General features: G+C 43.1%; 1 pseudogene; it reads right to left on the reverse strand.

Moving 5' to 3' along the window:
* Nucleotides 1-28,221: 28,221 nt before the first annotated feature.
* On the reverse strand, nt 28,222-28,628 carry LOC148123264 (mitochondrial import receptor subunit TOM20 homolog pseudogene; annotated as a pseudogene).
* Nucleotides 28,629-72,089: the final 43,461 nt, after the last annotated feature.

Genomic DNA, 72,089 nt, shown 5'->3' on the forward strand with positions numbered 1-72,089 from the left:
TACTCAGACCTCAGCTCGACAACATCTGGCTTTATTTTCCCCTCTGTCCCTTTCCCACAGACAGAATTCTTCTAGGACCCCTCCTCGGGCACAAGCAAGAGCCCATGTCAGGTGCAGGTATTTGCTTGGCTTGCAAAATCACTAAGTAGCTAATCTGTTAGACTCATAATATTCGAGGCGTTAACAGTTGATAAACACTTGATAGGTTTTTGCCTTCCACATGACAGTAACATTTTAATATGAGACCTTGTTACTTTTACCTCAAATATAGAGGGAAAAGATACTGACATTTCAGCAGCATAATTCCAGCTGGTAGGGAGCGTTTGGTGGGGACGGTGGGGAGGGGGATGTTAGTGAACACAAGAGCTCTTCTGACTCAGGGAGAAGCTGGAGCTGTATGAGGCATTCATTTCCTGTATATCTGTGTTGTGGCTTAATTCATACAAACACTTCAGCACTCTGGGTGAATGGTTATGGTGAGACCCAGACTGTCTCTGCGTCTATATGCCCAGAGACACAGCTTTCGTCTCACCTGGCCGTGTTGTTAGTCTTTATGCAACTGTTAAGAAGGAAAATAAGAAGAGTTAACTTGCTTGAAGTTTATGCCAAGAGGAATTTTGCTCTTGGCTCATTTTCTTCTTCCACAAGTCCCCCACCACCACCCTGCAAGCAGGCATTTTGACCCCATCTTGCACACAAAGAATCTAAGGCTTAGAAACACAGTGTGCCTTGTTTTGGGTCACATGGCAACAGGCAGGAATGTACGCTTTGCATGTTCTACCCTAAAGTGAGTGCAGAACAGAACTCTGTTTCTGAGCCCCCGCCCCCATTTTCAAATGCAAACCCAAGACTCCTGAGCTACTAACCTTTGTTAAGTTCTTACAGAACCAGTAGGCAAATAGCATGGGGCTCTTCTGTCCAACCACACCTAGTGGGCCCCTCAGGTCCCCTCTGATTTTGCTCTCTTTGTCCCAACTCTTTCTCTCTCTCTTTCCTTTTGAGGACCTCTTGACTTTCTCCAAGGTTTGGCCTCCTTTTTACCTTTCCTCTGTTGTCAAATTTCACCATCATGTGGGACTTGAGATGTCAGTGAGTGAGAACATTTACCATTCAGACATGAGGACCTGAGTTCAGATCCCCAGCACCCACATAAAAAGCTGAGATCGGCCGTACATGTGTGCCCTTAACCACAACACTGGGATGGGTAGTAGGGGAGGAGGCAGGATAGACTGCTAAGGAAACCTGCTGAAAAGAACCATCAAGGCCTGACTCTCTGAGAAACCCTTTCTCAAGACTCTGCGGTGAGGCTGATAGAGAAGAACACCTCTATATGTGTGTGCAGATGGGTGTGCATAACACACACACACACACACACACACACACACACACACACACACACACAGAGTTTACAAGTGTCACTTCCAGCTATTTCTTCCTGTATTTTGCTCAAATAATCATTCTCCTTTCTTTCTTTCTTTCTTTCTTTCTTTCTTTCTTTCTTTCTTTCTTTCCTTCTTTTTTTTCCCAAGACAGGATTTCTGTGTCCTGTAGCTCAACCAGGCTGCCTACAATTCACAGAGATCTGTGGCCATACCTTTGCCTCCTGAGTGTTGGGGTTAAACACATGTACCACCACCTCCCAGAATCCTTCAATCTTTAGTAGGCTGATTCTCTCCCCTCCACTCTACTGTCACATTGAATCTTAGCAAGGACAGTTGGGAAGGTGGAAAGCGCTGTGGGAATCAGAGAGCAGGAGCTTCAGGAAGGAGATGCTGTCAGCACAGCCCGGTGACAGGGAGCAAGCCCAGGAAGCTTTGGGTTGAAGGAATGCCATTGAAAGGCAAGCGTGACTTCCATCTTTCTGCCTGAACATTCTTGGATAATTTCCCCCTCTCACATCTCTCTTGCCTTTTAGATCCCTCCAAGCCTTCCCACAGGTCTGTTAGACAATCTCTTGTTGTCTTTGGGTGCTTCCTGCCTGCATCAGGGTGTTGTTATCATTTGTGCATTCTTTTGCTTCCCCTGGGCTCCCACCTTATCTCTTTCAGAGTATGCCTCCAGCCTTCTGTCTGATCCCTCGGTAGCTCACTTGTTGTAGCCACCCTAGACAGACTTCTGGAAGGCCAAGTTTATCCTTCCTTAGGTAAGTGCTACATTTCTTTAATAGCAGTGGTTCCCTCTGTTCTTTAAGCCAGCAGAACTCTTGTGGGTATTTCTCTGAGTTATGGAGCACACATTTTGATGCACAAACAATTTGAAACTTTGCATGTTGGGTATCATGATTTTAAGTGCAGCAGTATAAGAGAATATGAAATTTTAGCTACTGTTGATTTATGGTTCAACCTAACCACATATGACCCCCCTTGCTAGCCCTTAGATATGCATATTCTATTTATAAACCATTTCCATAAATTATATGTTATTTAATTGGTTCAATAGCCCTCTTTGTTTTATGATTTGAGTCATATGCCCCTTCTCCTCCCTGAGATGGGGACTGAAGAAACAGTGACTCTCTCATTCTGTACCTATTCCTATTTATATTTTGAACGTCATCTTCTTCTGTAATCTTGGTCATTTTGTGCTGCTTCTGATTCTTCCTCTTTCTTGTAAAATGAACAACTCTAGCTTGACTTTCCCCAGCACATAGTAAGCATTTATGTTAGTTTGGAATGAACATAGCTATTAGCAACAAAATACTCAACAGTAGCTTAAACTTACAGAGATTTATACTTCTTAATAACGTGAAGAATTCTGGAGGCAGGCAGCTGCTGGTATTTGTTTAGTAGCAGAACAACATGTGGCCTGGCCTCTGCAGCTCCCTTGGCCTTGACACTTCACTTTGGCAAACTAGCTGCTGTGGTTTCGAGTATCTTATCCTTTCAAGGCAAGGACAAAAGGTACCACCACCTCCGCCTCCCAGCCTGTCCATTCGTGTCTCATTAGTCATGTTATCTGGCTTTGTGGAGCTGCAAGACAGGTTAGGAGAGCACATTTTCAGCTTGCAACATTTCATTATAAGGGGACTGGGAGGAATGAATACTGGGAAAAAGAAATAGTGGAAAGTCAACTAACTCTACTAAAGCATTTGCTAAGACTTTTGGGTGCTATTGACCACTGAACCATCTCTCTATCCAATGAGTCATGAAGAAGTAAATAAGTTAACTTAGTTTTTTTTTTTTTTAAAAAAAAAGTTTATTTTCAAGTTTCACACTGTTCTGGTTAGTTTTTATGTCAACTTGACCTAAGCTAGAATTATCAGAGAGGAGGGAGCCTTAATTAAGAAAATGCCTCTGTAAGACTGGACTGTAGATAAGCCTGTGGGACATTTTCTTAGTGACTGATGGGGGAGGACCCAGCTCATTGTGGGTGGGGTCACCTCTGAGCTGGCGGTCCAGCTTGTGGTCTATAAGAAAGCAGGCAGAGCAAGTCTTGATGAGTAAGCCAGTAAGCAGCACCCCTCCATGGCCTCTGTATCAGCTCCTGCTTACCATTCTTGCCCTGTTTGAGTTCTTGCCCTGACTTCCTTCAATAATGAACAACAGTACGGAAGTGTCAGTCAGACAGACCCTGTTCTCCCCGAGCTGCGTTGGTCATGGCTGTTTCGTCACAGCAATAGAAACCCCGACTAAGACATTCATACAGAGCTTCGTCTCTGTGGAAAACAAAGAGCACCGAACGAAGAGAAGAGTCCGCCCTCAATGTACCCTGGTCACAGAGGAACAATTCATACTACGGCAGTGTGATGTGTAAATGCACTTTTCACAACTAACTCTAAGAGTGGAGAGGTGTGTCACACACATACATTGATAGCAGTTTACCCATGAACCTGTGGCAATTCTCAGTTTACATTGATCTGTCTTAAAAAGATAAATAGGGCTGGCTTTTCAGTTTGGGTTCTGTAATCTGCTCTTTTTCCATTTTTACAGGGTTCAATGTGCCTTGGGAATCTTTCTATGCCTACCCCAGTAGCCTTTTCTCATTCTTTATCCCATCTCCAGGGTATTCCCAAACTGAATGCTCGTCTGTCTTGTCCTTGGATGTGTTGCTAATGTTATTTGGACTGATGGCATTTTCAAAATGAGGGAAGTATAGAAGTGCAGAGTGTCAGGAACTAACATGGATCAGACACTTGGCACACTGGAGAGCTCCTGAATTAGGTAGCAAGGTGGTGCGGGAGAATTGTCTGTATTCTGTCAATCATGTATTTTAATAAAACGCTGATTGGCCAGGCAGGCAGTATAGGCAGGAAAACCAGACAGGAAGTAGAGGTGGAGCAAAGAGACTGGGAGTATTCTGGAAAGCAGGAAGTTCCCTCACTGGTTCTGACCAGACCACCGGAGAGGAAAGATGTAAGCCGCTCCGCTGGAAAAGGTACTGAGTCATGTGCTAACATAGATAAGGATAATGGGGTAATATAAGTTGTAAGAGCTAATAAGTAGCCTGACCTAATGGGCCAATCAGCTTTATAACTTATAGAAATCTCTGTATGATTGATTTTCTCTGGGACTTGCCGGCTGTGGGGTACTGGGCGGGAACAGATACCCCAACAAGCTGGCCCGTCATGTTACAGCAGGGTCCCCATTTGCCTGCTTCCCCAGCTTCTCTGGGTCTAGAACTGAGCCTCTCTGTGGGACTCCACAAATAAGCTGAAGTCAGCTGATGCAATTCTTCTGGCAGTACTAAGTGGCATCATGATCACACATCAGATGACTTTTAACCAAATAGCTGCCATAGATGTAGACATTAGTTTCATAGGAAAATAACAGCCCAAACATCATAGACTTCTGAAGTAATTTCTCTAGGGCTGGTATATGTCTCCATTGGTTTTGAGGAGGAAGTGGTTTCTGCTTTGTTGCTAAGTCAATGTCCTAGGTAAAGATTGACAGCCAAACCAGATCCCTTGGGTTGTCCAACTCCCTGAAGAGGAGCTATCAGGGCCACACTAGGGTAGTTCTAGAAAATCACCAAAATCTTTGTCTTTTCCCCCTGATCGCAGAGGGTGGGAGCAGATTCAAACAAGTGTTCACACCTGACAGCGCCTGGCACATGTTAACACGTGTAAAAGGCAACGTGATCACATAATGGTGTGTGGAAGCCTCCAGAATATCAAACCAAAGCTCAGCAGATCCATCATTCCTGGGGAGTGACAGGAAAGAGCCACCTGCTGTAGTGACAGCTTCCTGCCAGTGCTCTGCATGCATCACTGAAAATGAACGTGAAAGCGATATGGCCTCTTTCAGAAAGCTGGCTCATTCCCCTACACAGGGTGAGACTTAGGTCGCCAGAGCACAGCTGTCAGCTGATCCAGATTCTAACCAAGGTCGAGCCAAGGTGACTGTTGCGAGGCTATAGAAGAATTTTTCTGTTGCCCTTAACTGGCGCTTACTAACCAGAAGGAGACGAATTCTGTTGCAGGGGAAAAAATAATTTCCCTTCTGTTTCTTTTGATGGCAAAGATTATTTACATAGACTAAAATGTTAATTTCTCTCAGAAATCAAAGCCATGGGCAGACTGTTATGCAAAATCCATGTGTGTGCTTAATACCCTTTGGTTCTGGTAGAGCCATATTCTTCCAGGAAACATATGGAATGCATTCATGCCTGTATTGCATGTATCTGTGTTCACAATCAACATGTAGATGTTTGACTTGGTGCTCAGTGAATTATCCGATTTTTTTTTTTTTTTGCAAAATATGCAGAAGAGAACATGCTTCTGAGAGCAGAATGTTATGCAGGGAAACATGAATCCCGGAAGTGACTAGATAGGTCATGGGCTCTTGAGGCAAACCTACCACTATTATTTGGCTAAAGGAACGTAATAACATGACTCCCAATGTCATATTGCTATACCCACCAATCAGGGCACCAATCCTCATCTGAGAAGTTGCTTCTTGCAGGAGATGGTAGCTAGCACACAGATCTCTGAACAATGTGCGGAGAATGCAACTCTGCTCTAAATGGATGTCTTTATTAGACTGTCTCCTGAAGGCTCAGGGATCCATGCAGAAGAGGAAGTGAAAAGATTGTAAGAGCCAGAGGAGGTGGATGACCCTAGGGAGACTGTGTTTCCCAGACACAGCACAGGGCTGGCACATGTATGAACTCAGAGACTGTGACAGCAAGTTCAAGAACTATGCAAGCTCTAGCCGGAGAAAGTCTCAGTATGGAGAAAGGAAAGCAGACACGAAGTTCCTCCCTTAGCCAAGAGTCAGTTTGCAGTTCTTAGCTGCTAGAAGAGGGGAAATTACTTTTCTTCAGTGGAGCAGGACTGGGTATATCATATACATCCAGGCAGGCCACATGAACAGGAGGAGACCAATACACAGGACTCAGTGTCAGTTTCTGTGCTGTTTTGTCTCATCTCCTCTTGTCTCATCTCTTCTCCTCTCCTCTTCCTTCCTTCCTTCCTTCCTTCCTTCCTTCCTTCCTTCCTTCCTTCCTTCCTTCCTTCCTTCCTTCCTTCCTTCCTTTCTGAGAGAAAGAACATGAAATTGGGTGGATAGGGAGGAAACAATATTGGGGGAAGGTGGGTGATCTGGGAGAAGTTGGGGGAGAGGAAAAATATGAGCAAAACATTGTTTGAAATTCTTAACAATAATAACAACACAAAAGTGACTAAGGGGCTGTCATTTTCAGACTGGAAAGAAAGCTAAACGGAAGTCGTGAGGGGGAGGGGGCAAGTTTTAGAAGCGGGGTTACACTGTTTCTGGCATGATATTCTCTCTGGGGTTGTTTTTTTCGGCCTCAGCATTCACTAGGGATGGTGGATGAGTGGGGGAACAGCTCCTCACCTTTTTAGTTCAGAGCTTGCAGACGTGAACCAGAAGGGCAGACTTTTGTTTCCAGCCCAAACACACTGATTTTATACCTCAGGATAGTGCAAGGCCTGGATTGCACAATGTTTCCAGTTTTAGTTTTCTTGAGAAGCTCCAGACTGGTCCCCAAAATGGTGGCATCAATTTATACTGTCACCAGTTCTTTTTGGAGCGCATCCGTCTTGCTGCTCTCAGCATCACTTTCTATCTTTCATAGTTTCAATTTTAGCAAATCTGTCAGGTGAGGTGACTCCTCAGTATAATTTCAGTTCCTCTCTTGCTTGGATATGTATGCTAAGCAGTTTTTAAATATATCTGCCAGGCGATTGACTGTTCTCTTTTGAGAAATGTAAGTACAAACCCTTTACTCATTTCTTAAAGTGTGGTTATTTCATCACCTCTGAACAATCCGGATTCCTTACATGTTTTAGATATCAGTCCCTCATCTAGTGTGTAGTTTGTAAATCCTTTCTCCCAGACTGTGGATTGTCTGTTTGCGTGGTCAGTTGTTTCCTATGTTCTGAAGACGTTTCGTTTGATATAACTAAAATTTGTTTATTTTTTCTTTTGTTTCATGTGTTTTGGGGTTCATATCCAAGAAATCACTGTCCTGAGAAATGACATAAAGTTTTCCTCTGCACTTTTATAGTTTGGGTTCTTCTGATAGATTTTTATATTATTTTCAAGTTAGCTCTTGCATAGGAGCCCGATAAGCATCCGTGTTCATCCACCTGTCTCACCGGGCTTTAAGGCTGGACCTAATCTCATGTCATGTAGTAGCTCCAATTCCATCTTCTGCCATTCTCTCAACTCTTCTCTCTGTGCTAGTCACACTGGTCTCCTGGGTTCCTAGGGAATACTGGGTAACTTCTTGCTTGATGATATTTGACTTGCTTCTTTCCTCTTTCGATGATGCTCTGCCCTAGGAAACCAGCATGACCCACTCTTGCTTCCTTGAGGTCTTCTCCTTTCTTATCTAAAAATTAACCCCTCCCCTGAGAGCACATGGGTCTGAAACCACTCCTTACTTAGTAGCTATGCACCACTGGGTAAAACATGAAGATGCTGCAATTCCCCTGCCTCTTAAATGATGATAAGAACGGAACTACCTTAGCCATGGGATCTCCACATCTGTGGGTCAAAGGGGATGAAGCACTGGTGAGTTTTTTAAGGTTCGATCTAATACCTCTTTTACTGAGATGCGACAGTGCATGTTCAAGTTATTGTGCATCTTAAAATTCGTTAAGTACTTATACTGCCAGATAAAGTCACCAGGGGTTCACACAGAGCTCTCTAAAACCTGGCTCCCATTGCCGGTCTACCTTCATGTTCCTTCACTTGTTATGTCTCGTATACACCCAACATTCGGAGGTTGAAGAACTTGCTGCAGTCTCCTGAGCCCACCTAGCCTTCCAAAGTCTTTTGCCTTGGATTTTACCGATGTTTCTATCTGGAACCCTCCCAACCCTCATTCTTAGGATTTAGAACAACAGTCCCCCTTCTCTTACTCCTCTTTGTAGATGTCCTCATTCTGCCCAAATTTGTACCTGCCTCTGTGTAATTTTGAAGTATTAAAGAAGCTCCAAGCATGCACTACAATGAGTAGTTTACGTACCTTGCCCTTTACAACATCTGACTTCCTCAAAAACACAGGTATTTTATTCGCTCCTATTTTCAACCTTGCACACATTGAATTGCTTTGAACAAATATTGGTAAATAAGAACATGATAAGCGGAGAGCAAGGAGACTTGTTCCGAGGCACCTTCCCTATGCCGGGAGCTGAGGGGTAAGGTAAAGATAAGGAAAACATTCAAATCACTGAGGCACAGGGGCACACCCACATTTTAGAAATCCAGCTAAATAGGAAGATAACCTGGCAGAGACAGGGAGCAGCATGGAGAAGCAGAGATTCTAAAGAGGATTATATCCGAGAGGATGGCTGCTTGCCTTTGGCCTCTTTATGGCTCCTGATGCTGCGGCTGGCTTGCGTCCCACGGATGAGTGCAGGAAGCAATTTCTTGCTGGAGGGTGAACCAGAGGCCGGTGGGTCTCTACTCTGATTCCAAGTGTGGCAGAAGCCTGAAAGTGGAAGGCAGCTTCTAACAGCTGTCATTGAAGGGGCCCTGGGGTACTCTGGCTTAGGAAGAGAATTGCAAATGATTTCTAATTCCGATGAAATAATGGAGGGGCATTCCCCAGCACAGCGGCACCTCCTATCCATGCGGCCCTCTAGTCACCAGGCTTAGCAGCTAAATAGAGGCTGGCGGGTCAGGGCTGAGAATGAATCTGAGAGGGCCTGCAGGGGTTTGTGGAAACGACACCACTTGGGTCCTTTCTCAACAGATCATCGACCTTCTATCTTGCTATGAGAAGCACTGGTCTGGAAAGAAATTGGCCTAATTGAAAGCTTCATTTTCATTTAGTCCGTAGGAATGAGGTGGAATGATGATTATTAGAGATGAATTCAGCGGTGTTAATATACTTTCCAGTTAGTGTTTTTAACCTGTGGACATGCTCATGGGCCCGGAACACAGGTTCAGATCCTGACCAGGATATTTTGTGTGTCCACGTTGTTGTTGTTATTGTAGTTGTTGTTTGGATATCTGGCTTAGTGTCAGATGGGATTTGAAAAGTGTGCAGAATTATGATGTGAAGGCTAGATCTTTAAGAGGAAAAACTGGTCAAGGAATGAGACTTCGCTAGGACCCACTTGCTAAGAAGCGTTGTGGGCGATCAGAGAGAAAGGACAAGATCTCCTGTAACGTTATCATGTAGTTTTCTGTGGAACTCAGGATCTTTTAAGATTTTCCACTATGGCCCATTGTTCTGGGTACTTTTGTGTGTCAACTTGAGATAAACTAGAGTCATCAAAGGAAGGAGCCTCAGCTGAGGAAATGCCTCCTTGAGAACCAACTGTGGGGAAGGACCCAGCCCAATGGTGGGTGGTGTCTTCCTTGGGCTGCAGGTCATGGGTTCTGAGCAAGCCATGGGAAGGAAGCCAGTCAGCCGCTCTCATCTATGGCCTCTGCATCAGCTCTTGCCTCCAGGATCCTGCCCTGTTTGAGTTCCTGTCCTGACTTCCTTTAGCAATGAACAGCACTGCTGAAATTAACCCTGGATTTGGTACTTGGTGATGGGTTAATTTGAATGAAGAGCATTGAACTTGGCTTCTATAGAGTTGAAAGTATGGGATATCTATCTCTATGTGTGTGTGTATGTGTTGTGTGTGTGTGTGTGTGTGTGTGTGTGTGAGAGAGAGAGAGAGAGAGAGAGAGAGAGAGAAGGAGGGAGGAAGGGAGGGAGGGAGAGAGGGAGGGAGGATGGGAGAGGGAAGAGAGAGAGAAGAGAGGGAAAAAGAACCACACCCCTTTTTATATGTATCTGCAAAGACTCAAATATATCAAATCCTAGAAGGAAAATTTTTGTCTGGCTGCAACTGATGGGAGATCTTGATGGAGGAGTAAGCTGGGACTCGCTATTCTTTCACCTGAGGCTGAACTCCAGGGCAATCTTTTGGCCATTGGGAAGAGAACTAAAAGAGTTCTAGAATTTTCCTCTGCTAGAGACTTGCCAGCTTTGTGAAGATGTGTCTGGCCTTTTCTGAGGGCTCATCATAAGGAATTTCCTTCTTTATACTGAACTTCACAGCTTCTGAACATCCCTGAGTATGGAATGTTCTCAGATAACTTTCAACCCTTCGTTGAGAGGATGAGGCAGTGGGTAAGGCTGGGAGACTCTCAGGGAGTCCAGCTATACCGTGGAAATCTTAGGCCCCGTTACTTCTGGGGCTGTCCACTAAAGATAGACTCATGCAGCACACTAATGTCATTTTCAAAGGGACAGAGTCTTGTCTAACCAGCATCCTTTGGGCTACACATAGCTGAGGACAGTTGTGACCGTGGCCCAACACAAAACTGTAAAGTTATGTAAAATATGAAACTTTTATTTTAAAGTTTCCGTTGGTTTCTTTGTTTGTTTGTTGTTGTTGCCATTGTTTGGTTTGGGTCTTCCGGTAACTTGATTGTACAGTTACTCGTGCATGCTCTGATATCAAGAAGTTGGACATCCCTGGAAGGATGTTTAACCCTCGACTTCTAAAATAAAACATCTCTGCCAATTTAAGCTTGATATTTCCGGATCGCTTTGGGATCTGTAATTAGCCAGGTTTTCTGCTGTTGCTCCAGTAGAAGGGGCAGTGAAGAGGAGGAGTGGGAAGAGATGAATCTAGACAGTTCCATTCATTCACTTTGGAGCAGCTGTAGTGAGGAGAAGCAGGATGAATGGGCTATGACAGTGAACTTGCCTGCATTAGAGGAGCTGGAGGTAGTAGCTCCTTGTCAATAGTCAAACATTAGTAGGAGCTTGGAAAGGTCTCCCTACTCTCTCTCTCTCTCCATCTCCATGAAAAAGAATTGAGGCTATCAATAGGCTCACAGGATATTATTATTTATGGGAGTGACCTTTGTTGCTAAGTAACAGCATGATGTTCAGGCTATATTAAAAATTATAATTGGCATGAGCTTAAAATAATGTGCGCGGGCATCGTAGACATTAAGCCTCATGGCGGGGATGTAAATTAGTCAGAAAGGTTCATGGGGGGGTCAGTGCAGTTGTCAGATAATGCTGAACCAAGTCAAATTAATTTCTAATAATTTGTGGAAGGTAGGCAACTGAGAACTGGTAAGCTCTGGAAACTGTAGGAGCTGCAAAGCTTGGGTGTCAGGCTGGAGATATGGAAGCTCACCCATGCCAAAAAGCATTAAAACTGGGAGCTGGAATTCAAGGAGTGACATTCCCTAGGTTCAGATGTGATCTCATTACAGGTCCCATTTTCTTGACTTTGCTAGGCAGAAGATTAAGTGACGGCGGAGGGCTAGCGGGGGTCTGCTACTCCCAGCTGCCTGACCAAATGCAGTCCCTGATTTTAACCAGGGCTAGAATACGTTCCAGTGTCAGCAACAGGCGCTAGTCTTGAACTGATCGTTAAGAAGGACCAATTCCTTCTCAGCAGGCTGAAAATCTAAATAAGCTAGGTAGGCAGAACACCGGGTCAATTAAGATACATCTTCTCCTTTCACCCCACTGTGAAATGGAATCTTAATGTACAGTAGTAGCCTTTGCGAGGAGACAAGGAAACTCTGGCGGTGGAGTCAGACGGGAAGGGGTGACCCCGGCGAGCCTGAGAGAGATCTGCTTTGAATGATCTTACTGCCCAAGTCAGTGATTATTTTATTTTATTTTATTCTCCATTGCTGCCACAGAATGCCACAGAAAAATGACTTTGAAGGAAGAAAAACTGTTTCTGGCCTATGAATTCTTTGGTTTGGGACCAATGCGAGGCTGAAATATCAGGTGGTAGGAACATGTGGTGATACTTTCTTATGGCCAGAAGAAGGTGTGAGTCATGAACAAGATGTTCTTCATGGGGCATCTCACTCATCGTGAACGACCTCCTCCACTGTAGCCTCCATCCCTAAAATTCCCACACCTTCCGAAACAGTGCCCCTCGATTGAAGAATGGATAAGGAAAATGTAGTATATTTATCCAATGGATTTAAAAAATGTGGTACATTTACACAATGAGTACTAAATAGCAGAAAAAAAATGATATCTTGAATTTTGCAGGCAAATGGATGGAGCTAGAAAACATTATTTTGAGTGAGGTAATCCAGACCCAGAAAGACAATTATCACATGTACTCACTCATAAGTGACTTTTAAACACTAAAGCAAAGAAAGCCAGCCTACAAACAGCAATCACCGAGAACTTAGACAACAATGAGGACACTAAGAGAGACTTACATAGATCTAATCTACATGGGAAGTAGAAAAGGACAAGATCTCCTGTGTGTACTGGGAACATGGTGATCTTGGGGTGGGGTTGAAGGAATGAGGGTAGAGGCAGGGAGGGGATCAGAGAAAAATGTAGATAGAGCTCAATAAAAATCAACAAAAATTAAAAAAAGCAAACCAAAACAACACCAACAATACTCAATGGGAGACATCACCATTAAGTACAAGTCAGCACTGATGATTCTCTATTCTGTGGTTTTATCAAACAAATATGACCTATTTATTTGTCTTTTTAATAAGCTCCAAAAAAAAAAAAACTGAGACATCTTCATTCATGTCCCAGTTTGGTATTTAGCTGTTTGATCTTGGTCAAGCTACTTAAATCCCCTGGGACTTGACGTCTTCTTGCTTAAGACAGGGATTGTAGTAGACCCTTAATCTCTAGCACTGTATAAAACTGGGTATGGTGGATGCTGCTGATACTCTTAGCTTTTGAGAGATCAAACAGGAGGATCTGAAGTTCAAAGTCATCTTGAGCTACACATAAAGTTTGAGGCTAGCCTGGGCTACAGAAGATCCTGCCTCAACAAAACAAAACACCCCTCTTCCCCAAAAGAAACCTCACAAGCTTTTTCTGTATATCTTTGAGATCAGCAAGTTTGGACTTCTGAATGTGTAATGGGAATGCCAGTAACATTCGTCTGTGGTCCTGGGATGTCAAGAACTTGGAAAATGTCTGCTGCTGGAGTGCAACTCCTCAGCACTCTGAGGGTCAGCCAGAGTCTGATTCCATAGGTCAGGGCTCCTGAGGCACAGCAGCTGCCTTTAGGGAAATGGCCCGGTCGTTTAAGACACCTGGGTTGGTTATGTTTGTGTGCTATTTTTCTCTCTAGTTCGTTTTCCTTTCTCTTTCCTATTCTTTGCTCCTAGATGCTCAGGTATGTGATTTACCTCAGTTGCTCTCAGGTCATGGGGAGGTCAGCTGTGAGCTTCCTCCAGGAGGCACTGCCTGTCCACAGGCCCAAACCAACAGGGTCAACTAATAGGTCAAATTGCCAAAACAGAACAACACACACAACTGGGCTTTATAAAATGGTTTTCTTGGGTATTTGATATGATAACACATGTGTGACCTGGCTAAAACAAGGAGCCAGGAAACCAATACAGCTGTTTCCCGGTCACTGCCTGCCTTAGTGAAAGTCACAGAACTCAGAGACCCCCTTTCTTTTTTTTTTAATTCATCTATTTATTTCACATCCTGGCTGCAGCCAGCCCCTCCCCTGATCGCCTCCCAGTCCCTCTTCCCCATTCCACCCCCTCCATCCCTCCAATCACCTCCTCTTCTGTCTCTACCCAGGAGAGGGCAGGTCTCCCATGAGTATCAATAAGACATGGCATATCAAGTTGCAGTAAGACTAAGCACCTCCTCATGTATTAAGGCTGGGCAAGGCAACCCAGTATGAGCAGGGTCCCAAAAGCCAGTAAAAGGAGACAGCCACTGCTCCCACTGTTAGGAGCCCTATGAGAGGACAAAGCTATACAAGTGTAACATATATGCAGATGTCAGCCTCATGCAGGCTCCCTGGTTCTCGGCTCAGTCTCTGTGAGCCCCTAGGATCCCAGGTTAGTTGACTGTGTGAGCCTTCCTGTGGCATCCTTGACCCCTCTGGCTTCTATACCCTTTCACCTCTTCCTCTGCAGGCTTCCTAAACTCAGCATGATGTTGGGCTGTGGGTCTTTGCATCTGTCTTCATCCGTTTCTGGATGACACCTCTCTGATGACAACTGGGAAGGGCCCTGTTTCTTATGTTTTATTCTCCCTACATTTTGGCATCCACTTAGACCTAAAAATGCAGCAGTCACATTGCTAATACCAGAGTACCAATGTGTAACATGAGGGGCAGCTTGTTGGAATTTCTGTTCTGCCTGGTACCCCAACAAGCCTGCAAGCCCCAAAGAAAATCACACAGAGGACTCCATAAGATTATAAACTGATTGGCCCATTAGCTCAGGCTACTTATTAGCTCTTACAACTTATGGTAGTTCATTATTTTTATCTATTTTAGTCACACGGCTCAGTACCTTTCTCAGTGTTGCAGCTCACATGTTGCTTCTTCAGTCATCTGGGCAAGACTGGGAGGAATCAGCTTCCTCCTTCCCAGAATTCTCCTGTTCTCATTGCATCACCTCTACTTCCTGTCTGGTTCTCCTGCCTATATTTCCTGCCTGGCCAATCAGCGTTTATTTAAAACATGACTGACAGATTACAGACAATTCTCCCACACCACCAATGTATTCTTTGTGTCCTATCATTGTGTTCTGTCCCCCGCTTATAGAAATAGCATCTTATACAACCTCTTAAGGTGTGGGGGGTGTAGATTATTGAAGGAGTGCTTGTCTAGCACTTACAGGGTCCAATTTTAAGTTCTTAGTACCAAAAGACCACCACCATCACTCCCACTACCAGCAGTATCACCACCACCAACACCACCTGCATCACCAGTACCACCTAATAAGCTCAAATTATTTCATTCGGAGTTTGCTGAATTTTGACTCAGATCCCCATCATGGTCATTTGTTAATACAGTCGTGTATTTACCCATCTTCACATGTGTGACTGTTCTAATTAAGCCTGTTGAAAGCATGGGGTCCTTAGTTGCCTCACCATCATGGCGACATTAATAATACCCAACTAACTGGCATGTTGGGAGGATAAAGATGATGATGTGTGAACATTCTTCATAACCCATAAATTTCTTTATATACAAAGGTCACAGGTTATTATTATTATTTGACTTGAGGGAAACCCCAAGGGCTTTCATTCCATGCCGGGATGAGATTTTATGTCAACCTCTGTAATGTCTGGAAAATCCAAAGGTAGCTGTGGCTAACAGGTTCCCTGTTATTGCAGTCTTCATATTAGTGCCGTCTCTACTATGACACAGGGCAACCTGCAGAGGTTTCACGTTGTCCACACAGTATTTCTTCCCAAGATTTAACTAAAAGATGTGGGCTATGGAGTCTCTGGGATGGCAAATGCCAACAAATGGCTTGGCAGAGCCAAGTAGATTAACTTTTTAAGCTAAAATGAACACGTGCTTTGAACTCTCTGGTTGCTTTAGTTCATTGCATTAGAAAGGATCCATTTTTGGAGGGTTGGGTGGGGTAGAATCCGTTCAAGTACATAAGGTAAAAATTGCCTTATTGGCTTTTCGTCTGAAATTCTGGCAGAGCATAGACATATTTCAGCATTTATTGCCCTTTGAGTGATTTCCAGCTTGGTTCCAGGAAAAATACAATTAATCTTATGGAAGCCACAGAACGAGTCTGCATGCGGCGGGTTGTTTCAGACGTCACACGGGGTCTCTGACTTCTTTGGCTCATCTTTTCTGGCTGAGGGTGAGCGTAACGTGCACCATGAGAAACCTCCAGCCTCCATCTGTGAAACTGTCCGTGAAGCCCAAGACTTGCATGAGGTGGGAGGGGGAGCGTTGTGCATCCAGCTGTGCTCCATCAGCCCCAGGAACACATCTGGGAAAGTAGGTGTGAGATGCCTACTTGAGTGGGTGGGGAGGGAGCAGGACTCGCGTTTGTCTTAGATATGATGCTGTTAGACTCTGCGGTAAGGTATGGGGAGGACTGCCACCCTCATATTCTGAGACAAGGCCTTTGAATCTTTTTATTTCTCCCATATTAATTTTCATAGTACAGTGTGGGAGCATGGACCTTTATCAGGCCCAGTCTAACTGAGAGAACCAAGGACAACTGAGTTTATTTTTTTTCTTTCCAAGAACATTGCAGATTTGGAGTTACTGCTCAGTCATTACAGGGGAAGGCTCACACTTCTAAGCATCAAAAGTTCCGATCCCCAGAGCATTGCAGTGCAGGGTTTCAGCCTGACTCTGTATTTGGCTCCAGCTGAGTTGATTTTGCAGTCCTAATTTTTGCCTGTGTTGATCCTGTACAATAGGGACTGGGAGTTTTCTCACCTTTGCTCTACAACAGAGCCAATCTGTGAGCCACATTAAAGCAGTGGCTCTGGGTCAGGATTCCACGTGTCGGGAAAGTAGTTGTAAGCCTCGTTCTCACATCTCATGCTGTACAGTCATCTTGGCTTAGCCCCAACCATACTCTGTTCTCCAACCAGATGGAATAGAGTGTGATTATTTTTGTCCCCCCTCAGTAAAAAGGCTAATTTGTTCTTGATAACTTTGTCCACCAAGGCAGCTGTGCCCCCAGTCTTCTATGTGGCATGTAACATGTTGCCACTGCCGTGTGGTGTGGCTGGTTTCCTGTCCTCAAGCTGATGAATCTTGACTGTTTTCTCTTCACTGCACCCTCTAATGCTTTCCTCTTGCTCACGTGATAAAGTCTGAGGTATGGAATGGTACACTCACAAGGCATTGATTCACCTCTTTGGCAATACCTCATGCCATCAACTCTTGTCTCATTCTCTGGGGTGCCACTGTGGGCCTTAGTTTACTAACTTTGTCCCATAGTTTCTGCTTATCTATGTTTCTTTGGTCATTTCTTCCCCTGTAGATTCCCCTGGTTAAGGGCTCTGCAGCTGAGTACCCTTCTAGATTCATCCCTCAGGGGCAGGGAGGCTGTTATCCCTGGTACCTTTCATACCAATCTTGTGTTACTAGCCCAGCATGTAACCTGAGTCTAGCACAGGGCCTGGCCTGGGACAAACAAATAGATTAATGTTGGGAGCCGCGAGAGAAATAGAGGATGAGGGAGAGAGGAAAAGGTCTCCCTTCAATAATCAATAGCTCATTGTTCAGAATAAAAGTGCAGTCTCTACACACACCTGTGAAATTGCCCTGATAGTATACCCCATCTCCAAGGTGCCTTTAGGCTGCAGTTATTGATACAGGCAGAGGTGGAGGGATACATTGGACCCCACTTCCATCAACAGCTTTCTCTTTATCCCTACTGAGGAGGAGAGAGGGGATGCTGGTGTTTATGACAGTCTCTAATCCGCATGTTCTGATTGATACGCCTGAGTCAGGGTGAGGCAGAGTGGGATTTAACTATGTCATTATTAGTTTGGGGGGACAAACACTCTGAAGATGATCACATAAATAACTCTGTTTTCTTTTTACTCTTGTGGCAGAGGACCTTCAGAGACGTTTGGCCCAGGATTTCCCTGACTCCCTTTACTAGACTTTCCCGGGGAGTTTGCTGAAATAGATTCTTAGGTCCACCATAGAAATTCCTGGTCAATAGGTATGGAAATTCCGACTTGGTAAGCCTATGGTCGTATGAGCAGCTTGTTATTATCAAATAGGCGTTTGGAGATCAGATAGTCATTTAGCAACCACTGATCTAGAGTCCGAACTCGGATTTCCTTTACTTCTCTACAATGGCTTTGAATGTTGTCTAAACACGGAGCTGTTTGTGTAACTTGCTTTCTTATTTAAAAAGGTGACAATTTTGTAGCTTCACGTTACATTTATTTGTCTTTCATTTGTTTGTTTATCCAAGACAGAGTCTTATTTTATAACCCCGACTGGCCCAGATTCACCACGAATACCTCAGACTTGCCAGCTTTCTCAAGATGCCACACACTGGGGCTACAGACTTGTACACATCTGGCTTTCACACCACATTTAAATTTTCTATTACATCTTTATTTGTTTGAGGTAGGTGTGTGTGTGTGTGTGTGTGTGTGTGTGCATGCACATGCGCGTGCATGCAAAAGTTTGTGCCACAGCGCAAGTATGCAGGTCAGAGGACACCTTGGAGTCAATTCTTCTTTTCACCGTATGGGTCCTGAGGCTCAATCTTGGTCCCCAGGCTTGGTGGCAATTGACTCGACCTGCCAAGCTATCTCAAAGGCCCACGTTTAGTTTTTTCAACGTGTTCCCACACCTTTTCTCTCATTTCTACCCGTGAAGAACTCCCTAAGAAAGTGGAACATCCCCTGGCTATGTTGTTTTGTGAGATGTAAGAGGGGCTCATGGCCAAAAAGAACTCACTAAAGGACCCACAGACTGTTAGTGGCATCACTGGTCCCGCAGCCCTGGTGCTTCTTGTGATGCACACCCGTAGCTCTAGAATGCCACACACCTTATTCACATCTTATAATATTTAATTTCTGCACTAAACATTTGCAATTAGCCTTAAGAAGAAATGATTGATGATGTCTTCTCAGTTTGAAAAAGGCCGCGTCCCAGATACATAAAGGTAAGAAGCTGTTAGGAGAGGTTTTATGGCAGGTGTTTCTTGGCAGCAATCGTTTCTCTTTTATGGCAGTCTGGAAATTTTCCTGGGTAATAACTTTCTTTTCTTTTAACGGGCATAAAATAAAGAGGTTCTAGATAGTTGGATCATTATCAAATGATTTTCCAAAGACAACCATAAATTGTCAATACCATTCAGGCAAAGCTAAGACGTGCTCAACATCTGGAAATCCAATGGATAAATAAAAGCTCTGACTTCTCGCTTTCTTGCTGGTCACGATAGCTGGCTCCTGAAATGTAACTCCTTAAGAGGCACTCAGCTTGGGGAGCTGGGAGGAAGACATTTTGAGAAAGGTATTCATGCAACTTCTCCAAGTGGTAATATTTCTCCCGTGAACACGGACATTTATATTTGGCCTCACTCACCACAGTTAAGCTGAAGAGACAGAAAGTTTCCATTCTGAAAATAATCACAGGGGAAAATTCAATGGGACAAAAAACAAAACACAGCACCGACGGTCATAAATTGACCAGCATTTTTTACCTTTGCCGTGTGAGTATCTGCTAGGCTAAGTGTTATGCTTAGCACTGACTGCCATCGTTGAGAGGTCAACGTGGGCAGGGAGAATGGCCTCGGCTAGCCCCTGACACTGTCCCATGTAAGAAAGTCACCATCAAAATCATAATTTTGTTTTCAAGAGGTGGGGACTTAAAGGCCAGTGTGAGCTGTACTGTGAGTTCCAGGACATCCTGGACGACATAGTGAGAATGTGTGAAGAAGTAAACACCAAAAACTAAAGAAAAACTTTAATTACTGCTTTATTGTGTCTTTTATGCCAGGCACTGTGCCATAAAAATCGTTAACATGGTCAATGCTTCATAACTGTATTGAAGATCATTATTTTTAATTATGTGTATGCGTGTGTATCTGTGTGGGGAGATGCGCACATAAGTGCGGGTGCCCATCAGGGCTAGAGGAGAGCATCAGAACTCCTGCTGATGTCCGTACAGGTGGGGGTGAGTTGCCTGATGTGGATACTGAGAACCAGACTCAGTTCTCCACAAGGTCAGCCAGGGCTCTTAACCACTGAGCTGTCTTCCCAGCCCTAGACTCAGTCAACTCTGCCAACCTTGAAATGCACGCATGATTATTAATTTCATCTCCTCAAGTGAAGATAAAGTAACTTATCCAAGGCCACACAGGAAGCAACAGGGTTGGGATTTAAGCCCATCAGCCGTGTTCCGGATTCTTGCTACACACCTTAATGAGTTAGTGTACTGATAATGGCAACTTGAGATAAACCTCGATTGCCTAAGAGGGGCTCTGGAAAGGAAGCCTTGAAGCTGCGACTGAGTGCAGCCATGGATAGGAGTGGTAGAATCTGATGGAATGTTGGAGGCAGAGGCCAGGAAGGCAGCAGGAGATCTGGAGCCAGAGGGAACTTGAAAGGCCAGCCAACAGGAGAAGATTTTACAGATGGAGAAGATGAGGGCGTGGGTGTTGGTTCAGGAAGCCGGACTGGATAACCAGAGTTCTGGCTTCAGGAAAGGTTGAAAGTTGCACCCCATGGTGAAAATGGAGATTCTTTCGTGGTGTTGGGGATGAACCCAAGGCCTCTTGCATGATACGCAAGTGGCCTATTACTGAGCCAAAGATGTTATTTTTTGTTCTTGTATGCATGTGACTGTGTGTGTGTGTGTGTGTGTGTGTGTGTGTGTGTGTGTGTGTGTGTAGGACAGAGGTTGATGTCTGGCGTATTCCTCATGTACACTGTACCTTATTTTTTGAGACAAGGCTCTTCCATGAACCTGGGGCTATGCTGACTGGCCAAAGAACTCTATTGATACACCTGTTTGTGCCTACCCAGTGCCAAGGTCGCAGACCTGTGCCAGAGCGTCTGTCTTTTATGAGGGATCTGAACGCGTGTCCTCACGCTTGTGAATCAAATACTTTAGTAACTGAACCATCTCCTCATCCATGATGTCTTCTTTTTCCGTCAATTACTCAGTGTGAACTACAGCGAGACTGTTTTCACATTGTGGCCACACAGGAAAGAGTGGGTGACACGGAGGCAGTAGCTTGTGGCTAGGGGTGTCCTTGGGACACTAGGGACTCTAGGCTCTATCCAGATGGCAGGACTCCTGTGTCCTTTCCCAACACTTATCACTCTAGTGAAGACCTGAGCCCTGAAACCAAAGGAGGCTCTATGATCGGCTTCCCTCTTGGAACCGCCCATTCATGTTTAGTTCCCAGACTTTGCTATTCCCGTCCTCCCTGGTTCTGCCTCAGGCATTTTTCAGTGTGCAGGAACACATGGACCCTTCTAGAAGCTGAAGCCATATGTCGGAGTGCCCTCTAACAAGGTTTTATAGTGTTCCTAGTAGATCTTGATATACAATCCAGCCACATAGCCAGTCTTTGACTATCAACCTTTTCCTGTTGGACAGGATTACATTCTCATTAAGTTGCCAGGGACTGATAGGCTATTTGCTCTCTTAAGACACCAAGAGGATTTGTCTTGTGAAAGAAGAATTGGTTAAGTAAAAGGACACAGTGACATTGTCAGGTAAATGAGGTGACCTCCCTCCACCAGGCACAGGGGGAACACCTGGGGTGTCGTTTTGCCACACATTGTCTCTCATTTCGGCTCTGACAGGTGATATAGGAATAAGTCCAGACTGTGAAGACATTTTAGATTTGTGACTTACGTTCTCCTGTCAGGGAGCCTTGGAGTTCTGGCTGTAATTAGGCCTTACGAATGCTGAATTGTTGCATAGTGAATGATTAGTGGGGCATATGGGAAAGCCAGAGATACGGAATAGATCTGATACCCTGGCTCTGTTTGCATGTGGATGAGCGCCTGGCTTAAGGTGTAGTACATTGAAAAAAAAAATCAGTTCCAAGCTGGGTGGACTCTCAGTGGTTACCCTTTGCATGGACTAAAGAGAATTGAAATAACCTGAGAGCCAAGCAAGACACAGTTAAGGACTCCAATAGGTCGTCTATTAGTGGTGGAAAGGTAGAAGTCGCTTACCTGGCTTAGGAACTGTGCTCTGTGTATGACCGAATGCACATGTTTCATAGTGGACTAGACGTCTCCTGGCAACGCCACCTCCAACATGCCACCTCTGTTTCTGCTTTGATGTATTGGTGGCAATGACTGATGAGGGCACATTTGGTCATGCTTCTTTCTGGGGTGTCATTTTTCAGGTAGAGCCCCAGAGTTCTCCTCGACAGAGTTCTCTCTGCTCAGTTACATACCCAGTCGAGAGAGGCTTAGCAGAAGTGTGCTTTTCCATCTCAGCATGGACTCAGGCCAAAGGGTTCCTGTGGGAAGTTTGGCCTTAAGTGGAGGGCGAGGCAGTAGCTATTACCTGACTCTTCAGTCCGGCCTCACTTGCATCGTGGCAAGATGCCACTCATATCTGCTGACCTGCTTTCCCCATCCCTGGTGGATTCTCTCCTATAACACTATCATCCCAAATAACTATCCCTTCTTCAAAGTAACTTGGTCCAGGTCTTTCGTCACAGCAATAAAACTAACTATACAATAATATAATACCCCTAGGGAAGGGGCTTTTTTCCCCTCCCTCTCTCCCTTCCTCTTTCTTTATCTTTATTTTCTCCTTCGATTTCTGTCCCTTCTTTCCCTCCCTTTTTCCTTCCACTCTGTGTGTCAGAACCTGACCCTTTCAGTTGAGCTGTGTGTGTTTTCTAGTGGGCATTTGACCCTCATTGTTCCATAAGCTGGAAGATGCAGTTGGTGTTTGCAGTGACGTATAAGTAGATGTTGGACCATGGACAGGGAAGTGTCTTCTTTATCTCTTAGGGTGAGTTTTTATTTGTTAAATCTCTGAGCACAGCTACCAGCTATATCTGTGTAGTAAGCCATCCTGACACAGGGACCCAATCCAAAAGTTATCATGTTATTATTATTATTATTAAGTTATATAATATCACATATGCATTGATGAGATTTTTTAATCACTGGGATCAAAATTTGTCAGTCAGTAACCATGGCAAGTGTGAAAGAACAGAGTGGTTCCCATCACGGTAGTCTAGGAAACGGGAAGGAAATGCAAATGCTCAGATGTTCCTCCTGTTAACCCCTGGGTTAGTTCTTTTGCTGTTGCTGTGATAAAGCGCCATGACCAGAAGCAACTTAGAGAAGGAAGGGTTCATTTGGGCTTCTAGTTTTAGGGGGATGAGAGTCCCATGGCAGGGAGCTATGGCAGCAAGCAGCAGATATAATGGTGGGAGCCGGAAGCTGAGAACTCACATCTTTAACCACAAACATGAACTGGATGTGAGGTCAGACTGGATACACTCAAAGTTCACCCCATTGATACACTTCCTCAAGCATCCCACACCTCCTCATAAACCTCTCCCAGTAGTACCAGCAGCTGGGGACCAATTGTTTAATTGTTTAAGCCTTAAGCCAATGAAGGACATTGCCATTCCAACCTTTCTCCCTTTTATTTTATTCAAACCCCCAGTTCACAAATGATGTCATTCACTTGCAGGGTAGGTCTGAAAGGCTTTCCCAAACACACACAGACACACACACACCAAACACACACATACACACACACACACACACACACACACACACACACACCTCTCAATCTCCTAGGCAATTTTAAATCCTGTCAGGTTGACCACTAAATTAATGACCACAACATAATAGTTTTTTTAATATTTATTTATTTATTTATTTATTTATTTATTTATTTATTTATTTATTATGTATACAATATTCTGTCTGTGTGTATGCCTGCAGGCCAGAAGAGGGCACCAGACCTCATTACAGATGGTTGTGAGCCACCATGTGGTTGCTGGGAATTGAACTCAGGACCTTTGGAAGAGCAGGCAATGCTCTTAACCTCTGAGCCATCTCTCCAGCCCCAACATAATAGTTTTTATATCATTATTTTAGCCCAGAAGCCTGTGGGCTGCAGTGGGGACACTTCTGCTTTACTGGTTTGGCTGAGGGGCTTTGCTTACTCGGTTATTCTAAGATGACCAGGTTGTTTCTCTCTTATGAATCTCTCATAATCCTCATTTTGCAATCGGCTAGTATGGGCACAGTCTTTGCATGTCTATGGCAGAGAGAGCTGCTGGGAACTAAGATATCTAGAAGCCCAGTCTTGGAAATGACATCCTGTCACACCTCCCCTACTCGCCTAGCCAAAGTAGTGTCACTTTGGCTAAACATCAATCAAGTAGCTAAAGATCAATCAAGAGTGTAAGGCTGGGAGAAGAATTGGAGCCAGTAATGCAACCTACCACACTTAGGTGCCGTAAGTTCATTAACTTCACTATGTTTGGTTTCTTCTTGGTCGTAGGATGAGGAATGGACCTATAGAGTGCAGTGATCCAGGCCAAAGAGAGGTGACCCACAAGGTCAATGCTAGTTTGTTTTGTGCGCTTGTGTGCACACATGCGCCCCATTAAATGCAAAGGAGACACAGGCACTTTAAAATCCACCCAAATAAATCTTGCCTTTGTTTTCCTGGATCATCTCCATCCCCCACTCCCCTACACACTGTGGGCATGCTCATGCTGTAATTTATGCTTTAATTCTTACCTTAGCTTATTTACTCAATTAAAAAAGAGATTCAAGCGTAGAAAACTCCATCACTCATCATCCGGTAAGATTTACTCTAGAAAGGGGTGCATACGATGTTACAGGCTCATTAACTATTCGTTTTTTTAATTGCATATTCTAGAGGCTGTTGGTTTATGTAAATGCTTCGTTCGTGTTCAGAGTGACCTTGTTTATCACCTCTGAGTCAGGAAAGAAAACTCCTGCTTATTAAAGAATGAGGCGACAGGTCACCTCTTGAGGCTTTCTGAAAGGGCTGTCACCAGATAAACTGGAAAAGTTTGATTTAATACCAGCTGTTCCTTTTGGGTCATGGAAAGAACATTTATTTTAATAACTGTTTGCAGGCACAGGCCCTTGCCCTAAATAAAATGATGTAAGTATTAGTTTACAGGCAAATTTTGAAAGAAAAAAAAAAGTCAGCTAAAGGAGAGGATTAAGTGAAATTCCTTAACAGATTTTTTTTCAAGACTGCATGGACTCTTTGTGTCTGTCTTGAGCGTGTTACACTTTAATGAGATTATTTTGACGTTTTCAATAGATTTGAGCACCATGCATAACAAAGATTTCTTTCTGTTGCCCTTTCCTCCCAAGGAAATGTCTTTCTGTTGTGCTAGCAGTTGATAGTTGAATTATTATGCTCAGTTGTTTTGATTTATATATTCCAGTCTGCCTGTAGCATTTTTACATGCTGCCTGCCCTGGGCTTTGTCCACACACGTAAGCAAGCCCAACTCCATTCTGCTCTCCCCACATAGCCTGCTTGTGGCCTGGATTCCACACCTCTGTGTGATCGACAGCTTGCCCCTGTATATTCAGCCTTCCAGGTCCCATGATTGAGATTTGCTAAGTGTCCACCGCGTCAAGAAAGTGCTTTTAGATGCGGCTCTCTCAGGAGTAGACCATTGTGCTGGAAGAAATACGTTATGCCCTGATCTCTGTTGTCTTGTTGCCAAACTGAAGATTTAGGTAAACAGTCTCTTTCAGTGCTTAAACATTCCTGGATTCTAGGTAATATTTAGACTCCACTCTCTAATGTTGACTGAGTGTTTCAGAGAAGCTAGGAGACTCACATACCCAGAACTAGTTCAAATCAGTAGGGACAGAATCTGCACTTCCACAGATCCAGCCCTCACCCTGCCCACTTCCCCACTCACCCTTATGTCTTCTAGACCTTTAACACACAAAATGTCTGCTCTTTGGAACAGGGGTGCCAGTGTAATTTGGTACACAGATGTACCCAGCACCTTTCCCTTCCCTTCCCTTCCCTTCCCTTCCCTTCCCTTCCCTTCCCTTCCCTTCCCTTCCCTTCCCTTCCCTTCCCTTCCCTTCCCTTCCCTTCCCTTCCCTTCCCTTCTCCCCTCCCCTCCCCTCCCCTTCCCTCCTCTTCTTTCCCCTCCCCTCTCCTCCCTTCCCTCTTCTTCTGTTCTCTCCCCTCCCCTCCCCTCTCTCACCTCCCCTTCTTTTTCTTCCCTACCCTCCTCTCCTTTCTCCTCCCCTCCCTTCCCTTCCCTCCTCTCCCTCCTCTCCTTTCTCTCCCCTCCTCTCCTCTCCCTTCCACTCTTCTCCCTTGCTTTCCCTTCCTTTCTCTTCCCTCCCCTCCTCTCCTCTCCCTTCTCTTCTCTTCTCTTACCTCCCCCTCCCCTTCATTTTTCTCCCATTTTCTGTCTGTTCCATTTTTCTTTCTTTCCTTTCTTTCTTTATTCCCTCCCTCCTTTCCTTTTCCTCCCTTCCTTCCCTCTCTTCCTTTCTTCCCTCTCTCCCTCCCTTTCTTTCATTCTTTTCTCTCCCATTTCTCTTCTTCCCAGTGCTGGGAATTGAACCTAAGTCTATGTAAGTGCTACACATGTGGTCTCTGCCACTGAGCTACATCTCTGCTTCTTTCTTTTCTTTTCTTGAGGTGAGGAATGCAGGGTCTCCATTCCTGGTGCCCAAGGCTAGGCCAGCAAAACTGATCAATCGAAGCTGGAAACATAAAACTATAAGCCTAAATAAACCTTTTATGTAGCTTGATATGTTTCAGATATTTATTACATTAACAGAAAGCTTATGGACACAAATCACGTGTTACTCTTTCTTTTTAATGGACATTTTGTCTTCCTCAGACGATGTATTCGTGTTACTTAAGTTTTAATGTTCTGAAAAGTTCCAACAGATTATTCACTTTTTTCTTTGTCATGTTTTGTCTTTTCTCTCCACTAGAGACTTTATTAACTTATGGAACTTGTAGGACTCACTTTCTTGTGTTGTATTGAGTATACATGTATATATACATGTGTGTGTATGTCTGTGTGTGTGTATAACTGAGGTAATATAACTTTATTTTTGATTCTCCAGAGAGATAACAATCTCAGTGGCACTAGATCCCTGAGACATCTGATAAATTGATACTTGTGAAGGAAGTACCAGTTAATAAAGATGAAGACCGTTGAATGATGGCTAGCGTTGACTCTCATTCCTAAAGTGCCTGTGCTTTCATGACCAGGCTTTGAGTTTAAGAAGTTAGAGATGGAAACACTTGAGCTGTGCTTTGAACACTTTAGCCATTCGTGGCTCAATTCCCTCCTCACAGGTACTACTCCTTGCCTCAGAAGACAGGTTGCTGTGTGGATCGCTAATTTGCATCAAGAATTCAGAGCAGTGCTAGCGATCTCTGCGCACAAATACCAGCTGTTATCCTTATTGCTCTCAACTTTTTGACTGCCTCTATGTATCTGTTTATTTCATTGCCATTTTAATGTCTTTATAAATATATGTACTTTGCTATTTTAATTTAAATACATTGGCTAAGATATTTAATTTTAACAAGTTGTAAGAGTTTTTATGAGAGTCATCCAACCCATCGCCCATTGTTGGATGACATTTAGGCTTTTACTTATTTAAGAAAAACTGATCATATACATACACCTACAGTGAACAGATTAGTGTATTTTTCTTTTTAAAACTGACACCTAATAATTGCACATGTTAGTGGGTAGAGTGTATGACACTCAATGCATGTTTATGGTGACATATTGGGGTTTTGTCATACACTTTCATTTCTAAACGACCAAATCTCAACACCAGTTATTTTGAGGTATACAGTGATATGTATTTTTCTCTACTGCCAAATATTATCAATTATCTCTTCAATCTAAGTACACCACCGGTACTCTTTTCTTTCCCTGCTTTGAATGGTAGCCGTATAACATGCTCAGAAGTGTTCTCTGCATTAATGTGTGAGATCTTATGGGTCATGTGACTATGCTGCCTCCTGATGGACTGGACCAGGAGACATGGATGTTCCAAAGTTCTGGTAGCATGGAAAAAGGTATTGACAATTTAGCCACAGGGTTTGGAGTTTTCAACAGCCCCCTTGGAGAGGTAGCGATCCAGGAGAGAGAGGAATGACTTCAGCCCTTTCCCCTCTCCACACTGGCTGGTACTTCCTCGCTAACAGTATAAACAGGGACAGGACAGGTGGCTGCCGGAGGTCAGCTCTGTGGACTCTGGATTCACCCCAACCTCCTTCTGACTATAATTCTTTCTTAAAGGCTCTCTCTTTGTTTTTATTATTCTTTTTGCAACTTGCAGTGTATTAATAAAATAAAAACCTTTCTCAAAAGACATTTTTTTTCTTACTGGTGAGAAAAAAACAAAACAGGTGTAGATTCAGTCCAAGTAAACATTGATTTTGGTAAATTCCACTTTCAGGACAGTCTGTAACAATCATGCCTGCCCTTATTAACCCCAGAGCCACACGGCGGCCAAGTTAAGAATTTAGAAGAATAATTTTAAATGAGAGTTCATTGTGTTGACATCTGGCTCATTCTGCACCATCTTAGGTCAAGTTCTGAGCGCTTACAGTTCTCTGACGGCTGATTGCAAGCTTGGTCAGGAGCATCTGGACCTGGGGTGCTGGGAGAGCCTGCTGCACCCCTAGAAGCAGCTGCTGAGGCTGTCCACACACAGCAATGACATGGCCAGGAGGCCTACACCTTTCTCATTGCCCCCCGTGCACCAAGAGCTCTTCACTGAGGTGTGTTTCTTCAGGGAAGAATTTCTGAACAGCTTCAGCATCCGTAAGGTCAGCCAATTTGGACAGATCGCCTCTCTCCCTGGCAAGCTTCTGATTTTCTTTGTTCTTGAAGCTGGGGCCACTCTGCCTCTTGTAGGTGAAGCAGATGCAGTATTGGATGAAGAGGGTGCCACACATACTTATGCTCTGGTGCTGTTCTTGCCAATCATCTCTGCCTCTCTAGGGCACGAGTTGGGTGCAGCATGGGCCGATCAGTGGCGAGCCCCAAGTGGAGTCTGTGAGTTGCTCACAGCTACCAGTTAGGACTGGAAAGACTAGTTCATTTCCTCCTCCTATCTTCTCAGGCTGTCCTTGGGGGCCTTCTTTTGAATTCTCCATCTGGTTTTCTGACCTTACTCCACTCCTCTGCCTGCCTTCCTTGATGTATCCTCACTCACTCGCCATCAGGAGGCTCCTAAAATCACGTGTATGCATGTGAGGAACCATGCACTCTGCCCTGAGGACTCTCCATCAGGCTTTGGGGAGATGCATAAATTCTTGTTTAATGATGCATCTGCCCAGCAGGTAATAAAAACAATCTCCTGAGTGTAAAGAGCAAAAACAAGGAAGGGGCTGGGCTTTGAGCTCTACACGGTCAATGTCTTAGGTACCGCAGGGTCAGGCCTCCCTGCAGAACTGCCGTTCCTCAGAATTGCAGAAGCACCCTCTTAAAAACCACATGCAGAGAAAGAGAAGCACTCAGAAATATTTGTTACAGATGTATATCCACATATTACGACTCAACAATTTGACTTGTAGGGTATAAACTCACTAGAAAAACAGCACCTATGGTTCACCCAAAAGCATGTACGAGCATGCTTATAGCAATATTGTTCCTAAACCATAAACTACAAACAGAATGTGCATCTTGGGAATATGGGCGAATAAAGTGTTAAGTGTGCATACAAAGGGGTATGATTGAGAAACACGAGCAAGTTCCCTTAGGCTACTTGCTTCTGTATGTGTCCACCAACAATCTATAGCTGGGAAAGACTGCCAATCGCAGGACAGTGATTGAATCTGCTCGTCATCAGCCTGGTGCAGGGGTGACTGGTAGAGTCTGGCTAAGGCTCTAGTGCCCAATCTGTGCTCCGGATGTGAAAACTTGGATCTAAATTATGCCTGGTGCATTTTTCTGTGAAATCAATAGACAGAGGGCTTTCTCAAACCCAGCCTAAGTGGTGTCTTCATTATCCACTCTTCAGAAGTTAGGGCTTTTATGGCTGTGAAGAGACACCATGACCACTGTAACTCTTACAAAGGAAAACCTTTAACTGGGGCTGGCTTGCGGTTCAGAGGGTTAGCCAGTCCATTGTCGTAAGTGGCAGGAAGCAGGGCAGCATGCAGGTAGACATGGTGTGGAGAGGTTGCTGAGGGTTCTACATCTGGATCTGCAGGCAGCAGGAAGTGACGGTGACACACTAGGCCAGACTTGAACATCTAAGACTTCAAAGCCCAGTCCCTAGTGACGTACCTCTTCGAATGAAGCCACACCTATTCCAGCAAGGCCACTCCTCCTGATAGTGCCACTCCCTATGGACCTATGGGACCATTTTTATGCCCCAGCCCCAACAGGGCCAGCTCTGAAATGCTGCCCAAACAATGTGCAGGACCCACTCTCTCAAGTGCTGCAGCTGGTGAGGGGTAGGACCAGTTCTCCCTAGCATTGAAGCCAGTGTGGGGTCGGTCCTGCTCTGTGTAGCCTTGTCCTCTCAGCCTTCAGTGGGAACAGGAGCCACCGACATCAACACAGACCACAGTTGCAGTGGGCATGGCTCTTGGCTGCTGCTCAGGCCCGGACAGTACCTTGGCCCTGGATGGCAAACAGGCTACCTACCTGAGCCCACACCTCATTGCCTTCACCTCTTCAGATCTGTCCCTGTCCACAGGACATGAACCGTTTATTCATTCATTCATAGTACCACAAGATCTCTCTCTCTCTCTCTCTCTCTCTCTCTCTCTGTCTATTCCATCTATCTATCTGTCTGTCTGTCTGTCTGTCTGTCTGTCTGTCTATTCCATCTATCTATCTATCTATCTATCTATCTATCTATCTATCTATCTATCTATCTATCATCTATCTATCTATCTATCTATCTATCTATCTATCTATCTATCTGTCTATCTATTCCATCCATCCATTCATCCATCATCCATCCATCTATCTATTCCATCCCTCCCTCTCTCCCTCCCTATCTATCTATCTATCTATTCATTCCATCCCTCCCTCCCTCCCTCTCTCTCTATCTATCTATCTATTCCATCCATCCATTCATCCATCATCCATCCATCTATCTATTCCATCCCTCCCTCTCTCCCTCCCTATCTATCTATCTATCTATCTATCTATCTATCTATCTATCTATCTACCTATCTATCTATTCCATCCATTGATCTATCTACCTATCTATCTATCTATCTATCTATCTATCTATCTATCTATCTATCTATCTATCTATCTATCTATCTATCTATCTATCTATCTATTCCATCCATCCATCCATCCATCCATCCATCCATCCATTTACTTACTTGCTTGCTTATGGCTGCGTCTGGCATCACTACTCACCAATCAATGTGGAAGATGGTCACTACAGCATCAGTGTCTGTGCACATTCCGTCTTCTCACTGTCTTTATTAGGATGCAGAACAATGCCATATGTACCTGCTACATCTACTGCATGCTTCAGTGCCTGGAACATTGAAAGTAATCAATATTTTTAAAGACACTATTTGCTGAGGAAGGAAGAAAGCATTTCCGGCATTTAGGCAACTAAGGATTCAGCCAAATAATTATAGGAAAGAAATCACAACTTAGTTAGCAATCAGCAGAGTACTGAGTGGCCACGGGAGAATTCTCTTTCTGGGAGCAGACATGGCTATTGCCCCAATTTTTCTAATAAACGGGTAAATCAGAAAAGCCAAGTCTCTGGCTTATGACTATCAGGCTCCTGGGAAGAGAAGCTTGAGAAAGTAGAGGCTGGATTCACTGAACTGGGCACTTGGTTTGAAGGAACTGAGGTGGGATACAGTGCTAAAAATATGGCCACTGCAGAGATAGGGATTCTGGGTTGGGTTTGCTAAGGCCAGTCTAAGATGTGAGAAAAAGAAGGTTAAAGCATAGAAACAGACAAGACTTTGTGGTTGAAGGAAGCAGTAGCTTGAAATTCAGCCAGCCACGTGGCAAGAAATTCTGAAACATGTTTTAAGAAAGGAACAAGGATTAGTTAGGAAGCACCTTATTATCTGCAGAAACTATGCTTATAAATTAATCCCATTTAATCACAACCACCTAATGAGGCATATGATACTTAATATAATTAATATTATATATTATTCAACCCATTTTACAGATTAGTAGTTGAAGATAATCAAGTTAAAGTGCCTGCAAAGTCACATAGCTTTTTCTGAGTCAGAGTCTTGGTCCTTAACCATCCAGCTGCGAAGCTCAGATTCAAAAGCAGAATGACAGCTTCCAGTAGGAGGAAGAAAGGGTATCAGACTTGGGAGTGGAAGACAGAGTTCAAGTCTGGCAGAGATTTTTCTACTTAGGTCGATGATCAGGGCAAGACAGAGAAAGGAGTTAGGACCTGACATTGGCCAGGCAAATTGTGTCAACACTGGTAGTTTTTGATATACGCTGCATGACAATGTCAGGTCCTAATTCCTTTCTAATCTCAGGTTAGTGCAAAACTTTTGAGGGAGGCATCAGGGTGATGGATACACAGTGCCTAGAAGTTGGTCCTAGGGAGTAAAGCAGAATCCAGCTTCTGGACTCTGGAATAAGAGCTAACTGAGTCTTGAAGCAAAAATGAATAAATGGTGATTTATTATTTATTTATTTTCTGAGCTACCAACTTCTCTCTCTTTCTCTTGAAGCCTAGGGTGAGCTAAGCTCTGAGAGAAAGATCCAGTGACTTTATCATGGGGAAAATATATTTGGGGGTAAGGAAAGAATGCTTTCCTCGCACCCACACTTGTTAAGAAATTGCTTCTGTTCCTTTTTGGCCAACCCAGGTGAGTCTTTCAGGTAAAGTAACTCATCCTTACGCAGTAAAGAAATTATTGCGTGGTATGATATAAACTATTTACAATGCTAAGTGGCTTGGCATGGAAGGAAAGGGGCCAGGGAACCCTGATTTCAGCGCTGACACCTGAAAGCTGTTTATATGTCTCCTAGAACCTCAAAACCTTCGAGGGATCTGGCTTCTGTCCTCTTGTTCTTTGCTTTGTCAGCTCCTCCTCCTCCTTTAGAGATTTCCAGGTTTGTAAGCAAGGTAGAGATGGTTTCTGTTGCTCATAGGCAATGTATAGAAAGGCCATACATTTAGAAAAGTACGGGGAATAGATGGAGTTCGTGCAAGAAGGGACTCTTTGCTCTTTATTGTTGTGTCCAGCTGTCTAGCTTGATGTCTTACTGATGCTAAATCCTCAGTGAATGTTATTTGAATTAAAAAAATGAAGTGAACAATTGAGCACATACATCATTTCCCATGATTTGGCCACTGCGGCCATGTAGACAACCATGGTTTAGTGCTGGTGACAAAGCCGATAAGGCAGTGTCTCTAAGCCGTCATGCCAGTCACTTTAATCCAGCCAAGAATACTTCCTGTTTTGCGAGGAAAACAAAGCACATCTTCATTTTTATGGCAGCCACCATGTCTCCTGAGAGAGACGGGGTTATTGTAATTCCAGCTTAGCTGAAATATGTAAGGCTTACTCATCCTGTGCATAAAATTGATAACTTGTGCATCTGGGACTGTCTATCTCTTTCCTATTAATCCATTTTAGACTTTATAAGTCAACTGAGCATTCAGCTTTTGAAAAATGATTCTGGAAAATCATTTTGCATAAGTACTAGTAAATACTGGCATGTGTTCCTGGCAGGGGATGGAAATAGCCCATTTGGTCTCTGGTGGCCCCAGGAGCAGAAAGAGTGGCTGGAGACTTGGCGGGGGTTGGACGGCGACGAGCGTGTGCTGGTCAGTTTCACTTTCCATTTAATGAGGATGATTCATTTTAGACTCACACAAGGGAGGACCACAAGGCAGATGAGAGAAATGCACACATGCATATCAATAACAGGGATGACCGGTAGCAGGGAAATGGTTAGCTTTCTTCTTTGTACTCGTGGATGTGGCCAGTTGGAAGGTTCTAATGAGGTTATTAAGTTTACGTTTGTAGACTGTAAGCACGGCCAAGCTGTTAATCTTTTTGTAAATTGTGAGCTACGGGATACTTTGCAGCTATAAGATGACAAGGATACTGGCAACTTCAGCCTGTTTAATTCCACCACTGGCCATCTCTCCGTGCTGAAGGAATGGAAATTGTGGCTTCTTCAGAAAATACCCAACTGTTTATCGACCTGAGAGACCTCAAAGCCTATATAAACCGACCAAGCGCCGTTGTTTAGAAAGGGAGAGGTAGGATGCACTGGATTGGTTTTGGGTGTGTCACCGTGTGGATCTGAGTTCCAACGAGGTCCGTGGAAACGTGTAAACAAAAGTGATTAACTAAAGTAAAAGTAAAAAGCAAAGACTCACATCAAATATTTTGTGGCGTAGGCTCATTTTATGATACAAAATCACAAAAGGAAAATGCTGCAGCTTTTCATTTACATGTTTTGTTCATGGAAACCTAAGCCAGTTTCTTTGATTTTTGAAGAAGGTCACTTTTAATAATTGATCCATTTGCTAATCTAATTATTTTATTAATGATGATGCTTAAAGTTAACTCTTTTTCTTGTTTCTCCAAGTAAGTACAAACGCTGTTTACAGCTGCACACCAGCCACATGGGGTAAAGTGGTCTGTGATTATTTCTTCAACACCACAAGCGCCGCCCTGGTTGGAAAGTGCATAAAAACAAAAATTAATGAGAAAGATCTGGCTTTGGAAAGTGAGCGCTCTTGTTGGATTACATCAGGCTTAGCAAGCAATGGAGGTTGATTTCAGATGCCATAAAAGGAGGTCTAAGAAAGGCTCCTAGGATGTCGGTCCAGATGATGAACCAGAGACAGGGGCATGGCTTTATGGATGGGGATTGGTCCAAGTTACTTTCCGAAACTGCTTGTCTTAGCCTCTAGATCTCATCAGTCAGGGCAACACTAAAGGGCCAGGAAGGTCCCCAGGTTACAATAAGCATGTAGACATCAGCTTTATCTGACCAGAATAACAAAACCCCAAAAGAAAGGATTGAGTAACCAAATTAGAGGCTTGGCATAAGACTCAAAGGCTTCAGAATCAGTAAGTTAGAATCCAGGCAAGGAGGCTGGGCCCCAAAAGAGGCAAGAGTTTAGATATAGAATTTTGTTAATGGCTGACTTATGCCCCACAAAGAACTGTGTTAAAATCCTAAGCTTGGTACCTATGAGTGTGACCATATTTGGAAATAGAATCTTTGAGACATAATCAAGTTAAGATTTAGATACCAAGTTAAGAAGGAGCCTAATCCAATAAGACTGGTGTACTTACAATAAGAAAATACCTTAAGGTAGAGATGTGGGAGAAAGTATCTGGAGATGGTAGAGGCCTTGGTTAGAACAATGCACTGTCAGCCAAAGAATGCAGACAGCATTCTTGAAGAAGCCAAGGCTGGGAAGAAGCAAGGGAGCTTGGTCCAGGAACGTGGCCCACTTGACTTTTTAACAGAGTCCAGAACTGTCAGGCAACACAGTTCTATTTGGTGCATTGTTATGACTGCCCTGGGACACCACAACAGCTCTCCTTGGGAGTTTGTACTGAGCTCATATAGCCCTGGCAAAGCTATTTTCATAGATAGTAACAAGTTGAGCCCTCTGGCAGAAGTGGTGAACAGAGCAAGGGGTGAGGAGGAATCCCTGGAAGGGAGGGTTGACGAAGCTCTCCTTGGTCCATGTGATGCCAGTCTAGGGTGAGCAAGCACTTCTGCCCCCACAGTGGGAGCAGGCCCAGCATGGTGTGTTCACCGGTGCCCCTAATCAGCACTGCTCTCCCGGTTTTCTCCTTGGGTTCTCCCCTAACCCTATGTATGCTGCTCGTGTGCTAAAGCAGGGACAGAGAGGTCAATGTTTGAGAAGAAAAACAGGAATTCTTAGAAATCGACCCAGGCATAAGGCATCATGATGCCAGTATGAGCCACAGAGTACATCCTAGAGGGGCTACGCTGGAAAGATGAATGCAGGATGGAATCTGGTGGGATGTCAGGTAGTTCAGAGTGGGGGTGGTGGCAAAGCATCCAAATACACTAGTTTGCTTTGAATGTGAGTCCTTCACCTCTCCCTTACCCCACACATGCACAGGTGCACATACACACCTATATATGTGCAAACACATACAGGGACACACAGACAGACAGACAGACAGACACACACACACACACACACACACACACACACACACACACACACACACCCCTACCTACCAGTTTAATTCTATATACTGCCAATGTCCTGATACAGATGTTCTGGGAGGATTCTGGGACCAGAACCATTTCTCAGTGGGCATCTGGCATCTGGGCTCCTCCTGCAGACTTTTGCTGTAGTTGTACTGATCATGGTCAGAGAGCCTTCTGTGTTGACTAGGTGGAAGTAGCCACATGACAGTTCCCTAAAGGTCTGTAGGCCAGGGCATGCACACCAACCGGTGCCACCGTTTGCTTCTCCTGGGGTTTCCCCAGACAGGCTGCAGAGTACCGGGGAACACGTAGGTAACCTCCCAACTCTCTTTCACTCCCATATCTAGGGAACTTCTTTCCGTGTGTGTGTGTGTGTGTGTGTGTGTGTGTGTGTGTTTCCTGCTGATAACCACCACAAGAAAAACAAAACAAACAACAACCAAATGAACAAATCACGACATCACTGAAGAGAACACAAACGTGATGCTTCCTTTTGTGTCCCTTCTCATACCAGCTGTCTTTGGCTACAGTTCCTGAAGCTATAGGCGATTCTCAAACATGATTGTGGCAACTCTTGCCCTCTGTTCAGGAGACTGGTGCTTATTAAAGTTCCCAGGTCTTTTTTTTTTAATTTTTAAAATTCTGAAAAGGCCAAATGATACACTCTTGATAATTTGATAAAATGTTAGTTACTCATTGGCATTATTACTATGAAGTATATAAACTCAGTGCTAGAAAAAAAAAAAACAAAAAACCTTTTCACAGTATCAGGGTTGTAATCTGCCACACTAGAAAATTTTACTTCCTTTGAAGGAAATGAAAGAATATAGGGTAACATTCCAGAAAAGTATAAAACCAAGAAAGGACAAATACCCTAAAATTTCACTTTTATGAGGCATCAAAAGTATCACATTCATGCAGATAGAATCTAAAATCGTGATTATTGTTGGTGACTACGGGATAAAAGGTGTAGAGTGTTCTTCAGTTTGGGAGGACGAGGATGGTTAGATCCCTCAATGATTAGATGACAACATTTGGTGCTAGTAAAGTGTGCTTTGGAAAACTGAAAATAGTGTTTTGTGTATTTTCCATCCCGTAGTGTGGCTGCCACAGCGGAAGGTGAAAGAAACTGAGGTACACAGAGAGCATTCGCAAAGCCACGCTTCCTGTGGTCATCTTCCCTCTCTGAGGTCCCGTCTGTGACATGATTCCTGCAGGGCCCGGCCTGGGTAAAGCCATGCTCTGTGGGATTCTCAGCACGCCGCTCTGGCCCTGAATCTGCACTGGGCACCCACAGCTTCTCACGTTAACCGGGAGCAAGATTAAAACAATAGGGCTCACCAAAGAATGCAAAAGGATCCCTCTTGGTTTCTCTTGCTTCTCACAGCCAGACCCCGCTTCCCCAAGGCTCCTTTGTTTGTTATACTAATACAAGAAAACAGCATTTTTGAATACCTTTTGAAATTCCCTTTTCAAGTCAGCATTTTTCCTGGAGAGAAACATTAAGTTCTTAGACACCCACCAGCCGCTACTTTTCACATACTTAAATCTACCTCAATGAAGGTTTTTTAAATACTCTGGCTTTTAAGAATTATCTCTAAAAAACATGAATATAGTTTCTCCTATTACCATTGAGGCTCATGTCACCGAGAGTACTTTTGCGAATATTAACATTATAATATCATCTAGAAATTTTTCATTAAGAAAAAAAGCCATTCTTCATATTCCTAAAGCAATTAATTATTTAATACTACAATAAGCTATTCCAATCTTATTCAAATATGCTCTGAAAATACCAACCTAATGGGAACTTGTTCTGGAAGGAGTTCTTCAGCTTTCCGTGGATGTTAAGCATTTTTGGAATCTCAGTTTGAATAGGGCTTTAGACTTAGAATTGCTTTATAACCTTGTCCTATGTTTTATTAACTTATATGACCTTGACTGGGCCCTTAATTGTCTTGAATCTCCATTTTCTAATCTGCAAAACGAGACTGATGCTAATTCATATCGAGTAGAATTGCTAGGAAAATTGGAAATAATAAAGGGCCCCTAAGAGAAATACAGGACTGGACTCTACCACTGTCTCTTTGCTTTTGGGTTTTTCACTTCAGTGTGTGTGTGTGTGTGTGTGTATGTGTGTGTGTGTATGTGTGTGTATATATGTCTGTGTATGTGTGTGTATATATGTGTGTATGTGTGTGTATATATGTGTGTATGTGTGTGTATATATGTCTGTGTATGTGTGTGTATATATATGTGTGTATGTGTGTATATATGTCTGTGTATGTGTGTGTGTGTATATATGTGTGTATGTGTGTGTATATGTGTGTATGTGTGTATATATGTGTGTATGTGTGTGTATATATGTGTGTATTGTGTGTATATGTGTGTGTATATGTGTGTATGTGTGTATATATATGTGTGTATGTGTGTGTATATATGTGTGTATGTGTGTGTGTATCTATGATATCTGGGAACAAAACCAGTAGATGAGCAGACAGCATTGTGACATCTAACACTAAGGTTGAATGGAAGAAACTACGTGTCATGTCTGTCAGTCAGAGGTAGGAGAAACGGACAACAAGGAAGGCCCAAAAGTGAGCGAGGAGCAGTTGTAGAGCTGGAATAATTGAGCCAAAGTAATTTAGCCACATGTCCTCTGAATATGGTGTCTGCTGCCTTGGCCTTGGGTGGAGAGGTTGCCAGTTCCGTCCCTGACTAGGATGATCTATTAGGAAAGGCTTGAGGCTCTGTGGGTTGGATCTGAGTCATCCCTAGCAAAGAGCAGGGTGGTGTGAGAGCTTTCACATAGTCTAAGGCACTCAGACTAGTAATTTAATGCATGCTGTTTGATTCAGGTAGTGCTGGGTATTACAGGGGCATTACAAGGAAGTAGTAAAATCCCATAATTTCAGAGATTTAATAAGCCCTGTGGCCAAACTAGTACTTGGCAATCCCTGCTAGAAGGGGTCTAGTCCGAGTTTCAGCACTTGCTGTCAGTCGCGGTGACTCAGAAATGATTTCTTCCTCTGTCTGTGGAGGCGTCTTATATACAACCCCATCAAAAGCTTTGTAAATGCCAAGACTCTGTCCTATGGGAGAGCAGACCAAAAGAGGCTGTGGAAACAATGGGTTGTGAACATGGATGCTCCCTTCGGGGCAGGGTCTATCGCAGGAGCAGAAACTTGGTGAGGCTGAGGCTACTTTATTTGGTGGTTGAATAAAATCAGCCTCAAGTCCTCAGTTTGAATTTTGCCCACCTGTTCCGAAAGATCAATGTACAGATGCAAGAGGCTGAGGCAAACAAGACCACCAGCAGCTTATTTGAATGCCCGTCTAGATTTCATGTGCTAAGTTCTTTGATTCAGCGACAACCTATGTTCTGCCAGGTCATGCATTTTGCCTGCTACTTATTTTCAGATGGCAACCTTTAACTCGTCCTTGGGATTCTCTAGACTTGGGAACATAAGCTCAGTCTTCCTTTTGATTGTGGATTAAAAAGACGGGGGATGGTTCAAATAAGTTTTAGTGGGTTATGTAAGGTCTCAGAAAAGTGGCGCAGCCAGCAAGGTGGGGCCGCCCGCACGCCTGTTTTTACCATATTGTTGAGTGGCCTGGTGTAAGAAACTAATTTTAGATTTCTTTAACTAGTCATCCTTCTCCCATTAAGTGGATTCAAAAGATGCCCTAACAATGCCCTAACACTGCCTCAATTCAAACTTTTACAAGGTGTTGGTACATTTTTCTTTCCAGTCATACAATTGGAGGAATAAATTCGGCTTGCCTGTTAATACTAATATTAGATTATTGGTGTTTTAATTTGTATAAACTCCCCCATCTACCTGGCAACCATTTGGATGCCTATATGCCCACCACACTTCCATTTCTCCATGGATCAAGAGGGAAAAATAAAAATCTAAAATATTTACCAGTCACTGCTTTATTATAGAAAATGTACATACGATTCTCTAGAGACAAAAGAAATGAACTGCAAAAATGTTAAAAACATGAAGCTAAACTTGCCTTAATTTGCCCCAAGACACACACAGGACTCCTCCACATACTACCTTAAGAAGACAACAGAGGCTTGCTCACGTGGGTGTTCAATTTCTCAGTGTACCTTTGGAGAGATTTCTCTCCTGAGTGGGTATTTGATAAGACACTTTAAAGCCTTGTTAGGGGACAGGAGAGTGACCCTGACAACTCTGATTAAACTGAGAACATTATTCACAGCAGTGCTTGAAGGACTGGGTAGCAAGTTTAAACTCCGTGTGGGTCGCTTTGATGACCACACACACACACTGCTCTCTTTCACACCACGAGTGTAAATATTATGGACAACATCTATAATGTATAGCAATAAGACACTACCAGAGTGTACAAACAGCCACCAAGGCAGGGGCATGATCATCACTTTGTTCAGCATTTGGGGTAATTAAATAAGACATTTTAAGAATTAGAGTCAGACAATCCATGTCCAGGGAAAGTCAGAAAGTTGCCAGTGTCATCTGGAAGTTGTAAAACCAGAGGGAGAGTAAAACTCAGGCCCTTTTGACTATGGATCTTGCTGTGTTGATTACATTGTATCTGACGCAGAAAGAAAGTGTACATTTGCAGTATATTGACTTAAAGGAAAACTCACAGGAAAAAATGATTTATTTATTTTACAAAAAGATCCATAACTAATTTCCTTAAACTATGGGATCTCTGGTGTATCTAAAATTCTTTCTCTCTCTTTTTCTTCCTCCCTCCCTCCCTCTCTCCTTTCCTTCCTTCTTTCCTTCCTTTCTTCTTTCCTTCCTTCCTTTCTTTCTCATGTAGCTCAAGTTAGCTTTGAACTCAACCTCCAGCAAGACTTGCTATGTATTTTGATCTTCCTGCCTCTATCTCCCAAGTACTCACCTTACAGGAATGTCCTTTCATGATCCAATATAATGTAATTTGCAAGCCACTAACTAGTTTTATCATTTAGGAATATGACTCTACCAGGAATACTTGTTTCTATAAGAGGACTGAAGGAAAGGAGACATTTTCGTTTTCTTTAATGGTAGAGAAGGGGGAAGACCTTGAGATAACCTTAAGATGGTGCCATTTAGCCAATTCCTCCTTCTTAAGGGTGTGGTCTATGTTTAAGAGAGAAAAAAACATATGTTATTATCCAGATGCTGAGAACTTGAATAGACCCAAGACTTGTCTATCTTGTTTTAGAAATAATGGGAAAAAATCAGTAGGGATTTGAATTCTCTTTATGACTGTTGCTAATGCTGCCTTTTGAATGCTGATGAAAGAGACCATTTGGTTGCTTAAGTTGGACTGGAACAGAGGAGGCATTTAAAACATCAGCAGGCTCAGTCTACTAACAGGATTAGTGCAGAAGGCGGTGACTAAAGAGAACAGAGGAAAACTAAGAGAAAGACTAAAGAACTTGCAGCAGAGTAAGCCCATCCCATTAAGAGCTCAACTCTGTGGTCTTGCTGACACCGTGGCATCACTGGGATGAGCTGCTAGCAGGGTGTGATCAAAGCTGGGCCCACACTACCATCAAAGGCTAGCTTGGAAAGTGCAGGGTGCCATTAATAAACCTTTTGGTTTTTCTCCTAAATGATGTCGAGAAACAAGTTTTGTGGCATTCTTTTCCTCATTGATTTGACAGAACCAACCTGTGGGCTTGGTTCCATAAAGGCTGCGGTCCATGAAGGCGCCTGAAAGCTGTTTCTTTTTGCTTTTCAATGTCCAGTTGTAACATTTGTTTCCGTCTTAGCCTCTGTCCCAGCACAACAACCTCAGAAACCCCATTCAGAAATTTCCATGGATCTCAGGTAGTTCAATTGACCAAACCCAGGTGTCTGAAATAAATATCTTTATTCAATGGTTATCACCATTTCTTCAACTCTCAACATTTTTCTTAAACTGATCCCATTTGTACACTCACGGATCAATGTGGGTGGGAAATCCAATTACATCAATATTTTATTTCCAGAAAAATACCAGGCAAGAGGGTCCACTGAGACCCATTACATTTTCAGAGCTCAGTAGAATTGAGTGCTGTTAAATAAACCGTTGGCACATAATCAACGACCATTTATTTTAATGCAGAATGATCCGCTAACAGTAGATAGAAACCATTCAATACCATTGACAAACAGATAGCTCATAGTCTTAAATTAGTTAGCCTATTTTTGTAATGAATAGAGACTTAATTTGAGTTTCCTCATCCTGGGAACGTGAAACAGAATTATATCATACAGTGAATAACGGTTTGAGAGATTTTAATTTAGTTTGGCACCGTGGGTTCTTCTAATTATTGCTGACTCTTCACGTGGCAGAGACAGTGACCCTGAGCCCAGGGGCAAAACAGATGCTTCTCACCTGCACACTCATTATCGAACTAATTATTCTTCAAATGATTCTATAATATTCACCGGGAACCCAATCTTGGGACTATAAATAAAGGTTTAAGTCATTTCTAGTATGCTTGCCTGCTCCGTGCCCCAACTCATGTCAGAGAACTTGCATGTCCTCATCTACCCTGAGGTAAAGTCTTTACATTTTTCATCCTGGGTTTGAATTCTTTCTCAGCACTGTAGTTTCCCAAACTCGGAGCAACCCAGTTTTGCTTGTGGCCTGAAGACTTGTTTAATCTATTGATTTCAGTTGTCAGCATTTGAAAATTGACATTTGTAATAAGAATCTTAGCTTCTACATTTGTCAGGGACTGTTGGCCATGCTGGAACCCTTCGCTCAGGACCTGACAGGGGCCTGGAGCTGGGCGACAGGCGTGCCTTTCTCAGGAGTGGGCACACGCCACTTCTTCATGCCTAGAGCAGGGGCTGGCAGGGGCTGGTGTCAGTTGCCGGCCATTACTTTATACCCTTCCCCAGTCATTTTATTTGTCTCCCGGTTCTAAGGTTTAAAGCATTCCATGGGCTTAAAAATTCCTACTTTAAGAAGTCCCATTTCTCATCATATCCAACTCTTTGACCCATGTTCCATATTAAATATGGTATTTCAGGGGCTGTAAAGAATTTAAAGTAAAATATAACTTTCAATAATTTTAATTTTTTCCATTTTTAGTATTTTGAATTGTTTGAATATACTGTAGTAGCTGTGTGTGTGTGTGTGTGTGTGCGCGCGCGCACGCATGTGCATGCACATACATGTGTGTGATCACCTGTTCTCCATATCCACTGGTTCTGTAATGCTCTCTGTCAAATTATCTGAAAGGCAAACTAAAAGGGAGGATTCTTAGCTCACTTTTGACTGACTGTAGCTTTAAGCTAGGACGGGATTCAATGTTGCTTCTAACTTGATGGTGAAACAAAAATGAAAAACAAAACCACAAGCCCCAAGCCCCTTCATTTTCTATGATCTCTAATCTAGGTTTAGAGATTTTATTCAGTTGTACATGTAGACGGCATACCAAAGCAGTCACAGCGATACTGCCATGCCACTAGGAGAAAAGTCTCAGGTCCTTTCACAGCCCGTCACGGTGTTCATAAGTGCCTTAAAATGCCGTTTCTATTCCTTGCCACCTTAAGGTTATGTTGCTTATGAGACCAAGACCTAGATCTATAAACGCAATAGTAAATAAGCTTGAATATGCCGGGCAGTGCTGGCACACACCTTTAATCCCAGCACTTGGGAAGCAGAGGCAAGTGGATCTCTGAGTTAGAGGATATCCTGGTCTACAGAGTGACTTCCAGGACAGCCAGGGCTATCCAGAGAAACCCTGTCTTAAAAACAAAATGAAGACAACCAAACCAAAAAAGAAGCTCAGATATTATTAATTGCATGTGTTTCATTAACAATATGATAATTGTATTCCAGTATTGATTTTCTTCATAATTTTGTTTTAGGTTACTAAAAATATTATTCTGAAAAGGTGTCCACAGGCTTTGTGAGACTTGTGTAGGAGTGGTCATTACAACACGAGTAGCAAGTCTCCTCAGGCGCTAAGATCTGGTTAAATGATATTCCACACTTCAGTGGCTGGGAGGAAGACAGTGAAGGGCTGAGTGAAGAGCCGGAACCAAAGACCCTGTTAGTCATGGGCCTGGGGATCTTAAGAACGGAGAGAAATTGGCCAGGTTAGTCCAATGTAAAGAAAGTGGAGGTAGAGGGTCAGCGGGTGGGAGAGTGAATTGCACTCAATGTACAAGGTACTGGAGGAAAGGATGGGATTCAGCTAGAAGTGGTAGGGTTATGACTGTGGAATACGAAGTGGGTTTGAGGGAAGGTATTTTTAGTGCGACCTTCCCTCAAAGTTCTACATGGATAATGATACTAGGATCAAGATAATGATGTTAGGTATAATCGTTAGTTTTCCCAACTCATCTGAAATATGTGCTTTATGAACACATTAAATAACAAGATTTAGTGATGTGTGTTCCTTTCTCTGTGTGTCTGTTTATTAACGTCCACATAGTGTTGTGTGTCTGCAGTAGAACAAAGTTTGAAGACTCACTTCATAATCCTTCCAAAGCTACAGTGCCCAAGGCAACCAGACATGGGGACAAGGAGAGCTACAGGGATTCATGAGTAGAATTTAGATGGCACGTTCATCCACACATCTATCACTACCGACCTGCAACACACACCATTCAACAAGAAAACGGAACAAAAAGAGTCATTTCAACAAATGGTGCTGGTATAACTGGGTACGCATCTGCAAGGAATTAAATTGCATGGAACTCAAAATGGATCTACTAATGGAAGATCTAGCACAATAAAGTTCTCAGAAAAAAGATCATAAGAATATATTCATGGTGTCCAGTGAGGGAACCGTTTCTTAAATATGACACTAAAGGCACAAGAATAGCAGAGATTGCTATTCTTAGACTTTAAATTAAATTAAATTTAAAACGCTTTCATGTGGTAGCCCATAAGATGGCTCAACAGGTAAAAGTGCTTGTTGTCAACCTGAGCTCGATCCCTAGAGCTTTTGTGGAGGAAGGAGAGAACAGACTCCTGCAAACTGACTTCCACCTGCTGGCTCTAATATGCGTGCACCATTCCTTATACACAAAACGAGTAAATAGATGTACAACAATGACATTTCTTTGCCGACGATGCCTTTAAGAACATGAACTGGCAACTGGACAAAGGAGGAAGACACTGGCAAATCTTGCACCTGCTACGAGATAAGCATCCAGAATGTAGAAAAACTTCTTGCAACTCGGTGTTTAAAAAGACTAACCACCCAAATAGAAAGAGAAAAAAATCTGAGCAGATATTTCTGCGAAGAAGAAATGAAAATGACCAACAAGCAGATGAATGCATGCCCTGTCTCATTAACATTAGGAGAAATGCAAATCAGAAATCACAATTAACACTTCACGCCTGCAGCCCAGCTACATGAAAATGACAGACACTAGCAGGTGTCAGAGAGGATGCAGAGACGCTGGAACCACAATACATGTCTGAATGGGAATATAAAAGGACGCAGCCACTTTGGGAAGACAGTCTGACGAGTCCTCAAAATGCTAACCACGGCATTGCTAAGTGACCCAACAATTCCCAAGGTAGCACCTGCCCAAGGGAAGTGAAAACTTTTCTGCATTGAAACTCATGTTTAGATGTCCATGACAATGCTGTTTATACTTGTCAGAAAAGGGAAATAGCCCACATGTCCTTCATTTCGGGATCAATTAAGCAGAATGTGGCACAGTAGGATGTTACTGTACAAAGAAAAGAAACAGCGGTAAGACATACTATCGCTAGGGTGGACCTCAAGATCGTTATACTGCTTGTAATCAGTGAGAGAAGAGTGCCTAGTACATGACTCCATGTGCAGGCAAAGGGTCCCCTGGATTTGTACTTGGGGCGGTTTTAGAGGAAAACAGGCAGACGGGTGCAGGCTTGTTATGTCCTGCTCTTAGAGAGTGAGTGAAGACACAGGAAGCGGAAGATCTTAGAGGTTGAACTGATCTGTTTCTTGCATGTTCTTTCCAGGTTCAGGCACCTACCAGCATTCCAGAAGAAGGTGGTTTCTGGAAGCTTCTAGCTGGGTCACTTGGGCTCTGCCTGCCTGACTCTCTCATGGAGAGTTTATGAGATCGAGCTGGAATTGCAAGCGCGATGCTCACTATAGTGTGACGTGGCCAGAAAACAAAGGGAAGTAGGTGTCCAGGATTCAGGAAGCATGGTGTCTGTATTTCCTCTTCACTTTCAGAAATGGGTTCTACTTTGAAGGGCTCTCGAGGAACACTAGCTACTCGAATCGCTCACGATGCTATATAGGTCAAACATCCTCTTTCTTCCTCATAAGCATTCCCTCCGAGTGCCAGGTGTCTGCTGTCAAGTTTTGGGCGGCCTTTTAGCAGCAGCATCTCTTTTAAATCTGGATCAGAAGGTGAACAAACATTCTGGAGAGGCTAAAACAACCTGGGAAAACCATTACAAGACACACGCATGTGTCTCAAGGCCTCGGCATTCCCAATCTCGGAAACCTACAGTGTAAAATTCAGCCCAAGCTGAGAACACGTAGTTTTCCCCCACTTTGGTTTCCCTGATGAGAATTAAGAGAAGAGATTTTGGGAGGAGGAAGATCCGTATCCGAAGAGATTTTCTTTTCTGCCAGAATCCTCCTTGAACTCGATTATCGGAGACTTGTGAAATGTATGCCCACTTTCAAAGACAGCGCTGGCTCTGTTGACGGTAGCAGATTACTGTACAGCATCCTTGTTTTATTTCAGAAAACAAATAGGAACTGTGCATAGCTAGGGAACCTGGAGACAGAGCAAACTGCAGGCTCAGACAAAAAAACGTAAAGCGCCCGGGCAACCGGAAGCTCTTTATTCCCTTGGCGAAAGCTACCGAGAAAGCAGGAGAGTAAACTTCCTTTGCAGATGGGCTGGTACCTGGACAGAATGCAGTACTGAATCTGCACCCTTAGCCTCTTCAGATCGTAAGCACCAGGGAGCACCAGAAATCAGGAAGATAAGCCCAACTTCGTACCAGACCAGACGTCCAACCCTGTAATCAACTAAAGGCAGAAGAGTCTAATACAGATGAGTACCAACTTTGGGACCAGACTGCCTTCTTTGTGTTCTGTAAGTCATACGGCAATTTCTATAAATGCTGTATATTGCCATACATTGTTAGCATTTATCAGTAGTTTTTGGCATTTGTTGGAAGAGAGCGTCAGCACCGACCAAGCCAGAACTAAATCTGAATTCTGTATTTGAAAATAGGGTCACTGGGAGGATGAAACGAGCTTGTGTGTGCATTGCTTATAACTCATAAGAATGGCGTGTTACATGTCAATAAATATCAACTACTATCATTTATTGAGCTCCAGGGGCATTCAGAGAATGTCCCAGGTGTTAGAAAGACAGGAGTGATTAAGATAGAAAAGGTTGTGTTGGGCAGGTCTTTAATACTAGCACTCAAGAGGCAAAGGAAGGCTGATCTCCATGAGTCTAAGACCAGCATGATTTACATACGAAGTTCAAGGACAGCAAAAATTACATAGGATTACATAGTGGCATTGTGGAGAGAGAGAAAGAAAAGAGAGAGAAAGAGAGAGAGAGAGAGAGAGAGAGAGAGAGAGAGAGAGAACAAAACAAGAAAAGGATGCTGTCCTTACAGTTGATTGGAATCTTAGTATGCCATGGCATGTGTGGTCCAGAGGCAAGTGATATCATTCTGGAACCACCACAAGGTCTGTTTCCTCCCTGCAATGATAGTAAGCGGATTGATTTATGGCAGAGATGTGAAGCCTGAATGCATACCCATAAAAGTGAAAGAGCAATTCTCAACTGTGGACAGGATCATGGCTGCCTAAATGAAGCACTCTTGCTGAGAGCAGATGATAGGGGGAGATAAGCCTGTCAGTCACTGGCTCTCCCTGGCTCTCGCCCAGGAAGTGCTAAGCGTGCCAAGGTCTTTCCTCAAGGCTTGGGGGTAGGTGTTTTAGGAAACAGAAGGCAGCAGTGAGCAGGGGAGTTTCTGAGGGGACTCACAGCAGCTGTGGCTTGATGGAATTTTCGGTTTCTTCTCAGTCCTTTTAACCTTTACTGGGAATAAGGATGCGGCTTCACCATGCATCCTTAGTATTTTGTTGGGAGGGGTTGGTGTCGCAGGAGTCAAGACTAGTCTGGAAAGTTGGGAAGGCCTGTGGCTGGTCCTCTGATGAGTGACTTTGAGGAATTGATCCATCACCCTCCTTGATGGAGTTTGAAGGGACAGTTTCCTCGGCTTGTCCAATTCTCATTAGCTGAGAAAGACTTCACTTGGGACTGTAAGGACATTAAGTAGAACGAGTTTTTTTGTTTTTGTTTTTTTTTTTTTTGAGGCTTCCTGAATATTCTTTTTGTTTGTTTTTCAAGACAGGGCTTCTCTGTGTAGCCCTGGCTCTCCTGGAACTCGAACTGTAGACCAGGCTGGCCTCTGTCTCTAGAACTGATTGCTGGAATTAAAGGCATGTGCCGCCACTACCACCTGGTGAATATTCTTGTCTATAATTATTCTTTTTTATTGTGTATGATGTTTATATGAGAGTTTCAAAATGCGTGTGTGGAGGTCAAACGACAGCATTCGGAAACGAGTGCATTCTTTCCACTCTGGATTTGGTAGATCAAATGTAGGCGTCAGGTTTGCATGGGAGGTACATATATTTACCCGCCGAGCCATCTTGCGGGCCTGACATCTTGTATATTCTTCTTCTGGTATGGTTACTTTCCTTGGGACACCACTTTCCATTGCTATACCCCTGCTACGTTGAGGGGCATTTGAAAAACACACTATAATTAATATACTCATTGAGATTCGGTTCTTTGCAACCTGTGGTCTTCACAGACTCGACCCTGAGGAGCGATCAATTTCCTGTGATTATTTGTCTTTTCTTTAAGGAACTAGAATCTGACTCAGGGAGAGTAAAACATAAACCAAACAAAAACACATGAATAACCTCCTGACAAGCATGTGGAGAGCACTCATGAATTCTGAAATAGCCTAGTTACATATGGGACTTTTCCCATTGTTCCTTTAGGTAGTAAATATCTAACTTTCAAGGAATTTAATTGATCCTGTTACATTATGAGAGGCTGACAGACACCTTAATTTCAGCAGTGAGAAGGCTGAATGGGCTCAAGTGACCTTGGACATTGCCCGATGCCTTCTGAAACTCACTTCTGTATTATGAAAACATGGGGATACTAATGTCCACTTGCGAGATTTCAAGAGACTCACATGGTAAATGCTGAAGGAACCCACAAATACGTAGAGTGCTTATGGTGTACCCCTCACAGTTTCATACTTCCCTTCCCACCAGGAGAGCCGGTGGCTGGATGCCAAAAACTCAGTGCTGGTAGGCTGGATTGAGTTATTAGTATGATCTGTTATAATTAATATTTTGTCCCTTTCTCCTATCCTGTCTCTTGTAGAGTTACCACTTGCTATGGTCTGGCTCAAGAGATCTATCTAAATTACAAATTGAGAATGTGGCCATGTTATTCCACTGATTTAAAAGTCATTAATTACTCCCAGTTTCACACTGAAGAGCCTTAACTCCTTACTGGATTATGTATCTGACCAGTTTTGCCATCCTGGGCCTTATATAAGATGGCCCTGAGATGCTGCCCTCTTTCTCCGCTTCCTGTCCCATCACTTCCCACCTTGATACCAACCCCACAGTACCAGGCAACTAGGCTAACTCTTCCATGTAGCCAACTTTACCTGAGGGCTTTTTCAGCATCCTTTCCCAGGTTCATTCAAGTCCACTGCTGTCTCCTCCTGGAAACTCTCCCCAACCTCCAGATCTAGGTGAAGGGCCAGGCACTGAGGTACGTAGCTCCCTAACCTCATGCTCATCATTAGAATCTCTTGTTACTAATCATCAAGTGACCTATTCACTAGAGTCAGAACTATCTGAAAGCAGATGGGATGCCTGTCTTGATATATCTGTTTCCCAGGAGCAGAATAAGGTGCTTGGTGTTTAGTGGCTCTTTGAAAAAAGAAAATACAGAAGCCACCCACTCAGTAATGAAAACAGAAGATTTGATGATGCGATCTCATTGCAAAGGTGATTTGAAGAGTAGAGAACCCCAGCATGGGACAACGAGAGCAATCTGGGAGGAGCAAGAGGAGAATACTGGTTGCTAGCACCCCAGGAAGATGGTGGGATTGTCAAAATTATAGTGCTGGACATCCAGAGAGAAACGAGCCAAGTAGCATCAAAGTGAAGAGGACTGGAACTTCTGCTGCCAAAGATGATGCCTGAGGCAGCAAAACGAGAAAAATGCTATATTTTTCCCGGCTCTTTGCCCTTCATCCACCCTCCTGCCATGGGCTTCCAATAGCTACACCTAGCTGGAAATCAACCAAATGACATCGCCTGTGGACACTGGTCTCCTTCTGATGAAAGGGTTCTTAGAGTGAGCAGTCCATTGTGAATATAAAGGCGAGATGGGAAAGAAAGCTGCCTGATGTGCCAAATGCATGTGTTTATTCCTTTAACCAAAATCTACTCTGGATACCCCGAGGCAGCCAAAGAGAAGCTGGACCCAAGCAGGGTCCAAGTGCGGATGACTGGAACTTCTATTGCTGAAGATGATGCTTGAAGCAGGGGGAAAAAGGGATAAAAATGCTACAGTTTCCCCTGGATTTCTGCCCCGTATCCATCCTCCTGCTGGGGGCTTCCATGAGTGCAGTTCCTCATGACTCTACGTGACTGTGGCAGGCACAGGCACAGCAGATGATGGTGACTTAAGATCACATCCCTGTGGATGTCACAACGTCCACTGCTGGTGGATACACACATCTTCTCATTCTTTATGCCAGAAGGACACTGGGATTCACAGGTGCCAGAGTGGCATCATGGGAGCGCAGAGAAAGATGATTACTGCAGATATATTAGCCAAGCTTCCATACTGAAGAGAACCATGCCACTTTAGTGTCTCAGAGGGACTGAGAACGGAAGGGCATGGTTGGAAGATTACTGGTGTGGAAGTCGGTAAACGCAGTGTCTACAACTGCTGAAAAACTGGTGTACGATTGGAGATATCACATGTGAAAAAAGACTTTCATTTCCAGCAGTCAGGTATTTAAGCTGAAAGGAGCCTTTCGTGGGATTAAATTATTTGAATTGTACCTTAATTTTAATGCCTTCCAATAGACATCATTACCTGTGTGTGTGTCATTCTATAAGGATAAATATGTCATGGAAATAAAATATTGAGCAGATATTACAGTCCCTGAAGAGTTCAATCCATGCATATGCAATGCTCTGCTTCTGTGGTTCTCGTGTGTACCAGCCTTGTTTCCAAACTAGAATTGTTTTTTTTTTACACAGCTAAAATATTTCTACATATCTGTAAACAGAGAATATACATTAAACAACAAACTTCATGCTTGATTTTACTACTAAGCCAAGTGGCTTTTTGTATTAATTTGAGCTTTACAAGTTACATAATCACTATTTTAAGAGTTACCTTTTTAAGACGATTCAATTAAGAAGAATAGCCATCTGCATTCGGAATTTGCATGCATATTTTAAAATTGGAGGAGTCAGGTGTGGTGACACATGGCTCTCATTTCAGCACTCAGGAGGCAGAGGAAGGAGGGTCACAAATTTGAGGCTTATCCCGTGCCATATGGTGAGATGCTATCTTCAACGACGGCAACAAAGAGGTGTGTCTAAAGGCACGGAAGTAACAAGTCTTGCTCCTACTGGTGATTATTTAATCATGTGAGTGTTGCGTGCAGATTCTTTCCCATTGTTAACACCTGTACTTGGCATGTGAAAATACGTAGATTCGAGAGCACTCCATGTGCCTTCTGCACACTGCTTACCTTATAAATCACTTCCTGATCTCTTCACACGCCTATTGTTACTCTCTCTCTTCTCTCTCTTATCACCTGCTCTCTCCCCAGTGCCCACAATAGCAAGGTCTCACTAAGGGCCTGTTGACTCACTCACTGAGTTACTCCATGTACAAGTCTGGATTAAAACCTGGGACAGATCAAGTGAGCAAATGCTTCCCCGGAAAAGCCTGCTGGATCTCCTTCCATTCCACCCAACTTGGCCAAACTTTGAGTAGCCACTAATGCAGTGGTTCTCAATCTGTGGGTCACAGCCCTTTTAGGGGTCAAATGATCCCTTTACAGGGGCCGCAGATCAGTTATCCTGCATATCAGATATTTACATTACTATTCATAACAGTAGCAAAATTGTAATTGTGAAGTTATGTTAGGAGGGTCACCACAACATGAGGAACTGTATTAAAGGGTTACAGCGTTAGAAAGGTTGAGAACCACTGCACTAATGTGTGCAGGTGACTCAAGGAAGAGGGAGCCTGTTAACTGCACTCGGCTTTTCAGTTTTGCTGAAAGGCTACCACTATCAATTATAACATGTAGTCGAGGAGAAGGAAGTCCTGTCTATAGGGCCATATATTCCAAGGCATCTAATTTGTTTGCTGTAATAAGGCCAGACTCTGTTATTGAATCAGTCATCTGTGTCTTGTGTACTAAAGGATACCACCTAGGTCTGTGTCTCTGCATAATGGCGTTGCCCACAGAGATGGGTGCTGGGCTGTATATTATTAAACTCCATAAACACGCTGGACATTAATTGCTACTGCTGTGCAAGGAGACAGTTTTTTCCTCTTTGTGATAGAGTTAAGTAATTCATACAGGATGACTCAAGCCCTGTCTCTCAGCAGCTGGCAAAACGCTGTGAAGTCAATCCATATGGTTGGCCTCTACACGAGGATCAAGCGTGTGTCCTGCATGGGATAGTAACATGGGGCCCCTGAGCCGCACCAAGTTCTTTCTTGCTATAAATGGCCCAGCCCTAGAGGTTCTGTTCCCACATACCTCAGAAGGATGAGAGTAGAAACAATTACAGGGTCAATTTAAACACAAAATAAATGCTTATCTCAATTAATTCAACTGGATTGAACTTTTCCGAGATTTTCCTGCCCCTGTGTGTTTAGCCTCCAGGATATAAATATTGACCTTCAGGCTCCATTTCACTTTTGTGGCACAAACAGCTTAGGTCAGAGAAAACACAGCTTCCGATAAAGGCAGGAGGTGAAGCCTAGGGCCACATCGTGGACATGGGGCTGGAACTCTTAGTTCTTTGGAGAAAAAGCATGCAAGAGCGGTGTGACCTCCCATTCCTTTCCTGGTGCAGCTTCAGACCCCACTTTCACTCTTTTTATTTTCATCATAGTTTTTAAACAAATTTATGACTTTAAAGACTTTAAACAAATTTATGACTTTATCGCAAAAGGAAGCCTTTCAAAGAATGTGGGTTTTAAAAGCAACCACTCTCCCGTTCTTTCTCTGTCCCCAGTTTATTCTGTCTGATTGTGATGTCTTGGAGAATAGTAACATAACATCACATTAACTTTAAAGGCGTCTATCTATTTTTCAAAAGAAAAAAATTAAAAATATGGTACCCTAAGCTTTCTTCTTCCTTCCACAAGTGATATTCATGTAGAGCTGTAGTTTAAGATATAATTTGATTCACATAGATGTATCTAAATTTGATGACTCAGGTTTCAACAGACACTTGATAGGGCAATACCTTGGATTTTCCTTTAATTAACAGTAGGAAAAATGGATGGTATTAGCATGCCATACTTAAGCCATATGCATTCATTTTCCAGTTCTTCATTTTCCATTGGTAAGTATGAACTGGGAAATCAGGATGACCTAAGTTCTCACTGTGCCTTAAAGAGAACACTTGGTTTCGGCTAATTCCTCTATCTAAGCCTTATTCTGTTAGCATTACTTTCTCTTTGTTAACAGAAGAGGGTCAGAAAGGCACACCCCCTCCCCCCCGTTTTAGCTGATCTGCGGTATAGACAGCTATAGGATACACAGTGTAGAGAGTTAGTCTATGACTAAGGTCCTGTTTACTGTATCCCTTTGGTGGTGACAATTGGCTAATAGAGGGATTAGAAACTAAAGTCCTGTGAATGAGAATTATTCCGTACCATTTTAAAACATACCCACTCTCCTTTGGGTGGCCGAGATGTTCTAAGCCTGGCATTGCCTAACTTTGCGTTTAGGGCCGTCTAGCCTACCTTCCCTCATGGATTCCATGCTCTCCAAAGGCCACAGAGGGAAGAAACAGGCAGCTGAGTAGAATATCCAAGTGTCCTTCCTCCTTTGGTCATGGAGTCAGCTCCTTCTGTGGACACCCCTACTGCCGGTGTCTAGTATATGACTACTGGCTTAGAGTAGATTTCCTATCACTCACAACTAGACAGGTTCAGCTTAATAAACACACACAGTATTAAGCATCAATCGCTGCCTCATTTGACTATGGATCACCCCAAACTCTTAGCTTCTTGAGAGATTCAGGGCTTCTGAAAAGATGGGACAGCTGTGGGGTTTAACCTGCCAGAATGAGGAGGAGTGGGATGCGCTTACACGGAAGCCCCGAAGACACTTTTCATCCTAACCAACACGATCATGTTTTCCTTTGTTTTCACACATGACTTTTCTTTCCCCCAGTTCTTTTTCTCTTGCTTAGGTGGCCTTTAACAGTTGCTTCTCTAGTTTCCTGTGCACATCTTTTTCCACTCCCTTTGCAGCCCATCTTTTTAGATATATATATGCACGGATGGCGTTTCTTACTAAGCCACACCGACGACTGCCTTTCATCTTGGTGACCGGGCCAAGGACAAGCAGCAGTGTGTCTGCCTTCACTCTCTAGGAACACAGAGAAAGACTCAGCCGTGATCATTTGGTGCCTAGATGGCAGAATCTTTGATCTCACCTTTTGTTCTCTGGCTTCTGCAGACTTAAAGCCATGTTTTGGGAAGATTATTCTTCTTTGAAGAAGGCTTAAGGTCTGGCACCAGATTTTTAAATTTTCTTTTAAAAATATTTTTGAGAATTCCAGGTATGAGCAATGTATTTACATCATTTCTCCCCTCCTCTCACACCTCCAACTCTTCCCATATCCCCCACCCCTCAGATTCATGGTCTTTTATTCTTTAATTATTATTGTTTTACACACACGTGTATATTATATGCATATGTATTTGGATACATCCTGCTGAGTTCATATAGAGTTAATATGCATTTAGGGATGGGAGTTTGGGATGAGATCACCTACTAGGGGTTTTGTCCTTGGAGAAGACCAATTCTCACCCTCTAGGCAGTCATTAATTGCCTGCAGCTCTTCTTCCGGGTATTGGGTCTTGTGACATTTCACGCATCCACATTGCTGTGTTAAGGGATGCTGTAACTTTTCAGGTCTTGTTTCAGCAGCCACACTGTTGAGATGTTATGGGCGCAGTCCCCCTACCAAACACAGAAGACGCTGTCTCGCAGCAGATGCCCACATTCTCTGGCACTGAAAATCTTTCCACGCCCACTTATGCAGTGTTTCCGAAGCCTTAGATGAAAAAGTTGCAGAGTCGAAGGAGCATGGGGTGTTGGGTGCCTTATGGCGGGTTTTTCTTTGCATTTTGACCAGCTGTGGTCTGTAATGGTCTCTGTCTGCTACAAAATGAAATGCCTTTGGTAAGAATTGATAACTACACTTAGCTGAGGATATAAGGATTCATATTTTGATTGCAGTTTATAAAGACATATAAGGATACATATTTATAATACTGATTTAGGGAAATGACAGCTTAGGTTCTTTTCTAGAGTTGCGGCCCTATTGGCCAAGTAGCAGACTAGGCTCACTGTGTCAGACATGAATTCTCCCCTATTAAACAGAGCTTGAGTCTCGTTAGACAGTTGTTGGCTACCCTCAGGATTTGAATGCGACTCTTGACCCTTTCAGAATATCTTGCGATTCTGGTCATTGCTGTGATCTGTAGGCATTGCAACTGTGAAGGACTATTGTTTTCTTCTTCTTTTTTAATTTTTAAGAAAAGTTTATTAAGGAAACAAGAATATAGAAAAGGAGAGAGATCCCAAATAATGAAACACACTCTTCTAGAAGAAAAAAGAAAATACTGCCAGAGTCAGCAGGTTTACAAGAAAGAGCTGGCTGTTATGAAATGGTTAGGAGAGACAGAAATTCTGTCCATACACACGATAATCACAATGTGACAAAAAAAAAAAAGAGGCACAGTTACCAGAGCATATGACGGACAGGTCACTTTAAATTAATTCGCCTCTGATGCGTTTGAAGGAAAATAGGACAACTTTAACCAACTGCCCTCTCTAAAGCCACCTGCATTCTTTGCTCTGCTTTCCCCAAGCCTCATCCTGAACTCCTTACAGAAAACACCTCTGCCAGCAGTGAAGGAAAGCAAGTGCAAGCAGAAGGGTAAGAAAAATGGTTTCTCTGTTGAAAGGATGGATATCGAGGAATAGATCGAGGAAATCATATATTTTGATCAAGCATTCGAATATTGATTCCTTTTCTCTGCTGGCAGCTTGCATAGCACCTTCTGGTACTACAAAAACGAGTCCCCAGAGAAGAGAATTTCAGGTCAGATCCATCTTCATTTCTCCAAGGCCTCTGTTCAAAGTGTCTTGAGCAACATGGTCTTACCTTCACTTCCAGGTAGGCAAAAGCCATGGCAATAGTCTATATCTTTAGGGGTGTTGCTTGGATTCCCCTGAACAATATTAAGGGAATTTCCACATGGTTCGCATTGGGGTTTTTGTTATAGAGTTACACACAGACACAAACATGCACACACACTTGTATGCATGTACATGTACATGTGTGTATATTTGTATATGTGTAGTGGTCAGTTAACACAAAATAATAGGATTTCCTAAGGCTTTTCTAAACATCCTTAGGTTTCTTTATTTCTATTCCTTTTCTCTCCCTCCGTGTTACTGTCTCGCCCACCGCTCCAGGTTTGTCTTCCCACTCAGTTTTCCCATCTCCCCCCTCTTAGCACCTGCGCCATTAACTTTGCAATCAGGCCTTGGAAATGTGAGTTATAGCTGGGGGGACTTGAGCGCCCTGCCGAGGATAGGGTGGCTTCTCTTTACCCTATCATCATTCTTCAGTTGGCTCAACTTTCTGTTTAGTTATGCTTTGCCTCAGTTTAGGGGAGTGTAACAATTTTTGATAGTTACTGAGAAGCAAAGGGAGAGCCCTTTGAGGAGACTTGAGGCCTGCAGTCTATAGATATTTCATGGTACCATTTACAGGGACTGAAGATAGCAGAGTGCACTAAGTTCTGGCCTTCAAAGTCGGAAAGCCTGTGCTGCTAGACTCAGCTTTGCTTCTTAGAGAGTAGCGGCTCTGAACATGATGCTTAATGTTTTCCAACCCTCAGGCCAAAGTTTATGAAAACGAAGGGCAGGGTAGCACTTGCTTGGCAGGCTCGCTGTGTGACTCACAATAAAAGCAAGATGATAAATTTGAAGATGCTCTGAAGATGAAAAGGAGTGGCCCGAACACAAGGCATTACTGTCAAGAGGCCAAACTTGGGAAGGAGTACGTTTTGAGACAAACTGTAACATGAAATAGAATCCGTTCTGCCTGGTAGAAAATGTTTTGAGCTTCCTTCCCTCCTGTTTTCAAAAAGAATTTAGGAACCAGCAGTTGGAGGAGGTAGAAGGTGCTGTTATTAATTGTTCATAATGTTTGTTTCTTTTAAAAATGTAACATTTATGTCTATACTATTGGGATGCATAACATCTGTGGGTGAGTCAGCCTGTGCGTTCGTTGCAGATTGTGAGCAGAGAAGGTAATTGTTCGTCTCCATAAAAATTGTTAATAAACACGTACTAGTGTGACTCAGGCCGAATTGCTGGTTGAGGTTGTATAGTTTCGAGAAGCTCTGTCTGGCCATGGAAACAGTTCTGCTGGTCACGGCAACTGTGCTGTATGCTTTCCCTGGTTGTGACTGGGGTATCAATTTTCCTCTTTGAGGCAGGTAGGCCCTTACACCAAACACACATGCGCGACACACACACACACACACACACACACACACACACACACACACACCATCCCACACAAAATTTCAGGTCACGGGAGCATTGTGGCCTCTTTGGTACTAATGGGGGTCATTAGGAATCCTTTTGGAAATTGCATACTCTGTGGGTTGACATTGCCTGCCCCTCAAAGACTGTCACTCCCCTTGGCCAAGAGGTCAACGACACTGGTCTCTCAATTACCCTGGATTACCCACCTCTAGGCACCCTGGGACACTGAGGCTAAGAAAAGGTTGTGATGTTCAGATTCAAAGCAGAAATGTGAGTTGCCAGCTCTACAGATCCATCTGCGTGCTGCCTGGATGTTACGGGCATACAGTGAGGTGCCCAAGGTGATTCGCTAGGACTCTGGGACTTTGTCATGGACGAATGTATGATATAGCACCGGGACAGCTAATTAAAGACTGGACGAGTTCTGAGAGCAAAGATAACATTATTCTTCCACAGTTTGCTTCCCAGACAAGCCCTGAAGGCAGGTTATAGAGAGAAGCCTGCATTTGCTTCAGAAACATGTTCCTAGTTTTATTCGCATATGCAAAAGATACAACTAACTAGATGGGGGGCAGCCCGAATTCTTATTATAAGGAAAGAATGCAGAAGGGTTTTAACAAGCCAATTATAGAAAAAAAATCATGGAAATATTCGGCCAAAATAAACAGACAAATAGCAGGATGGGCAACAGCAAACAACGGTAGCGCCGCACAGGACTTTCTTAAGCACTTCTGCAAGAAAGAAAAATAGTGAAACCAATACATAATCCTCTAGCCGGTTCTGGCTAAGAAGGAATAAATAAGCGAATCCCAGGGATAGGAAATTATTCTTTTGCAAATTATTTTGTTTCCTAAGTATCTAATCCTCATTAATGCCACACTGGCTTAACACGCACCCTTACCAGCTCCTTAAGGGAAAAAAGAGAAAGGAAAGGGGGGTAATTGAGAAAATCCAGAGATAGTGGCAGTGGGCAGAGAGGGGTAGGAGGAGACAAGGCATGTTGAGCAGGAGTTGGGAAGGAGGTGGAAGAGAGATCCTAGCTGTGGAGAATGGTCCCACAAAGGACTAGAGTCTAAGGGGAGCCTATTTTCTAGCCCAAGGTTAAAAAGGAATTCTGCTGTTTGACAACTGGATTTGCTTGTGAATTTAATGTCTAAATTGGTTTAGCATGCCTCCTTGCTTTTGAATCACCTCCATGCAAAATTATGTCTGTTTCCCTTAAGGTATATCTGCCCTATGTTCTTTTTCAGGTATAGCCTCCAATCTGATGGGGACAGTTGTTGCTACTCTGCCAAGGCAGGACCTGTTGAGCCATGCCCATCTTTCAGGGGTCTCTCAGAAAATCTTCTGTGTACAAGAAATTAAAGGCCAGAAGTCTAGAGATGAAGCAGTTTTGAGCATGAAGATCTTACCATAGAGAGAGCAGTAGGCTCACAAATGTTGCCGTCAGTTTTCTGATCTGTTTTGGAATTAAGGAGGCCAAGGGTGAGATAAATGCTCAAAGTGCTTTAGTAGGGTAGGAGGCTCAGAAAGGCATGTTTCTCTTGCAACAGTTTTGAATGAGATGTGATGCTCTGTTTCCACCTACATTCCCCATATTATTTCATCTGTCAGGATAATCTGATATTTGGTCTCCATAGATAGAGATCCTGGAGACCATCAGAGGGGAATATGGGCACTCTCCTTGTTGATTGAAACTGGAGCTTTCTCGCCTGCCTGTCAGATCATGAATAACCACTTTGAGACTTAATATTAGTTACAAACTGTTTGGCCTATTAGCTCAGGCTTATTGTTAACTAGCTCTTACTGCTTAAATTAACTCCTTTCTGTTTTTCTATATTTTGCCACAAGACTTGTGACTTGTTATCTCACATCTTGCTTCCCTGGCGGTTAGTGGTATCTCCCCGCCTCTCCCTTCTTTCTCCCTGTATCTGTTTGGATTTCTTTGCTAGCTATATTCTGCCATGCTATAGGCCAAGGCAGCTTTTTTTAATTAACCAATGGTAATAAAACATAATCACAGCATACAGTGTGCATTGCACATCATCTCTTTTTTTTCTGTCTAATTACAAAGGAAGGTTTTAACATTGTAAAACTGCACATAACAAAATGGTTATCAAGCAAGGATTACAGTTATCATATTTATTCTGTATTTGGTAAAATTAAAAAATATTTTATCATCTATTTTATATTTCTGAGTCGAAAGTGTCATATCTAGCTATAAACTATAATTATAACTATCTAGTCTTCAACTCCATAGAAGACCCCAGAAGCACGCAAACAGTAAGTACATTGTAAGGAACTTCCAAAACTCTAAAAATGACAGCAATATCTGGTTGACTGGACAGTCACCCAAAGACTCATCTATTTTTATCAGGGAATGGATGCAAAGGAGCTCAAAATTCCTACCTGGACCTCACTAAGATCGTGGACTTCAGAAGGCGAGAACTGAGAGCCAGAGAGATTAAGCCACCTTTCCCAGCCGAGGCTGCTGGGCCTTCTGACTCAGCTCAGTGTTCCCTACAGGTCACAGTTGGGCTGTTCCACAGTGCCGTGCAGGGGAGTGTGACTCTGCACTATGCAGGTTAATTCTCTGTACCAGCCTCTGAGCTACCCTAGTGTCTAGGATGGGAGACAAGTGCGTTCGCCCTTATGAACTACTCAGCATATTCCCTTGGAGGTTTCTAAGGGATTTTGTGAAATGAATTGAGCCAATTCTACACTAGAGAATAACAGTCCAGCTCAGAGCTGGGTTTGAGGCAGGTGTGGTTAATACCTTTACTTGGGAGGTAAAGGGAGGGGAATCAGGAAGTCAAAGACATCCTCGTCTATCTTGTCAGTTGAAGGCCAGTCTATTTACCAAATAAATTAGGTAGATAGAGAATAAATAGATAAAATTTAAAAAATCTAGGCTTGAGGTTCTTGTTAGTCACTAAAGAGAGTCCCAGGCAGTGACTGAACTGGGTGGCCTCTTTTGCCTGTCTGAGATGGCAAGCTGTATTACTAGGACTTTGTGGGTATAGTTCTTGAGCAGATGGTAAATCCAGGGTTAGAAACGAAGCCTGGACCAGAGCAGTGTCTGTATTCTTGAGGAACTATGCTTTCGAGACTGTGATTCATGTTATAAAGTAGATTTCATGGAAACCCAGCTCCTCTTGGAGCATCCTTCCTCTAGCGTTCCCAGTGACCTCCCACAACAGGCAAAGAACTGGGGAGGGCAGGGTAGAACTTTTGCACTTATTTGGTTTCCGCCTGACCACAGGTGTTCTTTCCCTTCCACTCCTAATAGCACTTGGCTTGGAATTCTGCCTTGGGGTTGTCTTGGCCTCACTTCTTTATAAGCAGGTGAGGCCTCTCCCTATTCATTCCATTCCGTGAAGCTGGCTCCCGAGGTGGCCCAGACACATTCCATGGGATCGTTCATTTTCAAGTTTATTATCCTCCATAGACTAGGGAGTTTGAGGTCAAGAAGAGCCGGGAGGGCTGAAGATTGTTTAATTGATAGATTAAACAGAGGCCACTCCAGTTACTTTCCAACAACAGGGCATTTTATGGAACGAATAGAGGGCTTATAAAAATCCCCTGAGCAGAAACTACCAGGCTTGATTGTTAGGAGATCCTTAGGGAGCTAGGACCCCCGTAGATAGCATTTACCCAGCCTGTGATTCAGGAATCAGAATGCTTGGAATCAGGAAGCTAGCATCACTGCCATGGCTCCCCTCCCCCAACTCCACCCGCCTGGGGCAGCCCACGAAGCTGGAGGAGAGACTTGGAATCTGTGTGTAAGGAAGCCTTATGTTTACTGAATCGTGTTGCCAGAAGTTAAAGCACCAAGAGTAAAAGTTGGGTGGTGAACACCTCACTCTCATCTTCGAACTTCCTTCTCTGCTGGAGACTCTGAAAAACAGAGCTGTAGATTTTTAATCCTTAGAACAGAGAGAGGAAGGTACAGAGGTGACCGGCGGCATCCACCTCCGCCATGAATGGGCTTTGCTGCATTTATTATATGCATTTTCAATGGAATGAGCTCATCTCAGACAAATACACAAAGTGTCTCTGAAGATGATACATGTAATATGTTCATATATTTATTTATATAATATTTAAATGCATATTTCTGTAGCCAATATATTTCGATAGTTATAGAAACATGCATATTTACAGGTGGAAAGAGAGATGACCTGACTCTTCCATGCACGCAGCTCATTTTTAGTGGAGTCAGGACGATGCTGGTCTTGGGGCTATAAGCAATTTCCAGGTGGTTTGCACCTTGGAGTCCCTCAGGGAGGCACAGCCCATTGTTTGGAGGCTGCTGGAAATCACAGCAGAATGTGACTCACTCACTGCTAACTTCTCTTGCAGCTTTACATATAGAGACATAGGCATTTTACACACGAAAACAGCAGGCACGAGTGTGCAGATGTACTGTGGGCTTCGTTGTGAGGGTGAGACGGGGCACGACAGGCAGTTTCAGGATCCTATTCTAGCGCCCGCTCACGGCTCTCTTCTTTGGAGACCATTTTAAGAGAGAGACCCAAGCCCCTCCCATTCCCAGTGCTTTTCTTGTCTTAGATATTGTCCTACAGCACTTTGGCTGAATGGCATATAAAAATTACTTTAATTGCCACTCAAATGCTACTTGTTCTGGGAAATCTTTTCTTTCGCCCTCATCGTAATTAATTGCTGCTTTCTCTGCACTTCCAGTGCTTCATATTTACCGCTGGGTTAGAGAACAAATCACTATGTTTTATGGTAAACTCTGGATCTGCCCGTCTCCTCTGTCCGATGGGGGCCCTTTATGGGCGGATCCTGCCTCTGATTTATCCTTGAGCCATAGCACCTAGTAAAGTGTCTTTCATAGGGAATGAGGAGATGATTGGAAGAGGGAGTGTTCTCACGGGTTCTTGTTCCTGCCCACTGTATGCAGCAGGGCGGTACAACAACTTACAGCTAAGGGGCAATACGAGCTCGTGATCCTTGGAGGCTGCAGCAGTTTAAAGGTCACGTGTGACCCTCCAGCTTTTTCATATCTGTTTTGGTGACTTGGGCGGGGGGTGTCCCACATTGAAATGGCAGAGCCATAGGTAAACGGTAAAGTCTTGGAATGTTGTTCCAGCCTGTAGAAAGCAGGCTGTATACCTTTGACGGACTCATCTATTGAGGCTTTAGGGTTTGTTACGTCCACCCATCTCAGTAGCCTTTGTTTATGAATGCTGGAGACCAAGAATTTCCAAAATTGCACACGCAGCGCAGGATGACATGATTCGTTTGTACTTTCTATTTTCTTCCTTGGTGTAAGCTTATATAGACATCGAGAACTCTGAAGGAGAGTGTATAATGCAGTTTTAAATTCTCAGAAGCTGTGGAAACAAGTGGGCATAAATCATCGCAGAATTCAATGGTTCCCTGCGTGGTCCCAAAAGGACAAAGTCATTTGGAAAGCAATGGCCATCCCAGCAGATGAGGAGACATGCCTTAGCCAGAAGTCACTGGGCTTTTGGTACCTTAAGGGAATTTACAACTTGACCAGTTCACCTTCTTCACCTTGGTACATGATAATTTTTCCTTAATTGGGCTCCAGGGAGTCCAGGGAGATACTAGGTGACTCAATGAGTTTTTACACCCTGTGTATGAATTTTGCTTTATCTAGGCATGATGAGAGCCTAATGCATTTATTGCAGAGGGGCATTCATTTTACACATACACACACACTCACACGCATGCGCACACACACTCACACATGCATGCACACACGCACACACAACACTTGCAGCTTATATAAGAACTTCAAAAAAAATTCCAAAAGCCAGTGAATATCTCAAAGTGAATTCTTTGTCAGCAAACTGCTGTGAATACTTTGTCATGGTTGATGGCATTTTTATTCCAGCTACTCCCTAGGCAAAATATTTCTCCTCTTTGCCAACCCATTTTACTCTCTAGAAGATGGGGATGATATTTCACTTCCCAACTATGCAGAGATCAGAGCAGGTGTCTGTAGATGATCTGACTTCACAGTAGGCCATCTGGAAGTATCTAGTAAATAAATAGTTGGTAATAAATACTTGTTCCCCTTTGAAAGAACTTTGTTTGAAAGTACCTTATGTTTTTTTAGAGTTTGATTGGCTCTCACAATGACTCTTTTAGGTAGACTTTTATTTCTCTGCCCATTTTTGTTTTTAAGTAGAAGAAAATGAAACTCAGAGAGGATACAATGATTCACGCAAAGTTACAGAGTAAGAAGTGGCAAAGTTGATGTCAACAACTGCCATGCTGTAATCACAGCTAGGAGTATCACCTTGAAACAATACTTTTAAGAGTGGAGCTGGGAAGAAAACAACCTAGGCTCAAGAGTATAGTAATTGATTGCCATTACTATATCATAGATACAAACTGACTAATTGTGACTCCCAGTTTATGTAATTCAAGGTGATGCATGACCATCATCAGCCAGCCTCATTCACACAGCCTCTACAATTACAATAGAAGAGTTTAGAAGTTATATCATGTATGCTTAATGGATAACCAGAGCATTTGGGGAAAAAAAAAAGAAATGCAAATTTCTGAGAATTTTCTTGATATATACACCCGGTCTGGTTATAGTCACTCAGTAGACAGGAAGGCCATTTCTTCTATATTAAAATGGTAGAATGAAATACAGTCTTTCTCTGGGGTACAATAAAACAACCAGGGGTTTGCACCTGAAAGCAAACACGTCTCACATCTCACATGCCCCTTCTTCCAGGATGCCAGAGAGCTAAGATGCTGGCTTAGCTCAGGAGAGAAGGTCGTTGTTCATGTCACCATGCATCCTATCCCAACTCTCAAATTAGCTCCCTCAATAATCAAGCTGGAAAAGACCCCCTTGTTAGCCGGCCTCCTGCACACTGCATTCTTCTGCACAGTCATTCATTTCCATTCATGGGAAAGCAGAGGAGGCGAGCTGCCTGTCCATTCTGCCAGGGACTTGGGAATAGGATCAAAGTTGGTTTTACTTCAGTGGAGTCCCGAGAGAGCTGTTAATCACTTGAGTTTCAAATCTGATGGCATTCGAAAGAGAATATTGAATTCCACCTGTGTTTGGGGTCAGTTTATCTTCTGATATGCAGGTAGATTTGTGGCAGGAAGGAAAAGGAGGAAATGAAGTTAGTTTTCTTCCTGTGTTTGATGGGGGAGAAGGTCTTTGTTGCTGAAATATTCCTCAGGGTTTCACGTACTATGTTAAACCAAGAGGGAAAATTATGTTTCAGGAATTTCAAGCAAGAGTAGACCCTCAATTATCCCTCAAGCAGATTCAAATATGTAATCTTAGATTTGTTAATATGAAAAATGGCTTGTGTGCTCACAGTGGTGGGAGTTTGAGTACTACGGTGAGCAGAAAACCAATTTGGTTGAAAACAAAGGAGAGCCAATGTTTCTGACTTATGTCCTTTATTTTTCTTTAACAGTAAGATTTAGAATTTCATGAAAGTGAACATAATGTTTGTTTAGGAATTTACACTCATAGAAGGAAGATAACTTATTTGGAAATATGTCACTGACTCATTTATTCCTGAAACACCCACTTCCCGTCTGTCCCTTGAGCCTCTTGAGCCTTTCCTTACCCCAGAGTTCTTACTCTCTGCTGCCTTGTTACTTCCTAGCTCTGGGTGTCTTATCCTTTAGGGTCCAGCTCCCATTATGCTGCCCTGGAGCCCATCTCTACTATTGCTTCTGTGGTATCCCCTCATTTACCCCTTCAAAACTTGTTCACAACATGTGTACATTTATGTATTTATCTGTTACATTGCATGGTCTATTTTGCCAATGAGAGCAGTCAGAGACTGGGGTGAGCTACACTCCTGCACTGTCAGCTCTTAGCACTGTGCCTTCTGACCATCTCAGATTTGTTTAGTGAGTGATGAATCCGCAGGTGCAAAACTTGGCCTGACCCTCTTGGACCCTCTCTGCTTCCTGCCCCCCTCTTACCTTTCTTCCTTCTTTCCTTCCTTTCTTTTTGAGACGGGGCCTACCATGTAGTTTCATAGAGTAGGCTGGTCTCCAGTTCACATAAATCCCGTAAGTGGCACCATGCCCAATCAGGCTTTCTCTTTCCATAGAGCACTGCTCAAGACATTTGGAGGATACGATTTTCAGATTTATTTCCCACTATCTAATAGTCCACCGACGTTGACACTGTGTATGGATTATGCCACTCTGACTGGAGAACATTTTGGCCACACCACGTTTTGACCAGCAGAGATGTCAAAGTTGTTGTAGCTTTGTTTTTTTGGTTGGTGTGGTTATTTTAACATCTTTAGGAGTCTTTTCTTTTGTTACCTTCCTTTCTATTCTGATTTATGTAATTATTTATTGCCTCACAGACACTGATGACAATTTTCTGGTGGGTTAGCTAGGAAACGAATACAAGCTACCGTTCTCCAGTCAGATTCACAGTGGCTATTACTGGTAGAACTGACGGAAACAAATGAAGCTGGCAATGACTAAAATGATCATGGTGGGACGTGTTGTTGGCTATGAAATTGATGACAAAATTAAATCTCCTTGACAAAATTCAGACGTGAAAAATTTGATCAGAGGAAAATGGGAACTTTCTAGAAATAAAGGAAACTGAAAATGGCAGAAGCCATAACTTCAAATTTGATATGGTTGAGAAACTTAATTTAAAAATATTTTTTAATAAAATTTCTGAGGAAAAAGAGTGGATGCTGATGAAATAGTGTCAGCAAAATGAAAATAATGACAAGATAAAAACTTTCCTATTATTTAATCAAGAGAAGGAAAAGTTGAGAGGAACTCAGCCATTAAGTTTCTCAAAGCACAGAAAAAACCAGTCCCTAACAATGAAGAGTCTGCCCATGCTGAAAGGAAGGGGGCTGGGAAGTCCTCCAAGGCATTACAGTGAATTGGAGTTTGAAGATGGGGTATTAGGAGGACATCTTGGTAGTTTCTAGGGCACTGGTTCTCTACCTGTGGGTCACACCCCTTTTGGGGTTGAACGACCCTTCCACAGGGTTGACAGAAGACCATTGAAAAACAGATATTTACATTGCAATTCATAATAGTTGCAAAATTACAGTTATGAATCATCAACAAAAATAATTTTATGACTGGGGGTCATCACAACATGAGGAACTTTATTAAAGGCTCACAGTGTTAGGAAGGCTGAAACCACTGGTCTAGAGGAAAGTATGGGTGAGTCAGGAGCCATCACCTTTTTAAGGACTTCTTCTGATCTGTGTCTCTACGATTCTGGGACTTTTGAATCCTGGTTATGGATGAAGTTCTGCTACTTGGAAAATAAAACAATAAGGCCCCGTTGAGAGATTGCTTTGGGTTTTAGTATTAAAACTTACATTTGTGTTCAAACCTTACAAATTGTTGTGTGCCTGAGTTTGGAAGCCACAGGACTTAGATTCTCTAGCTATTATGTTTTTGTATGTGGAATTCTTTGAACAAAATGGTCATTGTGTTCATTGTTAATAATTATTGATTGAATTTTGGAGTAATGGAAATTTTCACTTAAGGGGAAAAATCTAAAACTTAAGATGTAGAAATAAGACTCTAAGATATAAAAATATAAATGTTGGTTCTATGAGAGAAAACACACAGCCTGATGTAACAGATCACACCCACACACTCACACCCACACATCCTATAGCCCCCATACCCTTACACACGTGCACACACTCAGAGAGAGAGAGAGAGAGAGAGAGAGAGAGAGAGAGAGAGAGAGAGAGAGAGAGAGAGAAGAGAAATATAGAAAATCATTTGATCAATGTTATTGCTTGGGCTATCAATCTTAAAGGAAAAAATGGTGCCAGGAAGGGTAGAGTGGGGGACTTTGTGGAATGGGGTTCCCCAGAAGCATCTAACAGAACAGGAAGTAGCTCTAACACAGGACAAGGTTAGTCAGAATGGGAACAAGACGGTGGGCACCAGCAGTAGGTACAGTCTCTTTCTGATGACTGGAGAAGTTATGCCTTCTCTGCTCCATGGCAAGGATGCATCAGGGGAGGGGTAGGAAGTGTGACGAGAGACCATAGCATGCAGAAGGCAGGCAGGCAGGATGGAAGGCAGGCAGGAAGGAAGAAAGGAAGGAAGAAAGGAAGGAAGGGTGTCTAGGAAGAGAGAGACTGAATGAAGGAGAGCCTGGAGGGGATTCTAGGTGACTTCTAAGCCATCGCCTCCTTTGAAATCCTGGGAAACACTAAGAGACTTCACAGGTCAGTGAGCATAAAGCACAAGAACTTCTGAGAAAGTAGTACTAACCCACTCAGAGCTGGGGTGAGGTAAATGGGTTTCTCAGATGTGGCTATTAGGAACTCTAAGCTACCGTTGGCCATCTCTTGGGCTAATATTAAGTGCAGATGGATGGTAATGCAGTTTTTGTTAATCAAAGTTGATGGGAAGAGCATTTGTCTCATATTTCAATTCGAGAACAGCAGGATGGGCTATATGGCACCTGTCTGTGTACCATGAAACAGAGTACCTGCGGGGAGTCATGAAGTTTTACACATGGATGACCTCATACCAGGAAGGCAATGGATATTTCTCTGTCTGCTTAGCTTTAAAAATAGTTATGCATGTCATTTAAATACTGGAAGATGCTGTAAGACAAGGGGAAGCTTATTAGGGCTGGGAAAGCTATCATTGCTATTTGTTTAGGATTATCCCAGGGATTACCAACGGGGCCATGTGAATATTTTAGCCTTGGTGTTCCACATCTGTGGATTCAATCAACCTCAAGTCAGAAGCATTAAAAAAACAAAATTGTCTGTAAGGAACATGTGCAAATTTTCCGTGGTTATTATTCTGTAACTAACATGCTATGAAATTATTTACCTAGCAATTATACTACATTACATATTTTAAATTGCTTACAGATGATTTAAGAGTCATAGGAAAAAGCCCATGTTACATGCACATACTATTATATTTTATGTAAGAGTCTTGACTAGCATAGGTTGGAACTAGAACCCGTCTCCATAAATTCCAAGGGAGGCTGGTTGAACACATACATGTTCATGTACACGCATACTTGTTTTTTCTTTCCCATGTTCTATTAAATTTCCCATTGAGGAGGGTAATGAAGTTAAGTGCTCATTTTTAAGTCGTTAGGAATGATGCGTGTTTACTATGATGTTTATTTTTGAAGCCAAAGTTGAATAGATTCTATCTTCCTTTAACATCACTATCCAGACTTCAAGATTCTAGCAATAAATCTCAACTGGTGGAGGATGTCATCATTTCAGACAAATTACCCAGGCAACCATAGTCTTGAAAATCCAGATTCCTAAACTGATAGCTTATAGCTTTGTTTTTTTATTCTTTCCTTTTCAATTTTTTTTTTTTTGGCCTTAGAACTCTGAGTAATTAACATTTCATCTGGAAGAAAAAATATAAAAATGACCTTCAACACGCTACTTTAGCACTGTGTATTCTTACACTAATTACTGCTCTCATCGAGGCCTGGCTTATCAAAGCCGTTTTGCATAGCATTTGGAAAGTGGACTGCAGAAAGAGCAGCCTACTGTAAGCCTCCTCTGATGAGACTCTAAGCTGTTTATATTGATCTGATGACATTGTCTTATCTGTACCGCTGAACACAGGTTTTAAAAAAAACTCTCCATATATACATTGTTTAAAGCTTTTTTTGCCTATAAAAAATAGTGTTGGCAAGTAAATCTAATATGGATAGGATTATAGCCCATGAATATGCATGGCGGCTAAGCTCCCTCCTATGGATTTCCTGTTGACTTCTGCAGCACTTCACTCTCTGGGAAATTTCAACACGGAGGGAAAGAAAGTTTTACCGCCAATTTGAGCCTCAAACGCAAGATGAACAGACGTCTGTTGCATTAAAAAAGGACATAGGCATGCATTAAATCCCTTATGTCTTACTTTTTAATGATGCAATTGTGAATTATGTTCTTGTTGCATTTGTAATTAGAGGCTGCGGCAGATGGTGAAGACTTATTTTAAAGCGATGTGTCTATTAAAATAAGCCACACTGCCAAATGATTGTTCACTGTAACGGCATCTTTATACCCCGGAAACACTCCGGTGCTTTGTTGATGTGTGCTTGATTACCACAGCTGATTACATATGTGCACATATTTGGTAGGAAATGTATCAAGGATATTGGATATGTGCAATACTTTGTTTTAAAGTGTGTGTTATCACTATTACAGATAATGAAGCTCCCAATGAATTATTCAGTCCCACCATCTACAAAGGGAAGGCACCCAGCTCCCTTTTCAATAAAACCAAGCATGAATCTTTCTAAACCGTTGAGCCTCGTTCTCCCCACACAGTGGGAGAAGCACTGGATGAAGAGTGGGGAGTTGCTGAGGATTGAAAATTTCTCTGCCCTGTGTTTTTGAGATGAGGAGCGTTTGAAGATGAACTCAGTCCATGGATGGTGATGGTATCTCTGGCTGAAAGTGAGACAGATAGGCACTAAGAGCCTGGTCAAAATGGAGAATTTATGGAATGTAATAGAATAGGTTCAGCTAAGGTAACGTTAACCAGTACCCAAATCTCACTGACTCATGGTCATATGGATTCATGTCAACACATCTATCATGGACCATAAAATGGATCTGTTTATCATGATATGTATGGGGTAAAACTCATGAGATAGAAGGGACATCTCACTTTGTTTTTACTGTCACCTCACCAATGGGAAAATATTGTACAGCAACCTATGCTAGTTTTAAAACTTCTGTCTGTAAGAGTCACATAACACATTCAGGTATCATTGGCTAAAGAAAGTCATGTGATGAAGCCTGACATTAAAAGGGCTAAGTACAAGCTCACTACATTCTCTCTCTCTCTCTCTCTCTCTCTCTCTCTATATATATATATATATATATATGTGTGTGTGTGTGTGTGTGTGTGTGTGTGTGTGTGTGTGTGTGTGTACATACATACATATATTATATTATATTTAATGCACTGGGGGAATGCATTTCCCTGTGATAGTTTTGAATTGTTTTCTGTGGCTGCTCCATCTCTAACATTCTTGTCCAGAGGGACCATCAGATAGCTTTTTTATGTTTAACAGCACACTAAATACGTTTAAGAAAATGTGCATGTTGCTTGAGGTAGCAGAGAAGTACTCCAGCTTAGTCATTTTCTATTTGTTTTCCCTTAAGATGATGGTGTAGGAATGAGGGCTCTATTGCCATGTCTGGGAATATTCGAGTCAGTAGTGTTACATCAATTTGTTTACTTGGAATCTTCTAATACTATCAGTGTGGCTACCTACCTATTAAGCCATGGCAACACATACTATTTCTCAAGTTCACAGAATCTGTTTTTTAGGAAACACATTGAAAAATCTTGTTGGGTCTCTTCACTGGTGCCTATTTTAGTGCCCCCACCCCATTGCTATGACAGAATAGCAGAGAACTAGTTAGTTTATAAAGAAAAGAAATTTATTTCTTAAAATTCTGAAGGTTAGAAAAGGCCAAAGTTAGGGACCTTACACCAGTCAAAGGTGTCTTGCTGGTGGGGACTGAGAGGAGCCCAGAGATGCAGAGTAAGTCTTGGTGAGATGGCGAGATAGAGAGAGCTTACTTTGGCAACAAAGCCACTTCCTCAATAACCCATTACTCCATTACTCTATTAGTCCATTAATCCCTGGACAGCTCAATCTGCTCCTTCGATGACTCATGACCTAATCACCTCCAAAAGCCCCACCTTCAAATGCCATTAACACATAACTTTGAGGATTGAATTTCCAGAAAATGGATTCCGAAGGACAAATATGCAAATCATAGTAATACCTGACAATGGATTTAGTCATCATGTAACTTGGGGTTTGTGGACTCATGCACTCAGCTGCTAGGAGGATGGTATACCTAGAGAGGGCATCGTAGTTCCACATGCTCAGCCATTTCTAATTGTGTTTTGTGGTAACACACATTAGGGTTCTTTTTCTCATTTTTATTGAGAGTTTCATACAATGCATTTTGATCAGATCCACTCCCTTCTTTTCTCCCCCCAGATCCATCTCCCTTCCCTACCCACCCAATTCTGTGTCTTTAAAACAACAACAACAACAACAAACCCATCAGGTAGAGTTGTCCTTCCCATATATTCTTGGATGTGTGGCCCTCACAGGAGGGTGGTTATCCACCAGGGGCTGCATCCTTAGAGAAAATGGACTCTACCTCTCTCAGAATCTCTCAATTGCTAAGAGCTCCTTATCTAGGGGTGGGACTTTGTGCCCATCTTGCCTCTCCATGCTGGAGTTTTATCTGTCTGAACCTGAGCAGGTCTTGTGAATGCTATCCAGCTACCATGAGTTTATATGTGCTGTATCCCCAAAACACTTTTCATTTTAGCCACCCATGATTACAGCTCTTCCACTCTTTCCTCCCTT

This window comes from Myodes glareolus, chromosome 1, assembly GCF_982192425.1.
Source record: "Myodes glareolus chromosome 1, mMyoGla1.1, whole genome shotgun sequence".
Lineage (NCBI taxonomy): Eukaryota > Metazoa > Chordata > Mammalia > Rodentia > Cricetidae > Myodes > Myodes glareolus.